This window comes from Mytilus trossulus, chromosome 5 (genome assembly GCF_036588685.1).
Source record: "Mytilus trossulus isolate FHL-02 chromosome 5, PNRI_Mtr1.1.1.hap1, whole genome shotgun sequence".
Lineage (NCBI taxonomy): Eukaryota > Metazoa > Mollusca > Bivalvia > Mytilida > Mytilidae > Mytilus > Mytilus trossulus.
The window spans coordinates 14161793-14233881 of NC_086377.1; the positions used below are offsets into that span (position 1 = coordinate 14161793).

General features: G+C 32.4%; 2 protein-coding genes across 2 annotated transcripts; both read right to left on the reverse strand.

The window, feature by feature from the left end:
* Positions 1-12082: 12082 nt before the first annotated feature.
* LOC134718557 (uncharacterized) lies at positions 12083-39827 on the reverse strand. Its single transcript, XM_063581160.1, has 5 exons — positions 39784-39827; positions 36751-36809; positions 15329-15532; positions 14099-14238; positions 12083-12663 (listed from the first exon to the last, which is right to left on the reverse strand). The coding sequence occupies exons 2-5, from the start codon at positions 36803-36805 to the stop codon at positions 12085-12087; spliced, it is 978 nt and encodes a 325-aa protein (XP_063437230.1). The 5' UTR covers positions 36806-36809; positions 39784-39827; the 3' UTR covers positions 12083-12084.
* Positions 39828-42898: 3071 nt separating this feature from the next.
* LOC134718558 (uncharacterized) lies at positions 42899-46066 on the reverse strand. The gene is made up of 4 exons (XM_063581161.1): positions 45973-46066; positions 44925-45122; positions 44066-44205; positions 42899-43493 (listed from the first exon to the last, which is right to left on the reverse strand). Exons 1-4 carry the CDS (start codon positions 46025-46027, stop codon positions 42915-42917), a joined length of 972 nt encoding a protein of 323 aa, XP_063437231.1. The 5' UTR covers positions 46028-46066; the 3' UTR covers positions 42899-42914.
* Between the last annotated feature and the right edge of the window lie 26023 nt (positions 46067-72089).

The window sequence follows — 72089 nt, forward strand, 5'->3', positions numbered from 1 at the left end:
AACGTATGGGTCACCGAATTTGTTTTCTCGCTACATATTGAAATAGGTAAATTCATGACACTTTCTTTTGTAAAAACTACTTTATCGGAGAAATCTCCCCTTCTTTGGAAAATTTTGAAAATAATGTAATGAAAAAGAAACAAGGTGTTTTTGCAAAATTACAACTGCAATTATGTTTAAAAACACATTTTTCTATATTCATATCAAAAGTCTTGTACAAAAATAACATACAACTCTCAAACTTAGTACATTTCACCAAATATATAGACCAAAGATATCTGCTAATTCCAAAACCAAGATGGACAAAAACACTCACTTAGCGTCCGTCGTCCGTCGTCGTCTGCCGTCGTTAACTTTTACAAAAATCTTCTAATCTGAAACTTGCAAAACCAAACTTGGCCACAATCATCATTGGGGTATCTAGTTTAAAAATTGTGTCCGTTAACCCGTCAAACCAACCAAGATGACCGTCATGGCTAAAAATAGAATATAGTGGTAATAGCTGACGTGTAGGCCTCAAGGATAACTAAAGTCAGTTTGATAGGGTTCAGTATATTTATTAATCAGTAACGTAAAACACCCTGCAATAACAATATTATAAAGTTATACTAATTTTACAGATCAAATAATAAATTGGTAATACACATGATAAGTATAATATTCTTTCATGACATATAATGGTATTATACAAAACATTGCGCTTCAAAAATACATTTAAGTTATGAACATTATGAGATCAAATATTATGTTTAATCATCAAATCATAGTATTAATGTCTTTACATATAATATTCAGTCGTTCAGATTAACAACATTGATAAATTAAACAAATATTAAAAGCAACTAAAATCAAGGGAAATAACTCTTTATCAAAACTATGTGCTTAACATACTCTATAGTTAATTCAACCTTTTAAACGAAATACATTATAATTCTATTAACATATTACTAATCCTTACCAACTTGTGGAGCAAGGTTGTTACTGTCATGGCACAAACCAATTCAAACGTACATACTGGTATATCACACAGTGATATCTTTATAACAGCTTACAAGTTGTCAAAATGTCAAGTCTGTCAATACAAATACAATAATGACTATTCAATATACTAACAAACTATTTCACTGGCTATGGACACAAACGTCTGTCCATCCCGACTCCATTAGTCCTTCTCACTCTAAACAAAGAACCTCGGAACTGAGCGGTAAAACTTTAAACTAACCAATCAAATCCAAGTAATCATGAATAATGTATGGAAACGTTTCAGTGTAATAAAAGTTTATATGAAACAATATGTTTTGAAGTTTATTTAATATTAACATAATTATACATCTTTATTTTACAATTACAATATATACAAAATAAAGAGGCTACCACATTCTCCCCTGTGTTGGAAAAATGACTTCCACGTCATACGACTCCTCCTCCCTCTGACGAAGAAATGACGTTCTCGGCATTCTAAACTGGTATTTCTCTATGATGTTTCTTTCACAATCTCAATGATGGTACGTGTGATGTCATTCTCCATTCCTCTAAACATTCCTTCTTTCAGTTGTAACTTTAACCATTCTGCTTTCTGTAGCCAAGATGATGTTTGTCCAAAAGCTTGTTTGGTGATATAATCTTTCAAATATGCAGGTGGTTTTCTAATTCTTGTTCTTGATGGTAATTCTCTTGGTGGTGTAGGAAGTATTCTACGTCGTCTGAGCCGTGCTGGTTGTTGCTGTGTATTATCTTGAGCCGTTGTGTTATCTGTGTCTGCCTCGGTATCACCTGATGTGTCTGGGAGCGTACTGCCATCCATATCATCCTGTTTGTCAGAAGTATTTCCTCTGTCAATCTGGTCAGTCGCTTCTTGACCTGTTGTCACATCAGCCCCAAGAGGTGGTTCACCAGTGTGTATCTGTACTGGAGGGATAACGTCTTGTCCAAAACCATTCTCTTGACTACCATCAACTAGTAACTGATCGTCACCAGCCAAGTTGACGGTTCCTTGTTGCCCATCTACCACAGGTACAGCATCACTGTTGGTGTTGCTCTGTGCGTCTTCCTCTGGCAAATAAATTATATAGCCCTGCTCTGACTCCTCGTCCGATTCTGTGTCAGTTTCCTCTTTGGTACTGTCGGAGTTCGTCTTCTTTTCCTCAAGGACTGTCTTTATAGGCGGTTTCCTTGGTGCAGGGTTTCTCTTAGGCTCTACAGCCTTTTCTAAACCGGGCAGATGTCCAATTGGTAGAAGGAGGTTCCTATGCAATGTTCTTTTGCGTCCTTCTCCATTTTCCTTCTGGACCACATAAACAGGTATGTCTCTGTTAGGCTGTCTAACAATCCTATATGTGTCCTCTTCCCATTTGTCTGCTATCTTATGCTTCCCTTCGAAGGCAACTACTTTAACAAGTACTCGATCTCCAGGTTGCAAAATGGCTCCACGGGCTCTTTTATCATATCCTTCTTTCTGTCTTCCTTGTGCTGTCTTTGCTGAACGAGATGCAAGTTCATATGCTTTCTTCAGACGCTCCTTCATTGCTTCGGCATACTTTGTAGATGGTTCCTTAGTACCAGTATCCTCAATCCCAAATGCTATGTCCACAGGCAAACGTGGTTGTCGACCGAACATTAAGAAGTACGGCGAAAATCCAGTGGTTGTCTGTTTGGTACAGTTGTACGCATGTACGAGTCCAGCTACGTGGGACTTCCAATCTCTCTTCTGCGTAGTCTGTAGAGTTCCAAGCATATTCAACAATGTACGGTTGAATCTCTCTGTAAGTCCGTTACCCATAGGATGGTAAGGTGTTGTTCGAGACTTTTCCATTCCTGTAATGTTGCAGAGTTCTTTGATGATCTTACTCCCAAAGTTCGCTCCTTGATCAGAATGAATACGACTAGGCAATCCATAGTGAACAATGAAATTGTTGAAAAACGCATCTGCTGTGGTTCGTGCGGTCTGGTTCTTTGTAGGAACTGCTAAAGCATATCTCGTGAAGTGGTCTGTAATTACCAAGATATCTTCATATCCTCCTTTTGATCTTTCAAGTTTCAGGTAATCCATGCAAACCAGTTCTAAAGGTTGTGTTGTTTCTATGCTGATAAGTGGAGCTCTATCATTCGGAGGTTGTTTTCGACGAATACATCTTTCGCAGTTGGTAATCCAGTTCTCAATGTCTCTGTTCATACCATACCAGATGAAGCGGTCACGTACCAATGATAAGGTCTTGTCTCTTCCCTGGTGGCCCATGTCATCATGTAAAGATGTGAGAACTGTGGATATGCAGTTTTCTGGGAGAACTAGTTGTCGTGAAGTTTCACCATCAGCTTCTATCTCTCTATACAACACTCCGTCTATAATCTTCAACTTCTCGTAGTTGTTCAGGAACCAGTTGTTGAGTGGTGAATAACTCAGCTGTTGTTTATCTGGTTTACGATGTTCACTTATCCAATATATCCAGTCTTTGATGAATCTGTCTTTGCGTTGTTCGGCTTTAACATCAACTAACTTCTGAGATGGTAATGAAGGATCCACAGATGCATCTGGAATAATCGATAGGCTCTGGTGATGAGGTTGAGCATGTTGCAGGTTACAGATGGCTTTCACTGACTCTGGTTGAATGGTTTCAGTACATCTAGACAATCCTGGAAGTCTGGATAATCCATCGGCATCTGCATTAGCCTTTCCTGGTCTGTATACAATGTTGAAATTGTAAGATGACAGAGCTGCTATCCATCTGTGTCCGGTAGCATCGAGTTTAGCTGACGTCAAGACATAGGTGAGTGGGTTGTTGTCCGTTACTACAGTGAAGGTGTTTCCAAATAGGTAGTCATGGAACTTCTCTGTCACTGCCCACTTTAAAGCCAAGAACTCCAATTTGTGAACAGGGTAATTCTTCTCGGATTTACTCAAACCTCGACTGGCATAAGCAATGACTATCTTCTTCTCATTCTGTTCTTGATACAACACAGCACCTAGTCCAAGCATCGATGCATCTGTATGAAGTTCAAAGGGCTTGGAGTATGATGGAAATCCAAGGATCGGTTGGCATGTGAGCTTTGACTTCAGTTGTTGAAATGCATCTTCTTGTGATTTTCCCCATATCCATGATGTATTAGCTGGTTGTAGTTTCGTCTTGCGCTTTCGTGTCTTCTTAGGTGGTGGCATAAGATCAGTAAGTGGTCTGGCAATCTTCGAAAAGTCTTTGATGAACTTCCGGTAATATCCTATGAAACCCAGGAACTGTCTTACCTCGTCTGCAGATGTTGGAGTTGGCCAGTTGACAACTTTCTCTATCTTCGCTGGGTCGGGTTGTATACCATCTCTAGATACTATATGACCAATGTACTTCACCTTTTCCTGGAAAAATGCACACTTCTTTGGTGAAAGCTTGAGTCCACTCTCTCGTAGTCTTTGTAGAACTCTTTGTAGTCTATCTAGATGTTCTTCGTAGGTATCTGAGAAGATGATCAGGTCATCAAGGTAGATGAAACAGATGTTCAGGTGCAAGTCTCCAAGGATTTCTTCCATCAACCGTTGATAAGTGGCTGGACTGTTGACGAGTCCGAATGGCAGTCTGTTGAATTCATAAAATCCAAGGGGTCCTACGGTGAACGCTGTACGTTGTTTATGGGTTTCCTCTAGCTCTACCTGATGATATCCACTTTTCATGTCTAGAACTGTGTAAAAGTTGTTTCCTCCCAGTGCATCAAGTATTTCCTCGCTTCTCGGCAATGCATAGGCGTCTTTATAGGTGTTCTGGTTCAGTTGACGATAATCGATGCACATGCGCAGCTTTCCATCCTTCTTGCGGCATAAAACAACGTTCGACGACCATGGTGAGTGAGAGCGACGGATAATTCCAGCGGCTAACAACTGTTGAAGATGGTCACGTACTTCATTGATCATGGCTGGAGGAATACGGCGATGTCTCTGCTTGAAAGGTCTTTCATCCATGAGATCAATGCGGTGATGAACTGCTGTACTATGGCCAATGTCTATGTCACTCTTACTGAATTCATCTCTGAACTGTTGTATCAAATCTTTACCTTGCTGTAATTGCACATCTGACAAGTTCGTTGGCATGGTAACTTGATGTGTAGGATCCTCATCTAACTCAGCATCTATCTCTATATCTGCTACGGAAACTGGCTGTATCTCGCATAAGATGGCATTCGGCGAAATAGTAACTGTCCTAGTGGTGACGTTGCTTATGTGAACTGGAATAGTGCCGTTGTTTCTGTAACTGTAAGACAACAATGTAGGAGCCACATCTAAGTCAGTTGGAATAGCTGCTTTCTCAGTTGGTTGTAGCATAGCACATACTGTGTGGTACGGTAACTCGTGATCTGTGTAACCTTGGACAATTACATCTCTGTTTGGAAGAATCTTGATGGTCTTTCCTTCAGCTGATTTTACAAGTCCCAACCTGTTTGACCTCTTCTGAAGTTCCTTCTCTCTCAATAGCAAACATCGAAAGGTAAAGTACCAGTTGGTATGTAGGTTGACATCTTGAAGAAACCTTGAACCAAATCGTAACTTGACATCTTCCATGATTTCCTTTAAGATGTTAGTACCAAGTAGTAGTGGAACCTCTCTGTTGTAATTGCTGTCAGGTACAACCAAAAATAAACAAAGGTGATGACTACCATTTGTTGCTGCTCCTCGTAACTCTATGCTAGCTGTGATGTATCCTAAGTATGGCATATCTTTTCCATCAGCACATTCTATCTTGATAATCAGGTCCAATGGCTGAATAATCTGATCTTGAAGATATCTGTTGTAAAATGTCTCGCTAACTGTACTAACTGTTGATCCTGTATCTAGTAAAGCTGATGTTGTAATGTCGTTGATCTTTACTGACACTTCGTTTGGACTTCCAAGTAAATCAGGTAATGCTTTAAATGACTGTTGTTGACAAGAGGCATAAGTACGGTCTTCAGCACCAATCTGTTGGAAGTTGTATGCCTTGCGAGAGTGATCTAGTATAACTCGACATCCTATAGCTATATGACCTTCATTTCCACATCTGTAACATACGAAAGGCTTCTTTCTATTGTCGAAAGGTATGCATGGTTCGTTAGGCGCCAAATGTAATAGCTGACTTTTAGGCCTCAAGGAAAACTAAAGTCGCTTTGCTAGGGTTCAGGATATTTATTAATCAGTAACGTAAAACACCCTGTAATAACAATATAATAAAGTTATACTAATTTTACAGATCAATTAATAAATTAGTAATACACATGATAAGTATAATATTCTTTCATTACATATAATGGTATTATACAAAACATTGCACTTCAAAAATACATTTAAGTTATGAACATAATGAGATCAAATATTATGTTTAATCATCAAATCATAGTATTAATGTCTTTACATATAATATTCAGTTGTTCAGATTAACAACATTGATAAATTAAACAAATATTAAAAGCATCTAAAATCAAGGGAAATAACTCTTTATCAAAACTATGTGCTTAACATACTCCATAGTTAATTCAACCTTTTAAACGAAATACATTATAATTCTAATAACATATTACTAATCCTTACCAACTTGTGGAGCAAGGTTGTTACTGTCGTGGCACAAACCAATTCAAACGTACATACTGCTATATCACACAGTGATATCTATATGACAGCTTACAAGTTCTGTAAACCAAAATTACAATGTTAAATAACGGATTTTAATGAAACCGTATTTAAACATAAACCTAATTATAAAACATACAATATAAATAATGTCCTTGTGTATACAATAAAACATAACTCGGACAATACTTTAAATATGTGCAGAAACGTAGTTCGTTATCTAATACAACTTTGTTTATGTTTTCTATTTATAATCAATCAACAATGTCATTGTGTACGGACTAGTTCACACAACTAATACACGGTGGTATTTAAAATCTACTCATAACAAAGTCTTATCGAATACACCTCAAAGTATCGATCGGAATGTGTGTGCTTTCTAAACTGATTTACATATAACTCTAACGAATGACTACCAGTACTTTATATAATAAAACAAGTGTATAATATATGCATTTTATGTTGCGATAATACTTTTCGGGATCGTAGAGAAAAATAACCTTTCATACCAAAAATCATTCAATCTATGAAAATATATTAGAAATAGTAATAAAGAATTAGATAAAGAAAACTCACGTCAAAATGTCAAGTCTGTCAATACAAATACAATCATGACTATTCTTCAAACTATAAGTTCTCAAACACTTCAATGGCTACTGGACATAAACGTCTGTCCATTTCGACTCCATTAGTCCTTCTAACTCTAAACAAAGAACCTTGGAACTGAGCGGTAAAACTTTAAACTAACCAATCAAATCCAAGTAATCATGAATAATGTATGGAAACGTTTCAGTGTAATAAAAGTTTATATTAGACAATATGTTTTGAAGTTTATTTAATATTAACATAATTATACATCTTTATTTTACAATTACAATATATACAAAATAAAGAGGCTACCACATATAGTTTGGCTTATAACTCTGAAATCAAAGCATTTAGAGCAAATATGACATGGGGGTAAAATTGTCTATTAAGTTAAGACATATCTGCCCTGAAATTTTTAGAAGAATCGGACAACTCGTTGTTGGGTTTCTGTCCCTGCATTGGTAACTTTTTATGGAATTTTTTCCGTTTTAGGTTATTATCTTGAACATTATTATAGATAAAGATAAACTGTAAACAACAATAACGTTCAGCAAAGTAAGATCTACAACTTCTAATGATCAAAATGGTTAGTTGACCCCAGAAGGAGTAATGGCCGTTAATAGTAATTTTTACAAATTTTCGTATTTTTTTGTAATCTTTTACAAAAATCTTCTCCTCTGAAACCACGGGACAAAATTTAACCAAACTTAGCTACTATTATTATAGGGGTATCTAGTTTGAAAATGTGTGCCGGCAAACCTACCAAGATGGCCGCCATGGCTTAAATCGAACATAGGGGTAAAATGTAGATTTTGGCTTATAACTCTGAAACCTACGCATTTTAAAAAGCAAATCTTAAAAGGGGTGAACTTGTGAATCTTGTAAAATTTAATATATATTTGCCCTGACATCTGCAAATGAATTTGACAACTGGTTGCTGGGTTGCTGCCCCCAACCCCCTAATGGTAATTTTTAAAGAAATTTAGCCCGTTTTTTGTTATTATCTTGAATACTATTATAGAAAGAGATTAAGTGTAAACAGCAATAAAGTTCAGCAAAGTAAGATCTGAAAATAAGTCAACATGACCAAAATGGTCCGTTGGCCCTTTAAGGAGTTATTGCACTCTATAGTTTATTTTTAACATTTTTTATTAATTTGGTGAATTTTGGTAAGTTTTTACAAAATGTTTTCCACTGTAACTAAAGGCCCACGTTCATCACAGATAGAGAAAATTGTAAGTAGCAACAATGATCAGTAAAGTATGATCTAAAAACACATCACCATCACCAAAACACAATTTTGTCATGAATCCCTCTGTTTCCTTTGTTTAATATACGCATAGGCCAAGGTAAGCAACACAGACTCTAAGAGCATCTAGAGCAAATTGTATATAAATTGCAGCTCTGTAAAATGAACATCAACATTACGTTTAATCTGTGAATAAGCTAAACATATCGATTCTTCCACTGCAAAATGTGTGATACGATATCTATCCAGAGTTAATATACAGTTTTTCAGATATATAATATACAACTTCACAGACGTATAGTTTTCAGCTGTACCGTTGATACACAGCCTGGACATTTGCTATGCATCTTTAGAACAGCACATCATGATTCTTTGTTCTAAAATAGCTGTGTAGTGGTAGAATCTAAAGCTATATGTATAGCTTATAAACATATTAAAGAATGTGCAGATAATGTACATTTTTACAGAGTTGCAGTTTATATACAGCGTTAAAAAAGTGCATTTTGTATACAGTTTTTCAGCTGTACAGTTAATATTTTCTGAAACCGATATTATCAAGATGCCTGGTTTCTTGATTGACAACATATTTGTTACGTTCGGAGGACGTGTTTTTCAACAGTCTGTCGGCATCCCAATCGGAACAAACTGTGCCCCTCTACTTGCTGACTTGTTTCTTTATTATTATGAGGCTGACTTCATGCAGGAACTTCGTAAGAAGAAAGATCAGAAGTTAGCAATATCCTTTAACTCTACTTTCCGCTATATAGATGACGTTCTTTCACTAAACAATTCAAAACAAAAAAATTGGTGACTATGTGGATCGCATCTATCCCATCGAATTGGAGATAAAGGATACTACAGATACAATTAAGTCGGCTTCATATCTTGACTTACATCTAGAAATTGACAATGAGGGTCGGTTGAAAACAAAACTTTACGACAAAAGAGGTGATTTCAGCTTTCCAATTGTGAACTTTCCATTTCTAAGTAGAAACATTCCAGAAGCACTTGCATACGGGGTATATATCTCATAATTGATACGATATTCCCGTGCCTGTATTTCCTATCATGATTTTCTTGATAGAGGGTTACTGCTTACAAGGAAGCTATTAAACCAAGAGTTCCAAATGGTGAGGTTGAAATCATCCCTTCGTAAATTTTACGGACGCCATCACGAGTTGGTTGACCGTTAAAGAATAACCGTTTCACAAATGATATCGGATATGTTCCTTACGTCGTAACTACAATTCCCTTTCCTTTCATGAATTTGACCTACCGAATTAGACTATTTACCGGATTTGTAATCACATAAGCAACACGACGGGTGACGCATGTGGAGCAGGATCTGCTTACCCTTCCGGAGCACCTGAGATCACCCCTAGTTTTTGGTGGGGTTCGTGTTGTTTATTCTTTAGTTTTCTATGTTGTATAATGTGTACGATTGTGTTTCTGTTTGTCTTTTTCATTTTTAGCCATGGCGTTGTCAGTTTGTTTTAGATTTACGAGTTTGATCGTCCCTTTGGTATCTTTCGTCCCTCTTTTCTTATACAACTTAACAGCTATACAGTTTATATACAGTTTTATAGATGTGCAGTTTATATATAAAGCTTTAGAAATGTACACCAAGATTAATTGTACTTTTAAAAGTAGCTGTGTCTATTAATGAAAATTTTATTATTATATTCAATTCATAGATTTCATAGATAAAGAGTTAGTCAATAGAATGCACATCATAGTTACTTTAGTTTTACTTGCTTGGTTATTGTGCCACCTATAAATATATGTTGAAACCTTTAAAGTCATGAAGAACAAAAAAAAGAAAAAGAAAACAGATTGATCGTAAGCAGTGATATTGTTTGCCTTAAATTAGTGGAGAATTAAGGCTTTTTCCCCTGGAGAAAAAAAATGGCTTAAAATTATTCCCAATAATACATTTTTTTCCCCAAACAGTGCAGTCTCAGTAGTAATTGTGCATGAATATACACTGAAAAACACTCATTTGAACAATTTTCTTGCCTACTATGACTATATGTGCACATTTGAGGGTCTACTTATGTATCATCACTGACAAAATGGGGTCTTATTTTAAAGCAGGGTTTGGCTCTTGAAAATGGGTCAGTAAAATTGAAGTTTCAGTCAAATTCATGGTTTATTTTAAATTTCCCAATTTGATGAAAATGACGCATATTTTCCAAATAAAAAAGGGTAGAGGTAGTTTTAAAAAAAGCCAACAATATCACTGGTAAGTGTACTGAATTGTTCTTCACATACGATCAATCGGAGTGTTGAATATTTTTTTTACTCCTGATCCTGACATGTCCATCTCTATCACTAGAACAGTTTTAGACAGTCCTGTCTGTTTTATATGATTTTTGGTATCATCTCATTTGTTTTATTGATTTTACCTTGGTATGTTTAACCTGCGGTCATATTTTTGATGTACTACAGAATAATTGCCTAATCCTGAGTTGGCCCCGCCATCATTAGATTCTTAGATACATATTTGTTGGCAACAAATGAATTTGGCTCTTACGTTGAGCTGGAATCTCAAAGTATATGCTATCAACGCTTATACAACCCCGAAAAATTACAATTAAAACCATAAAATGGTAATATTCACACATTCATGCTACAAACATCAATCAAATGATTTTTTTAGCTTTTTCAAATTATTATTTTCTATCCCTATGCAATGTTGTGTCGTTGTTACCATAAGCTCGTGTTGCAATACAAGATGTCCTTGTACCGATGATAAATGTAGTATATGTTTTGACTAGTTTGTGATATCGAAAACCTTGGTGTAATAATGTTTTAGAAATGCTGAAATATTTTTCATTAAAATCAAATACGTTCAACTTGTTATATACACGAGCGAATCGAACAAGTTGAGATATATATTAACGCTAGCTGAGGACCACCTTCGATTGCAGGATTTTTAGCTTCTTTGAAGATCCCTTTGTCATTGATCAGGTCGATCTGGTCTGGTCGGGATCAGGATGAACTAGATCGAGAATAGTTGATTTTGTCTTGCTAGTCGAGTAGAAATCGTTAATTGGTAAAAATTATCGAATACGTATTCACGTTGTTGTCGAGGTGGAGTCGTGATTGAGTGATTCAGGAGTCGTGAAAAGGTCGAGTTAAAGTCGGATAACAGTCACGTAGAAGTCTTAAACAGCCATCTTTAACAATGAAGAATTTGGTTGAGCTTAGACGTGATAGTTTGGACAATCGGAATCATCGAGTTGATCTGATCGGCAGTGTGAACCTAGCTTGAAAGAAATGTAATTTTAGTAAGGGAACGACATCATATAGTTGGAAGAAATAATTGTGTACACATTTGAACATTTACATAAGTCGGACGAGCAACCGGTAAACATGAATATTCCATCCACAAAAAAATCCTCTTGAAAATTATATGCAAGCAGTTCATTATCCTATTTAAAAATGATTGCCATGACATGTAAGTCTCTGTGTTTTAAAATAGACAAATAGTATCCGGAAGGGTTATCATATCTTGCTACTTAAGTCTGGTTGCACATGAAAAATTTAAGAACGATGATAAGTCGAAAGTGAGGTAAGATATACCAGTTTAGGAAAAATAACATTTACAGAATGGCTTGTTAAAAATTGCAATAATATACTTTCTTTATTTTGTTGTAAAAAGAAATCATTTCCCTACAAAGAATTCGCCATGATGTATTGGCTTCTTCTCGTCGGTGATTCGGAAATTTTTGAAATAAGCATATGTGTCTCCATGTTTACTATAATCTATTGAACTCCCGCCATAGAAGGTAGAGAAGAACATTCCATCAATATGAACACTGCTTGACCGACGAAGAACCAGGTTCATATTAACGACCATTATATCATTAACCCATAGTGTGACACGTCCATGTTGATTGGGATGTCCTAGGTTCACTTCTTGTCGAATTCTATACCACTGGCCTGGTATGAATTTAAATTTATCGGTTGACGTCTTTCCGATTTCTACTCCGCATTTACTTGCTGGGCATATAACTTTTTTATGATCGTGTTCATAACGATCGCACCAGTGTTGAAAGCCCCCATCCTGATTGTACGGAATGTATGCATAGACTTCATAGTGTCCATCAGCTCGCCACATCAGTCTTGTTGAGAAACAGTCGTGTGCCTCGCCAGAACAGCCCTTACATGATTCTCTAGAGCCACCCCATAGTCCGGGTAATTTCCCTCCAATTACAAAATCAAAACCACTTTTGAAAAACACCTGAAACATAATAGAACAATATACAATTAAAATCATGTTAAGAAAAGAGGCCAGACAAACAATCACAAGACTTTTTGCATACTGTGAACCGACTCATTTTGCGGGCGACTTATTAATACAACTTTTGCTAGTAAAAAAATAAACATAAATCATCTCGAATGTTTAAAACTAGTATCTTCCCTTATATAAAAACATTACGAATTAGAAAATCGCGAAAATAAATCTCCGCATGGTTAGAAAGTGTTAAACGCAAATTATGGTATTACCGACAATAAATGTTGTTCAGTACCTTTATAACCAATGTTGGATTTAGAAGGTTATTTATATCATGACCAGTTAAGATGTCATTTTTCTACATAATTAAAAATATATTTTCCTTTCATTTGGTTAGTACTAAAATTTGCAAAAAGATTAACACATTCTGCATACATGTATGCGTACTGTAAAATTATCGGTTTTATTATAACTTTTAACAATAGTTGAAAGCAATTGTTAGAATAATATTGAAAATCCGGAAGTTTTGCAATAGTTTCATTTTGTGGCAAGCTTTTTTTTCGCTCGCACATAATGTTAATTGAATTGCTTAATGAAGTGTACTATTTATAACCATTTATTAAATGCGTAAATAATTAATTACATAATTAGTAAGTGTTTACGCTGACGCCAATATCCTCATAATCCATAGAGTTAAATAATTATTGGTGAAATTTAAGCCTAAGTTATAGGCTAAACATAAATAGAAATAATTACATTAGATGTAAGTTTCATTATAATACGCTATTCTGATTGGCTAACATGTTATATCGTAAACAATTGCATCAGACAATAACATTTATCATGCATGATGACACGAGGTCCCACAAAAAAGTGCACAGGTGAATTAAATAAAAATGGATAAAAATCGTGTTTTCACGATTTTAGCTGAATAAAATGTAATTATAAGTATTGAATACTTCTTTTTGAAACTTTATAGGGTTGTAAAAGCGTTGACCGTGCGTACATTTTTAGAATGAAGCGCTTCCGCGCTTCATACAAAATGTACTTCGGTCAACGCTTTTACCACCCAATAAATTTACAAAAAGAAGCATTCAATTCTTAATTAAATAATATACATTGCATGTACAATAAAGCAATGTACAGTTATATTCCTTAAAAATGAAACCAAAAGACAACATACAATATTTCCCGATTGTGCAATACATGTTTAAAAATATAAACGATAGAAAGAATAGGTTCATATAATTCCTAAACGTTTTGTTATACACAAAGAGTTATTTCAAGCATTTCTCTGCAATATAATAAAACTAGTTTTACTGCTTTATATTGTAAATATAAAGCACTGTAAATAAACATTTATTTAATACTAGTAACCCAGGCTGAAGCTAGCGAACAATAAGGCGGTATATATGTACAAGTAATGCAGAGTTCTACCGACCTCATATTCAAGGGCTGCAAAGGTCCGTCCTTTATGATAAAGACTTGGCGGCATCACATAGAACTGTGCTCCCCTGTTACATGGTGCCTTTCCACTGTCAGGACAAGAATGACCATGACTGTCGTAGCTAGTACGGGTTCCTAGTGTAAAAACAAATGCAGTATTTTATTTTCTTACTAAAAGACGCCATCTTTCAAATTTGTTATTTCTGATTAAATAGCAGTTCCAAAGAAATCACATGCAACGTTTTCTTGAATTCTGATTACTTCTTTGAATACTCTAGTAAATGTAACAGAGTTAGTCTTTATTGCAATATGCTGTTTTAAAATCTAAAATATTCTGCCTTAAATTGACAAACTTTACCAACGACATTCTAAACAATGGAAATTCAAGCAATGCATGACGTTAATTATTCAGTTAGTAAATACCTTTGATCATTTTTTCTATGAGACGTTTATTAAACGCTCAAATAAATAAAGGTTGAAAAGAACCTTATCACCCAATTTAAAATTTCTAACGGTTTTACCAAATACAGATAATCTTTTCCCATGATAGAAAATCCTTAATTTTTGTTTAAATTCAAAGTTTTGTAATAGTTAGTTTAATATTATGACCATATCAATCATAATTTACGTCAACATAGAAGTGGCATCGACCCAGAGGTAGTAAATAAACCCATCATAAATATCAGGATAAAAAAATTGTACGCTAGACGCGTTGGCTTTGAACTAAAGACCATCAATAAAATTACTTTGTCGTATTTTCAAGTAATTACGCAATAAATCTTTCTCTTTTTTTTTTGGCATAACTTGTCTGATATTGCTTTGTAGACTTAACTCTCGTGCATATATATATATATATATAAAAGAAGATGTGGTATGATTGCAAATGAGACAACTACCCACAAGAGACCAACATGACACGGAATTTAACAACTATAGATCTCCGTACGGCCTTCAACAATGAGCAAAGCCCATATCGCATAGTCAGCTGTAGAAGGCCCGAAATGAAAATGTAAAACAATTCAAACGAGAAATTTAACGTCCTAATTTATGTAACAAAAAATGAGCGAAAAACAAATATGTAACATATAAACAAACGACAACCTCTTAAGTACAGGCTCCTGACTTAGGACAGGCACATACACACATAATGTGGCGGGGTAAGACATAAAAGAGGGATCACAACCCTCTACCTTACCTGGGACAACAGTATGACTACTTTTCTTACCTTGTTGATAAAATACCTGGAGAACATAACCGGATGAATGATGATCAGGATCAGCTGCAAGCTTTAATGAATCTGTATCACTGTCCAACTTCCATCCAAAAGCTGCATGCGTATCTGTATTGAAGTTATCTAATACATATTGTTTGATGTTAGAATCGGAATGTTGTGCATGAGTCCAGCTAAAAAAATCTGTTATTCCACATGCTAAAAGACAATGCAAAAAATAATTTAAAATCGTGTAAATATATGAAAACATTAGCTTTAAACATGTATTTTTTTATCATGCTTGCGAAAAAAAACGTCACCATTATCAGTATTAACAGCTGCAGCATCCACATGTATACATTGTTGTTGTTGTGGTAATTGGCCGTTTCAGAATCTAATGCATCCTGGGTAATATTTTCAAAAGCGTTCACCAAAGCGTTTTGATTGGTTTAAAACGTTATAAACAATGGAAATTCAACCAATGACGTAATGTTGTTTTCACTTTGGGGTACGAACAATGAAATTACCCATGATGCTCTAGATTCTGAAACGGCCAATTATGTGTCCACACTAGTAGACATCTGTATATAAAAAAGAAGATGTGGTATGACTGCCAATGGGACAACTAACCACTCGCGATCGAGACCAAATAATACAGAAATTAACAATTTCATTAGGATATACATTATTATGAGAAATATCATTATCATAATTATTGCTATTATTATTTAAAAAGCCAATCTGCCTAAGAAACAGGTAGTGATGAAAATCTGACAATCAAAAAGCCAATCAAGTAGACCTAAATTAATGTTCAAATTGTATAATATAACATTCGTTTCCTTTCGTGTCAAGTAATTCAAGATATAGTTTGGTTGCAATGCTTTAGAAATTAACAATTAAGGGAACGTACTCCGTAATTTGCAATCGTTTTAATCATTTCTTTGATGTTTCTCCTCTTAATCCAATTTAACCTTAGAGACTCATTTTACATGTACAATATACAATTTTCTTTTCATTGTTTGTTTGTTTGTTTGTTCGTTTGTTTTTTTGTTGTTCTTTCTACTTTTGTTTAATTGTAATTTTTAAAAGAAATACTATAATGTACTTCTGCCGGAAAAAGCATTTAACATGGAACATGTTCTTGGATTAATTTGCACTTCTCATAAGTGCAAATTGGAACCACACTTTTTTTTGTCGTAGAATCATCAAATTTGGCAATAATGTACCTCTGGGGATAAATAACACAATACAAAAATAAATTTGGTATGGCTCGCCCGGTTCGGCAACTGGAGCGAAAACAGTGACAAAATCCTGTAGGATATTTGTTTCTCCCATAGGATTTTTAAAAATCCTACAGGATTTTGAGAAATCCTATAGGATAAAGTCATAATCCCGTAGGATATTTTAAATATCCTATGGGATATATAAATCCTATCGGATTTATTTATCCTATAGGAAAATTTATTTCCTATGGGATAAAATTAATATCCTATGGGATTTAAAATCCTGTAGGATTTCACAAAAAAGTGTTAAATCCGATAGGATTTTTTTTATCCTATAGGATTTTCATGAAAGACTTTTTGTCAGAAACTAATGTCCCTTAGGATATTCTTTTCTCCTACGGGATTTATTTTGTCCTGTGGGATGTTTTTTCTCCCATCGGATATTTTGTTCTCCTACCGGATTTTTTTCTCTCCCTTAGGATAAATTTTGTCCTGTAGGATATTTTGTTTTCCCTTAGGATTAACTTTGTCCTATAGGATTATTTTTTCTCCCATAGGATTAAATTTTGATATGTTTTGTCATCTAAGATGGATTCGTCAGTTTTGTTGGTATTTTACAAACGTTAACAATTGTTGCTACATAGATATTGATAACTACGTAGCTGCTACGATATTGAACTCAACCTTTGTATTTAGCCTAGCTGCTAAATAGATATTGATACCAGGGTTGGGTTCAATATCGTAGCGGCTACGTAGCTGCTATCAATATTTATGTTACAACTAGTCTATAGCTACACATTCAATAGTCAAAATATACGTAGCACTTCGTAGCTGCTACGATATTGAACTCGACCCATCTACGTAGCCGCTACGATATTGAACACGACCTTGGGTTGTGTTCAATATCTTATCGGCTATATAGGGCTATGTAGATTTATGACTATTAAACGGGTGGCTAGCCTACCTGCTACATAGATATTAATAGCAGCTAAGCTAGATACTCGTTCAATAGTCATAAATACGTCGCACTACGTAGCTGCTACGATATTGAACGCAACCCTGAAAAGGGTCGTTATAGTTTCCATAATTATCGAAACGGATACATGGAAATATTACTTTATAGGATTCTGCAAATCTTGCCTTCGTATATGGTTTTCATGATATTAATAATTAATGGGTCTGATTAATAAATGTTGTTTGTTTTACGTCCTGTGGCAAATATTTCATGTATGTTCATAACGAGAACACATTAATTATACATACAATAGGTAGGCTTTTCATAGCAAATATAAAAGGTCGACTGAGAGAATGGACATGGAACTTGGAATGGTAATGCAAAATGAGGATATATTGAATAAAAAACAGAATTGCCTCAATTAATTGTGCAAGAGTACCAAATGCGCAGAAGTTTTCTGTGCATGAAATCTATGCTTAAATCGACCATCGTTTTTCAAGTACAGTTTTCAATAATATCAATTGGTTAAATGCATTTTGATGGCTTAAATAAAAGGGAGAGTTCTTTTAAATTGGATTATTTATTGCACTTTAGTTTTTTTGGTATGATACTATATTTTTCTGACAGCTTCAGATTTCTCTTGGTTATGTTTTTGCACTTAGTGCGGGAAATCGTGGGTTCAAATCCCGGCCTGGTCAATCCAAATATGTCAACATTTTAAATTGCTGTTCCTCCGCTAAGCAAGTGGAATTAATAATTTAATTACACCTCTCCTCCATTACATGATATATCTGTAAAAAAAAGACTGGTATGCTCGAGTGGCTATATGATGTCTTAATGCGGAGTGTTACCTTGTGAACTAGCGCGTTAAAAATCTTTCTCGACACTATCAGTCTAGAACAGGGTTCATATTTAGTATAACATTTGGAACTTGAATTTGTCTCTGGGCAGGTATGGATATAAGGCATATTCAACGTTCATTATGTATCTACTAAATCGTTAATAAATAGAGAAGTATTTTCCTTGTACTGATTTTTATTTCATGTACTTGGTTTGATTTCCACGAATTGATATTATAAAAATGGTAAGGTTAAACTTTTCACAAAATATGTATGTGCCTTTTGTGATATTTTTAATGGCGATAGTATGAAATTAGCTCCTTACTTCATTTATACATGGAACGTTTTTTTTTGGCTTGATAAGGTGTATAGGGATCTCTCTATAAAAAAAAACCCAAATGACTGTAAAAAAAACTTTCAATATCTTGATTGTCTGTGTTGTTGGGTTGTTGTCTCATCAATATTTACTCTTGTTCCCTTTTTTCGAACCCAAAGGATAGACTTGAGCACATAAATATTGTCCACTCTTGACTTCATCAGCTCGGCTTTCGACTTAACCTTGCTGAAAAAGTAAAGCCCCCCCCTATTCCTACCAACGTGAAAATTAGTTAACAGGCTAAAATGGCCACTACGATGCTTTATGCTGTTGCTTTTTAATCACTGCCTATTGCAGATATAGTTCCCGGTTTTGGATAGAATAAAAAGTAGATGTGGTTCGATTGTGAATGAGACAACTTCAAACAAATGCTTTCCACCAAGGTTCACATGAAGCTGATGAACGCAAATTTATATAAAAAAAGAAGATGTGGTATGATTGCCAAAGAGACGAATGACATATAAATTAACAACTATACATGTAGTTCACCTTACGGCTTTCCACAATGAGCAAAGCTTTTGTATCTTATTTTATGTAATATGATTAATGTATTGCCTTGTGTCGTTTCTTTTGTTTACTAGTATATTGAATGTCTCTGGTGGTATGAATCTTACTTCATGAAATTTAAAATTATACCCTTTTTCAATAATAGGCTACCGCAATAAAGATATAAGCTTAATAAAATAATTATTTCAGATTTCCACTCTTTCAGGAAATGTCATACGGGACAAGGATGAGTTTTAATGGCGAATTTTTTTTTTAAAACAAATGTGCATGTGTAAGCTGTTTTGTGATGTTCTATTCTATCAGGAGTTTCAGAAAAGGGGGAATAGAAACAATTATGCCAAAAAAAACAGTTTAACTTGCGAAGCTTTCTTTGGTATTCAATGTTCAAAAATAGTTATTCTTTTGTAGATTTAGAACTTGGAACACAATTAAAAAAATGTCTATTGAAATTGGTAGATGGCAAAATAGTTAAAGAGAACGTTTTATTTATTATATAATATACTTTATGTAAAATTAGGTGAAATTGAGGACGAGTTTCATTATAAAGTTGAAACAAAACGAAAAGTGTATTTAACGTTTTTGTAAATAGCTTCTCAAATATTGAATTGATTTTATCAAAACAAAAAGTATAAGATCAAAAATTAAATTTTCTATCAAGATTCTTTATTTCTTATAAAACCAAGTTAATGGTACAAGGAAAGATATTTTTACATATAATAACATACAGATTTTGCGCATGACAAGTTTGCACAAAACGAGCAACAAGAATTAGAGATTGGGGATCAACTTGGAGAACATACATCCATTTTGATAATTCTAATTAATTTACACACATTTTTCAATACACGAATATTTTTTGAAATAAATAAAGTGCCGGATGCATATCTTTAACTTGCCTTGGGTATACTTTTTATGTCCCTATTCGTACAGGAAGTCCTGTGTTGTTATTTAGACGTACCGATCCACAATATCTGACACACATTTACAAAAACTGGGCCCAGTTTCACGAAGCTGTCTTAGGACTAAGACATGTCTTAGGATGGTATTACGACATATCTTAGTCCTAAGTGGGTTTCACAAAGTGGTCCTAAATTAGGACATCTCTTAAAGTTGGTCATAAAGTTAGGACAACAGGAGAGGTGTCTTATGATGGTCTTAGGATAGTCAAACGTTCATTTATATAAATTGAAGTAATTTTTTATATTAATTTTGCTTATTTATCTTAATATTATCTTATTATCTATTCTCCTTTTCCTGTTTATAACGTAATCTTTACAGATTGACGGATTATCATGATTTGTAAACAATGAAAAATCGATGTATTGATATCAAGAATGCATGATTTTATCCTTTAACCTTAAAAGTTTTATAACCAATACAGTGGAACTTGAAATCAACTCACTTGTACCAAAAAAATGTCATCATTTCATATTCTTTTTTTCTTAATTTTGTATTAAAAATTTCATATGATTATTGGTGTATTTATAGATAATTTTATATAAATAACATTTATTTTTTATATTAATTTTGCTAATCATGTCATAATATTAAACAATACATTTAGTATAATTTATTGTAAAGACAAACTACATTTACATGAATTTTCCGTAAATCAATGTTTATATTTGAAAATTTTAAGAACTTGCGACATGGTTAGGATGTCTTAGCTAAGATCATCCTAAGACAGCTTCGAGACGAGGTCTGAGATATGTCCTAGGATAGTCCTAAGAGGATCATAAGACATGTCCTAAGATATATCTTATGACATGTCTTAGGATAGCTTCGTGAAACCGGCCCCAGGTCATTTGTAATATAAGCTGGAAAAATGTCATAGTTTTAGAATAAAGCGGAGCATCGCAATTGCGTTAAGATAAATTTATATCTAATTTCCTACCAATAGATATTGGTTTTTGTTTTCAATTCTTACTCAAATTTAGATATAGAGTTGACACTGCAATGTTTTGTATCAGGTTTATTCCACTCATGGGCGGACTACGTTTGCGCGCATTTGGGGATTAAACTATTTTACGTTTGCGCGCAGCTTTTGATTACATTTGCGCGCATTTATTTTACAGGTAATCTCAGGTAAACATATAAATAAAAGTTATATTAAGTTATAAATAACTATACTTTTTTTTGGTATTTTCATATTAATCAATTATTAATTTTAAAAATAGTTTGTTTATCAGTCAAATTATATACTGTTATATAATATATTGAATTATAAAAGCAAGTAAAAACTCCGTTATAGCTTAGGGTCAAGTTACAATATATGATTGGGCTATGCCACGAATTTTCTTAAAATTTTGCATACACCTTTGACTAATTGAATTGTGTTTGAAAATCGAAAAAAAATCTGCGGTTTTATCTCTTATTTCCCTGTCTTATGAGACTTATACTAAAGGAAGGGGTACTGATACTTGTAAATAATTGAACAAATTAATAGATAAATCAGCATAATTACCTGTATTTTCCCGAAAAAAATACTGATTGAATACTTTCAAAATATGTGCCTTATAAGAATGGAAATGGGGAATGTGTCAAAGAGACAACATACTAAGACTAACGGAAGGGGTACTGATACTTATAAATATTTGAACATATTAATAGATAAATAAGTATTATTACCTGTATTTTACCTGAGTTTACCTGCCAAAAAAATGCGCGCAAATGTAATGGAAAGCTGCGCGCAAACGTAATGATTTTTGCGCGCAAATGTAATGGTAATGCGCGCAAACGTAATGCACCGCCACTCATTTTGCATTTGCCTGTGTTCTATCCTTTTAAAAACCTTGCGGTGAGGCATGGTTTCTGACATCAGAAAAATAAATGAAGTAAAGGCCACTGGACGATAAGCACCAAGTATTAAACCTCAACTTTCCGTGAAGTGTGTTCAATTATTTGTATTTTTAAAATTAAAAAAAAAGGATAAACATTTCCAAAAACTGAAAATATTTGAAAAGACGCTATTACCTTAGAAGTAAAAAAAATTACTTAACAAAAAAAATAACACGGCAGAAACAAAGAAACGAAAAAAAAACCAAGAGAAAAATTTGAAATACCATATACATGTTCAAATCGATATATACAAGCGGATTATAAACGGGGCAGGGTTGAGCGAACATGAATTTCTACTAATTACACTAAAGGTGTCAATCAACTGATTGAAGCACGTGTCGAGAAAATATTTGATAACTTTCTAACTAAAAATGCGGTACTTCTAAATACTGCTAAGGACTCCTTAGTGCACTAAGGACTATACAATGCCACTAAGGACTAGAAGGACTACTGTTATATGTGTTATTTTTGCATATTCTGTTAAAGATTGATATTTAATGCATAAATTTCAAATTTTATAGAAAAATAATCATAAATAAAAAAGATATTCAACATTTTCTAGGCACGTGCCCATTTTTCTTTGATATACCGAAAACCAATGAACCGATTGACACGTGCCAAATAATATAACAACTGATTAAACAATCATATATTCTTTAATTTAAGAAATTGACAATTGTATCGAAAAGATTAATACTTGATTATCAAAATAAAATGTGTTGTTCTTATCTAAAAGTTAAAATGATTAAAAGGACAAATAATTTTGCTTTTGTTTCATTTATTTCCCCACATAGTTATTTGCCATAGGTTTTAATGTTGATGTGCGCCAACTAATAAGTAAGAGTGTGGTCAGCTTGGTAAAATATTTATGTAAGAGACATGAAGAGAAAATGAATATATATATTGATAACTTTTTTGTTTTTATTTTAATTCCGACAAAGATGCGTTACGAGTGGCTTCACTAAAACATGAGTAAATTCCGAAAAAAAAAATAAATCATGATTTTTATTTGTCCACTTTCTATTACTGCTTTTTACGTACTAATTCAATTCTTTATTACTTTAAGCACATTATGCTTATCAGTGCAATAAATACAAATACATTTCTATAACACAACATAACATAATACATCAGAGAAGCAAATAAATATCAAGTATTGACCAATAACAGTTTGGTCCTATGATTATGTGCATTAAACAAGAATTTACACAAATTACGCAAATCTTTTACATTTTCAGTGCTGAGAAGTTGAACTAATTTGAACGACGATGGACGTCTATAATAATAATGTTTAATAAACTGTCTCCTTAAGTCTCTATAGCTTTCACATTGTAAAACAAAATGGAATTCATCTTCAGTGATATTCAAATTACAAAGAGTACACTTTCTATCTAACCTATTTAATCCATGATAACGGCCTACTTCAACAAACAAATTATGAGATGACAATCTAAGGCGAGTTAAATCAGGAACATATATAGTTAGATATACTGTTCCCAGGTTAAATACACTCTAAAATTCATATGTTTAGTTAGATAATTCTGTAAACATACATTATTGACAATATATTTATATAAATAACACTTAGATGAAACGTTCAGTTGATCATTCAAAGTCTGTTTTGCTTGATCATATATCCTTGTTTTTACAAATAATAATAAATTTGTATCAATAATCAAATTGTCTTGGTTATACCAGATCTCATTTAAACCCAAGTTAAATAATAATTGTTGTAGTTGATAAATCCAACTGCTTCTAATATTACAGAAATTATACAGTTGTTCCCTGTAGCAGTTTTTAAGAATACAATTGCTTGTGGATAATAATTTGAACCAGTACTTCACTATGTTGTACATTCTAAGATATATCAAAGGATATCTACCCAATTCAAAATAAACCATAACATTTGTTGTACATTGTACTAGTACGAAAAACGATTGAATTGATAAAAAATCATGTGGCGTCCTTGTGATTTATCAAAACCACTAGTTTTCAACCAGTTTGATATCAGTTTACAAAGGCGGTACTTATTAATTTGAAATTGTTTGACATTTGTCTTGTTTTTCTTCTAAAAGTAAAAGAAGTTTAAAATAATCATCTAACGAATTTTAGTCAGATTAGGTTTTATTTCTAATATATGAAAGAGAAATGTTTTTCAAAATGTTCCACAGTGTTTAGTATATTATTTACGAATAATTTCCTGCATTTGTTAATTTAAAGTTAAAGATATAATGTTGAGAGTGCTTTGTAAAAATTACTCACTGTTGAAGGCCGTATGGGTAACTTAAAGTTATTAATTTCTGTGTCATTTTGTCTCTTGTGAATAGTTGTCTCATCACCAACCCTACCACATCATTTTTTATATTGGTTGCAAAAATTTATTATCGTATTGAACTCGTTTTTGTCCAGAAATATATTGCTCAAACGTGTTCTTCATATGATAATAAAATTTAAAAATGAATCATAGCATACGCACAAAAACATGATTTCTGTCTAAATCCGTCTGTTTTCTTGTAGCTTGCATTAAATAAGTTTGGTTACATGTAGTAAATATTTTTTATCAGATGGATTTTTTTGGTCCCCAAATACATTGCTCAAACGTCTTCATATGTAAATTAAAAAAGGATAACATTTTGAAAAAGTACCATAGCAAACGCACAAGGGTGGTTGCATGTAGTAAAAAGTTTATTATCTTATTGATTACGTGTTGTCCAGTAATACATTGCTTAACGTCTCCATAAAAGAAGATAAATTTTGAAAAGTGCACCACAAGAAACAAAATAATGTGTTTCGGCTCCAAACCTGTTCGAACGCATGTCCGTCGTCGCCCGTATTCTGTCATTTATTAATATATGAACATCAAATTAAAAAACCTTCAATACACTTGAGAAAAAAATACTTCTTCATTCTGAAAAAAACACATTATAAGTATTTCAACAACAATTCTTTTTTTTACCAATGTTGTCCATTAAACACAACAAATACTATGATTCCCGTGTAATCAGTTATGTAATATGACACGTGTCAAACGGTTCATTGACTTTCGGCACATCAAAGAAATACGGGCACGTGTCTAAATAATGTTGAATATCTTCATCTATGATTATTTTTCTACAAAAATTGAAATTTATGCATTAAATATCATTCTCTACCATAATATGAAAAGAAATTGCATGTAACAGCACCCCATCTAGTCCTTAGTGGCATGTTACAAGTCCTTAGTGCACTAAGGACTCCTTAGCAGTGTTTAGATCGACGCACCCTAAAAATGACATAATTATAAAATTTGATTTATGATTTTTTACAAAGTCTTTTTCCGGATGCCATATCCGTTGTGATAGTATCATTCCATCAGGTCCTTAGTGCACATTTTTGTTCTTAGTGAACTATGGAGGTCCTTTGCAGTATTTCTACGAATCACATGATTTACATGTATGCTGAGGGAATTTAAAAGTCGCACATGTTTTTATTAGTAGGACGAAAGTCACAAAAATGTAATCCAATTGTACACGTTGGGAAAAAGTCTGTGAGAAAGGTTTAAATATTTTTATTTAACATCTTCATATTTTTATCTGCGAAATCATAATTTCGCTAGCCGTTAAGACGGAACGATATTCCATACCGCAGATACCATTTAATGATAGACTTTGTAAATTTTTTAGTTCGAACTGTGTGGAAAACAAAAAACATGTTTTAATGGTCTGTCCCGTTTATATACAGACTTCCGATATGAACTTTTTCAAACATCACGTGAACATATTAACTTTGACGGAATGAACACAGAGAAAAGACGCAGTGCTCATATGAACTGTAAATACATACAAAAGTTTTAAGCTCGTACAATAAATAGTTTTTTTATTAGAAGAAAAAAGTGTTCATGAAATTATGATTTACAAACAATATATCTTCAGTATTATTTTTGTCTTTCTTTGTGCATATTTGTTTCTTACATAAAGGTTACTGTGATGTGTTTCAAATAAAATCCCAAGTTTATATACCTTTATTTTCTTTTGCAAAGATAATTTTATTATAATATCTATCATCAGAATATTAGCATTTTAATAAAGATTTTATTCGTAAATTTTGTTACTTATATCAGAGACATATAATACATATGTATTATATATGTCTCTGCTTATATTAAATGTGGATATTATTTTAATTTCATCAAAGATTTACTAAAAAAATCCTGGATTTCATTGATAAAGATGTGTGTTGTAACTAATTCATAATTGTATATATTTTAATTAATTTTATTGTAAATTTAGTGTCTCATAATTTTATGAAGGCTGGCTATCGATCTTTGTTTTAACTGTAAGACCAATGTGCGACACTATAATGAAATAATCATTATATTCATCTTTTATATTTAATCTCAATTACCAGATTAAAATTTCACACCTAATTGAACATTGAAGATGTACGCTGACCACTATGTGTATATACCAAGAAACTGCTAGGTGTGAAAATAAGATGAGTCAATTTTATGAGGACCTGTACGGGGGTCCTTAATTCTATCAGAGACATGTGTATATATGTCTCTGATTCTATAATTGATCAGTCTTTTTCTGTTTTCTTTATATATAAGCACTTCGTCATTCTCTTTTCCTTATTTTTTCTCTATGTTTCTGTAGTCATTATTTATTTTCCTTTATTCGGCACTTTTAACCCATTATTCTCTATTCATCGACCCCATCCTGACCCTCTTTTTTAATGAACCGTTAGAAAATACGTCTCGAATGTGGCAGCATACATCACAGTCCACGACATTATAAACTAGTAAGGCACAACCTTTGATTAATAAACTAGAATAAATATACTAATAAATTTTAAAGATAATATATATTTTTTACAATTTCGTTCGTCCGTTTTTTATCGACAAATGGTTCAGGGTTTTTCCGCAGTTTTAAGTAACGTTATAATATATTATTAACCAACTTACTACAATATGTATAGAAATGCCCATGCTTTATAAAGGAAAATTTCGACATCTGGTCATTATGAACGGAGAAATTGCTTCAGCCAGTCATTACGAAATCTCAGCCATGCATTACGAAATCACAGTCATGCATTATGAACAGATGAAAGTTCCAAACGGGACATCGATTAAATCAAAATGTCGTTTATTTCTTTAAAAAAGTGTGACATTTTTTTAATTCTTTTTTAAAGCTGAGACTACTATGTGTTATAGTAGTCTCAGTTTAAAGTTAATATCGTAAAAAAGTTTAAATGATGTTCATTGAAATTTATTTGTAACGACTTGAAACGAAAATATTTCACAGCCTTTTTCGATTATTATCACTGTTTCATTCCCGTTGTTCATTCCTCAGAATGCAGACTTTAGAATAGTTAAACTGTCTGATTTATTCTTCCCAGCTACTTTTTATTTGCTAGATGAAATGAATTTTAATAGCATAAAATTAAGTACTTGGATGAGAAATCAGAAATTACATCGGACAGTCACAATGTTGACTAAAATTCCATGCGAAATTGAATACGAAAAGACAATTTGAAGTTCAGCTATGAAATTCCTGTATCTTCTTCACCGTAAGTTTCTTACTCTTTGTTTAATCGAAGAATTAAAATCATTTAATAAAAATGTTATGAATTGGGCTTTTCTGTATTGGTCCTGTAGTTTGTGGAGGGTACGTCTAAACACCGCCCAGGACCTCCTGAGTGCACTCAGGACATACAAAGTGCACTCAGGACCCTTTATAGTCATCGCATTTGCACACAGGATGTATGTATATATTCGTTACTTGCTGCTTATATAAGAATTAAATTTTGGTAGAATTTGGAATCGAACTTAAATAGATATGTTAATTTTTGTAAAATAATGAGGGCACGTGTCACTGATTACACAACTACTGAGCCGTGAATTATCCAATCAACAAAATTAATTGGATTATCTTTATCGATGTTTATGAATTGTGTTGTTTGTACAATGTTGCGTTTAAAATAGTTGAGATTGTTTACTGTAGTTAAATTTAAATTAATGAGTTGTGAATATATTGAATTGTATGTTTATGGAAAAAAATAAGATAACCCATTCGATGTTCTTTTTCAGTTTATTTTTCATTTTGTCGGCTAAATTTATATTTTGTATTCTGCAGTTTATGAATAAAGAAAATAAAAAAGTCTGTAACAAGTTCTATTTTTCTTTATCTCGCTCTACATATCAACTTAATAAACAAAAACAATGTTTACTTAATATCAAATTTTATTCTCAATAAACAATACACATAGTTATAGAGAAGACAATTACATGTATGTACAATATTTACAATGACAATATTTACAATTTTAAAATAAGTCTAATATCTTGGCTGTGTGCGTGCTGTCCTAGGTCTTTTCCTTTGGTAAGGCTTACGAGCAAGCTTCTGGGGTTTTGGCACTTCAAAATCTGAGCACGAAGACCTAGTCGTGGTTTGGATGGATTTTGTGTCGATCAACAGTCTCCGAAATAGTCTTTCTCGCTGTTCTTGTGTTTTCGAAAACCAACATTGGTACGATACGACATGTCTTCTGTACGGACCGAAAAGTTCATAATTTCCCATTCCATATAGGGAACGCTTCAAATCGATTAGTTGTACACGTACAATGTCCATCAGTTTGGTTGCAAGGTCTGGAATTGGTTGTGGTTTCCACTCAACGGCTTTCTTAAATACATGATTCATGGACTCGCAATTGTTGTTTGTCCATAAACGGTCATGTTTAAGCTGCACTTTCGGCTGACGGACATAATCTTCTAGACGGTCTCGGAGATGAGAGTTGAAGTAGTTGGCAAAGGAAGAATATTTCGAGCTCAAATTATCTGCTAAATAATTGTAGTCAGAATTTGATTTGAATGAAAATTTCCCAACTTTATGTAGATTTCTCATATTTCTCAACTGGCTTCAATTATTACAAACAAAACTAAAAGTTTATTTAACATTTTTTTCCAAAACAATATATCTTCTTTGTTCTATATTTTTCAAAAGACATCTTGGTTTTGTTTGTGTGCCAAGCTTACATGTATGAGGTTAGATCCATCACTAATCACTTTTAATTATTAAAGATCAAACGACCTAATCAACATGATAATTGGTATTCAATATAATCATCGGTCATGCCTGACATATTTCACAAAAACGGCGCGTGCCGATGAAAACTCAAATAACTTCTTAAATATAAAATTGATTTTATCGAAACCAAAACTATAAAATGAAGAATTAAATTATCTATCGAATGCATACCTTCACCACCCACTTAAACATAGATTTCATGTCCTGAGTGCACTTTGTATGTCCTGAGTGCACTCAGGAGGTCCTAAGCGGTGTTTAGACGTATCGGTTTGTGGATAGCTGTATTATTTTGGATCCGAGACTCGAAGACTGTTCTTGAATGAATTTGCCTTTATAGATGGTTAATAAAAGTATCAATATATGGACTTTTTCATAGTGGCCCTGTAACATGCCCTTGATATTAATAATGGCCTCGAACAGTTGTAATGGCCCTCGGCGTTGCCTCAGGGCCATTACAACCATCCTTGGCCATTATTAACACCTCGGGCATGTTACAGGGCCAATATGAAAAAAATGCATACATTAATACTATATTAATATATATATATATATATATATTATAGAATAGCTTAAAAGCAGATAGTATTATTACATATATTTATTTCGTGTCAAACCATTTCTTGGAACTTGTGAAGCTTTTTATGATAAATGGATTTTTTTTTTCGATTGACCTATTGATATCAATAATTTGTTTTATAAAGTTATTAAACCAATTGAAATACCAAACACATGACGAAAAAAACGGTCGCCAAAAACGTATTCATAGTCAAACTGTTTGTGCATGCACGTGCGTGAGTAACGGTCCATGATTGAATGATCATGAATTTCAATCGATTACACAGATTGTAATCAATATTGAACGTGGCACGTGTCGATAAAATATTAATTTTGTAATTCTTATTAATTATTAATATAAAATATTGAATTATTTATTTTGAAATAGTTTACTTCTATAATTCATTCCTTAGTGCCAATTATATCATATCGTCTGGTCCCTTGTACTTGCATCACTTTTTATTAAAATTTTCATCAGAATCTTTCGACAATTTCGATCACACAGACGAAGCTTTAAAAAGTTGAAAAATATTTTCACGAGTCAAACAGTTGACGTGCTTTCTTTATCATGTTTAAGCATGCGAGAATGTATTCTTAAAAAAATCTAAGAGACACAGAAAACGTAATACTACTAGTTTACGAAATCATTCAATTTTGCATAAAGATGATAACTCTAACTTAAAAAAAAACGTTCAGAAATATGAAAAGGAAAAGATGGAATTCCTTCTTGAACAAAATACAAAACTAGTAAACGGTGAATGTATATGTACTACTGTAGACTTTGTTATGATGACCTTTAACTTAATTAATATATATTTTTTATTATTTCAATCAACAGGTAAACCTTAATTAATTTGTTTTCCCGGAAAAGTAAGATATTTATTTGCGGAAACGTAATTTTTTTTTCTCCCGGAATCGTCATTTTTTTTTCTCTGGAAAAGTAATACCAGAGACATATAATATTATATGTCTCTGGTAAGAGACATATAATATTATAATACCAGAGACATATAATATTGTATGTCTCTGGTAAGAGACATATAATATTATATGTCTCTGGTAATACCAATTTGCGGAAACGTAAAAACGCCGCTACTAATTTCGGAAAAGTAATGCACGATAATGCGGAAAAGTGAAGTTGGATTTTTGGGAGAAAAAAATAACTACTAAAGGACATGTTAGCGCTGACATGAGTTGTATGAAAAGATTTCCAAAACAACCATATCATTAAGAAGGAATGTTTACATGCTATACTCTCGTACTAGTATTACACGGTTCTTGTGGCGTTCACCTTAGACACACATCGTTTTAACGATATTTAACAAGAATACCCATATTTAGTGGACACGCAATTTATTCTTTTTTTCTGTTATTGAATACCGAGAAAGAAAATAAATCCCGAAATTAATTTGGAACTTTGATACTCACTTGTTTCCCATCAAAATATTCACAATTAATGTTCGTCCAGTGACATATATAACAATCTTATTTCTATATGCAATCAACAATGAGCAAAACCCTAACCTTATAGTCATCTATAAAACCCCGAAATGACAAATGTAAAAACAATTCAAACGAGAAAACTAACGGCCTGATTTATGTACAAAATGTGAAAATTCCTTGATAACCTGAATTTTCTTAATTATTTGCCTACAATATATAAGTCACTGTTTAAGAAAAATAAAAGATAAAATTCTTGGACTATTATATTAACGTTAGTATAATAGTCCCAGAATTAAAGTGTTGATAAAATAAGAGCCTCACATTTGAAAGTTTTAAAACATTTCGAAGATAAAAAAAAAAATATATATACAAAACAGACTTTTTCGTTCATATTGTAACAGGAATAAGGCAGTAAAGTTTTCTCGACTGAATTGTTTTACATTGTCATTTCGGGGCCTTGTATAACAGACTATGCGGTATGGACATTGCTCATTGTTGAAGGCCGTACAGTGACCTATAGTTGTTTATTGTTGTGTCAATTTGGTCTCTTGTGTTCGGTGGTCTCATTGGCAATCATACCACATCTTTAATATATATTTAAATCATTTTACAAGACATAAAACTGTTATTTTATTGTGTGTTACTGTTGCAGACAATTCTTTTCAAATATTAAAAACTATTTTAATTCTATGGAATTTTGCATTTGCACCAACTTGAAAAAAATAAAACCATATAAAGAAGCAACATCGAAATTCTCTGTTCTTTAAGCGGCATTTTCACATGAGTAAAATATAAGGTCAACGTTTGAAACTTTCCGTGGAACAACGTCAAAATCGTTGTTTTATAAGGAACGTCGTGTAACGCTAAGTGGCACCAATACCGTGCATAACGTCAATATAAATCTGTGATTTTACTATGTCCACAATTTCAATGAACCAAAGCAAGTTAAACATCGTCCTGTATCCTTGGAACATGTTCCTGCTGTATCTAAATCAAATTGGTTCTCTTCTTCTTCTTCGTCTTCTTCTTTTGGTATACAATAGTCGATCGACATTCGATGATTACATACTGTTGGCATACGTGGACTAGTCTATTTACAAAACTTTTACCCCAATTTATTCAAAATATATGTTTTTTTCCTATGTTTAATGTATACATGTATATATTTTAAATTGCGCTATAGTTCCGTAACTTTCTACCCAGTCGTATAAACGAATCGTCGACAAGTGCGTACATTTTTTTAAATCAATATTTCTGGTATGTTACAATCTGTCCTTCACTTTTCTGGTATGTTCCAATCTGTCCTTCACTATTGACATCGAGTATATATTACATTTTCCCAAATTAAACCTTGGAAAAAATATTTAAATAGATTGTAATTTCATCAAATCTTATTTTTTCGGTATTATTTATATTTTTATGAATTATATTCTTTACACCAGAAATGTTATTTATAAACAAGCGTATGAGTTTAGTTATGACAAGTAAGACAGTGTTGTATATTATACATCTGATATTTCAAAATGGAAAGTTATAAGTTATCGGCCGTGTACACTGATCATTACCTGCAGAAGTGAAACGATGCATGAACTTACAAGTCCGACAGGAAATCGCTTGAATACCTGGACGTGTCACCTCACACCCCTTACAATACCTTTGGAAGTAATAACTTTAGGCATGCTGGTGATCAGATGAGGGAAGATCAGAATTTATTTGAAATAAGTTTATTACTTTAAAGAATTATGAACAAATTAGATTTTCGAAAACAATTTTCACGGAACACTTATTCATGATTTCAACTTTGACTTTTTACTTAAGGTAGCAATACACAGTTAGGAAAAAAACTTAAAATTGACACTCATAATTTTTAAACACCCTCTTTCCCCTCCTGTCTAACAAAAAAGGCTTTATATGAGTGTTATGCATGTATATAATTGTAGAAAGAAAATCTTCCATAGATTTGATTTCTAATGGTCATAAGGGTGAAATATAATCCCTTTTGGGTGTAACCATGGCAACAATCTGCATTTCTTAGATACAAAATATAGCAAAAAAGGGGGGTGAACATGTCACAAAAGTCTCCAAAATTTGGTCTAAAGGAAAATTTCAATGAATTACAGTGATACCTTTCCTGAATCCATAGGTTTATATCTATCAAGTGGTCCAAAAAAAAGCATATGCCTTCCTGCTCGTTTTTCCATAAATTTGAATTAAAAAGATCGAGCGCAAAATCTTTGTTGATAAACACTGCAATAATTTATGGACCTATGAACGGTACGGATAGGAAAATACGGACTGTCAATCATAGAAATGGCCTATAAAACATGTTAAAATCAATCTAAATGTTCATATAAACCCACTAAGAAGGCTATATTTTTCTTTAATTATCTAAAAATCAATTTTATTGTACAAAAACTTTCATATTTAAAAATTCCACAGGGACTGTGTATTGCTACCTAATTCCAATATTAACAGTTTAAAAACAACAGACCATGGTAATTTAAAAAAATGCAAAAAATTTCCGTATAAAGTTAGTTAGTCGGATAAAACAACAGTACGATTGACAAGATATCGACACGCAATTACGACTACATCCTTATTCTTTCAAAAAGAGATTCCCAGGCAACCTCAGAATATAAAGTTTCATATTTTGTAAATATTAGTAGACCTGTTACTATTCTTGCGGCCTCTAATTGCAAATTTTCTAATTTCCAAGGATCCGTGTTGAAGGCTGTTCTTTGACCTATTCAATTTTTAAATAAAATATGTTTCAACTTAACGGAGCCTTGGCTATAAAAAGCCTCAAATGTTGAAGGCTATTCTTTGACCTATTAAATTTTTAATAGTTTTCAAATTTCAACAAAATTCCGCGTAAGGGACCACAACTTGGAAATTGAGATAGGTTGTTATAAAAAAAAAAAAATCAAAGAGAACACAGAGTGTGTAAAGTTTTAAAATTGTTGATGGATAGGAACATTTTTTCTCCATTGCCAAATCAACTGTAGTATTAGCACTCATACCACTAATTATATTTATATCTATTTTCAGCATAGAATATTTCAGTTTGTTATTGTCGACATTTCTATTACATTTTCTTGATAAAACTTTTTAATACATGAATAAACATTTTAACAAGCTGACCATATTCTAATTTAAGATTTGGCGCCCATCAAAGCCCTGCACACGAAAATATTTATAGGAAGAGAAATAATATATAAATAACATATAGCTGAGAGGGTGATAGAGCAGATTGGTACCCCGAGAAAACATTGTCAACCGCGGCGAAGCCAAGGTTGACAATGCTTTTTCCAGGGGTTCCAATCTGCTCTATCACCCTCTCAGCTATGTGTTATTTAATTTATTATACTGAATTTTCTGTTATTACTGTCGATTTTTTAAAATATAAAGTAATAAACTGTGACATCTTGTACATAACAATCCGTATTTATAAAGCGCACATTTGATCAAACGTCTCCGTGAAGGGTAATAGAGTATTTGCCATAGGATAGTGTCGTATTGAATAAAGCGCGCACTTGATCAAGCGTCTCTGTGAAGGTTGATAGAGTATTTGGCATAGGATAGAGTCGTATTTAATAAAGCGCACACTTGATCAAGCGTCTCCATGAAGGGTAATAGAGTAAATTGACACCCTCGTTTTAGCCAATCAAAATCTGGCATTTTGACATGAAGTATAATAAAACAAATTAAAGCACAATGATTTGTCCTTTAAATCTCTGAAATTATCAGCAATAATATTTTTTTTTTAAAGTTTTAGTTACGAATGATATTCTTGCCTTTCATGTTGATGTGTCTGTTGTCAGGGATGCACAAAGACCTAGGTGAACAATACTGTCTTTAGTTACATCTAGTTTTTAGTTCCATAAAATTTCAGTTATTGTCAAATTTTGTTGAAGAATTTATTGTTGAAAGTTGATGTAAATGTTCAGTTGCAAATACTACATGCATATTGAGAACACAATCGAAGAAGTATGGTTTCTGGCAAATCTATTCAGGCATCTCCACAATAAAAATATCTCCACGGAAAGAAAGCTATACTCAATAGAAATCAAAAACACTTATGTACGATTTCTCAAAGTTGTTTAAGTAATTGTAGTGTATTGGATATACCCGTTGGACACATGTTTCTGTCTTGTCATTACTTTCAATGAAAAGCTGGTGGTATTCTTAGCCCCAACACCATGTGTTGTTTTAAAATTGCTTCTGATTTTATTCACAGTTTTTATTCAGATGGTGTCACAGTCATGTCTCAGTACCTAACAAGTCGGTTGAGTACAGGAACCCTGATGAGTTCAAAATGATGAGTCCTCTATGCAGAAAGAAAATTCCGCACATAGAGGCGGGCCTCTTTTGGTCATTAAACAATAATGTATAATAGTTCAGTGAAATGGTTGCTACACTAAACACTAAAATGCACTTTTGAACTTAAATTGAAAAAAAGCACATGAGATTACCAAAGGATAAAGGTTTCTGCTTTGAGTCAGGCGATGAATGTATACTCATGACTTTTGATATTTCAACCGGCCCCTTTTCCTTTAGCAAATGAGGAATAAACAACCACAATGCATTAAACAAGAGAAAACTCGATTTAAAAGAAGTCAGAGTCAGATGTAGAAATAGGTAACAGAAGAAACTACGCAAATGGCAATAATAAACACAAAATAACAAACGGACCAGTAGCAGTAACTCAATGCAAGCTCCATGTTTGAAGTACACTTATCGGTAATTTGTATTATTGGTAGACAAATAATAATTCTTAAACAGTAATATCTGGGAATATTTGGTCTGCTCCAATAAAATAATATCCTTACCTACTACAAAAACATATAGAACTATTCTTTGTTCTTTGATTTTGTTCACAAATAGATTTTTCCCTAATAAGATATTTAATTCTCCTATAGGATACTTATTTCTCCTATAGGATATTTCTTTCTCCCATAGGATTTTTTTCTCTCTTATGAGTTGCTTTGATCTCCCATAGGATTTTTAATCTCCCTTAGGATTTTTAATCTCCCTTAGGATTTTTAATCTCCCTTAGGATTTATTTATTACCCTTAGGATTCTTTTTTATCCCACAGGATATTTTTTCTGTAATGAAAACCCTTAGGATATTACTTAATCCTATCGGATATTTTTAATCCCATGGGATTATTTTATTAGACTAATATCCTGTAGGATAAAAAATATCCTATAGGAAATGCTTTTATTTTTCCTAAGGGACTTTTTTAATCCTAAGGGAGAAAATATATCCCATAGGATATTTTTATTCTCCTAAGGGATTACAAATCCCTTAGGATTTAAATATCCTGTAGGATATAAAAAATATCCTATGGGATTATGACTTTATCCTATAGGATTTCTCAAAATCCGGTAGGATTTTTTAAAATCCTATGGGAGAAAAAAATATCCTACAGGATTTTGTCACTATTTTCACTCCAGTTGCCGAACCGGGCGAGCCACACCAAATTATTTTTTGTATTGTGTTATTTATCCCCAGAGGTACATTATTGCCAAATTTGATGACTCTACGACAAAAAAAAGTGTGGTTCCAATTTGCACTTATGAGAAGTGCAAATTAATCCAAGAACATGTTATGGGTAAAATATAGTTATATCTTACCTTGTATGACAAAATGGACAGATATAACGAAGATAAGATTGACAAGTGCACACATTCTCCTGAAACGTCAACATTATGATCATGAACATGACTGCAATACTTATATAGATTATGCATAAATGGTGATGACTCATTGTGCAAGGTCGTTTGGTAACCTAGGTTACATTGTACGTTCGTTAGTCCGTAACAAGTTCAATTGACCGCATTGATTCGGTATTCCCTTATCCTTTGATTCACGTTTAGCCTACATATAATCGGTGCCTATTCGTATAACATATATGACACCGGTTTCAGTGCTTTAGATAAGTATTTCTAAAAATATTCTCCCAAACTAAAATTATGTACAAGTTTATTCTGAGCATGACAAAAGATCATATGCCTGCGCTATGTGTGGCAGTTCACATCACAGTCACGCAGATATGTGAAATATCGTCCGAGGTCAAAGCCCTGATTTTGGTATGTAGGTCGCGTTGATACACAGCTACTTTTGCATAGGTACTATTCCTGTACTAAAAGTATGTAGTACTGGAAATCTACTTTTAATATTCAGTACTATTTTGTTACTTTAAAATTTTTGTAATATTTAGGTACCTGTATTTTACAGTGCTTGATTTGTTACTACCATTACATTTTCAGCATTTTGAATGTTTTTCTATTTCAAATCTCTTAAAATTATGATTTTCAAACATGGAATATTGTATTATTTCTGTACCAAAATATTTAGTACAAATAAAGTACTGTAAAATACAAGTACATACATATTGTAATAATTTTACAGTACAGAAATAGTACTAAATATTACAAGTAAATTTCAAGTGATACACATTTTTAGTACAGAAATAGTACCGATGCAAAAGTAGCTGTGTATGTGACATATCGTCCGAGGTCAAGACCCTGGTTATGGTATGTTGGTCGGCATGGAAGTTGGTTTTGTAATTTTGTTGTGTTTTATCTTATTTATTTAATAATGATAATGATTACAGTTCTATGTTGTTCCAGCGCTGAATGCAATTTCTTTTTTGTACGTACTTTTTATTCGACTAATCGGGATAAAAACAGGAAATTTTAAAAAGAGCATGTTTGTCGGATCTGGAGTACTTTGGTACATCTGAATTTCTTGTTAGGCTTTAAAGGTAAATTGAATTTTGCAGTACAAAACACCATGAATAGATATAGGAAGATGTGGTGTGAGTGCCAATGAGACAACTCTCTATCCAAATAACAATTTAAACCATTATAGGTCAATGTACGGCCTTCAACACGGAGCCTTTGCTCACACCGAACAAAAAGCTATAAAGGACCCAAACATTACTAGCGTAAAACTATTCAAACAGAAAAACGGTCTAATCTGTATAAAAAAAACGAGAAACGAGAAACACGTATAAATTACATTAACAAACGACAACTACTGTACATCAGATTCCTGACTTAAGACAAGTGCAAACATTTGCAGCGGGATTAAACGTTTTAATGGATCCAAACCTTCTCCTTTTTTTCTGAAACAGAAGCATAACATCACTACATAGAAAAACACACGGTAAAATATCAATTGACAGGCTTAACTCAATAAAAAACGTATATTGATACACTATGAACGAATAAATTTGATCTGCGATATATGCACAGTTAATAAAATATAAGGGACAAACATTCAAGGCTAAAAAGCAAAGAAACAAGTCAAAACAAAGCCATGACAAGACACCACTGCTAAATAGTTAACCCTTATAAAGTATTGATGTGACATGCAATGATTGTCACTTTATTCGAACTTTAAACAAAAATGCTGTGCCTTATTCAAACTGAGGAATTTATCAGAAAGCACCATAAATTATTGGTGTTCTTTCTATTAATTTGTGGTTGTCTTGTTTATATCAGTCATATCTTTTAGAAATTGTTTTATTATAAATCAACCATTGGTTTTCTCTTTCGAATTGTCTTATATCATGGTCATTTATACATTTAGCTTACTATATAAACCGTGTTTTTTTTACATTTTTGAATGCCCTATGGTGTCCTAGTTTTTAGGCATCTTCGGACACACACAGTAAGTAATTCGCTTACTTGACCGTATTTAACGAAGAATGTGTCACATTAAACATCCTATAAGTCTAAGTAAAACCAATATCGCTTTTTAATGTTTTTTTAACAAGAAGACATTGAATAAGTGCCAATGAGACCACTCTCCATCTTAGTCACAATGTATACAAAGTGGACAATTATAGTTCAAAGTACGGCCTTCAACACGGAGCCTTTGCTCACACCAAAACAGTAAGCCATAAAAGGCCAAAAAATTACTAGTAAAAACTAATTCAAACAGCAAAATCAGTGGTATAACCTATATAAAAAAGCAAGAAACACACCATCAAAATGATAACCAATGAAAAACAGGCTCCTGACTTATGAATGGTGCATGACATGCAGAGAGTTTAAACGGTTTAACAAGCGCCAACCTTCACCCTTACCTGAGACAGTAGTGTTATAGTACATCATAATAAAACAATTGTGAGACTTTAAGTGAGAGCCGTAGTGTAGTGGTTAGTGCATCGGACTACCAACACAAAGGTTCCTGGTTCGATTTCCATTAAGGGATGAAAATTTCAGGGGCTGAAGGTTCGGCTCTACCTTGACACCATTTGCGAGTATGATCTTGGGAGGAAACAATTATAGTCCGACAGACGGGGTGCGATAAATGGCTGACCCGTTTTAAGAGAGTTCTATATCTTTCACGTTAAAGACACCCTTGTAGATCTTGAAAAAGAGCAGCCTAATGCAGCTACAAGGCAGCACTCGCATCCGCAAGGTGAAAAGGAACGAATATCGAAGCAAAACTTGTTTAACAATCCACTATATAAATAAATATGTTAAAAGTAATAAGACACTATGAAATTTTATAAGCTGTGTATGCTAAAATAGTTATAAATGTAGTCAAAAACCAAGTGATAACGTATTTATAAACAAACCTTGTCAAAGAGAGACGAAAGATACAAGAGGGACAGTCAAACTCATAAATAGAAAATATAAAGGTACATTTACCTTCTCGTTAAACTGCTGTTTACTACAATACTTTAATCTTATAGTATAGAAGATCTTATATATGTATGTTAAGTCAAGTCGAGGTTATAGTTAAGATATGTTTAGAATCATTATGAAAATTAATGTTTATATATTGACCTAAAATCATTATTTATCAAACTGCAATGGTACGGGGTCTTCTACATTCTACAAAGTCTTAAACAATAACAAAACAATACATTGGAATCCCCCGTTTTTTTGGACGATCAATGCATTTGAATGGGGACATGCATGTAATTGGAACCCCCCCCCCCTTTTTTTGTCCTGGTTTAGGAACCTCCCTTTTTAAAATGGCTGGACCCACCCCTGTGCATGTACATAAGGGTCGACGCAATAGATTCTGCTTAAATATAACGAAATATCACAAGAGTGAACACGCAGAACAATCTCGTCTTCTTTACATTGATATTAAGTTGATATAGTCATAAATATAAAGCTCGAGGTATAGGGGGAGGGTTGAGATCTCATAAACATGTTTAACCCCTTCGCATTTTGCGCCTGTCCCAAGTCACGAGCCTCTGGCCTTTGTAAGTCTTGTATGATCTTAAATTTTAGTTTCTTGTCTATAATTCGGAGTTTAGTATGACGTCCATCATTACTGTACTATTATGCATATTTTAGGGGCCAGCTGAAGGACACCTACGGGTGCGGGAATTCTCGCTACATTGAAGACCCATTGGTTGCCTTCGGCTGTTGTTTGCTCTATGGTCGGGTGGTTGTCGCTTTGACATATTCACAATTTCATTTCTCAATTTTATTACTACAACTATCACATAACTTTTACATGATTAACGAAGAGTAAGTCAAAGTCATTTTAACCAAAGAAGAAATAAATTTACACCTTACAATCATTCAATACACTAAATATAGTTGATCTATTACTTATAGTTTCTAGGAAACAGACCAAACACAAAATCTGAACATTGAGCAATGAACCATGCAAAAGGGTCAAGGTAAAATAAAACTGCCAGACTGACATGTACATCATAACATATTTGTGTACACTTAAAGTAAAGGACCTATTGCATAAAGTATTAAATAAAAGACCAAAACTCAAAACCTCAAACTTAAACCACTGAACCATGAAATGAGGTCAAGGTCAGATGACACCTGTCCGTTGGACATGTACACCTTACCATCCATCTATATACAAAATATGCTAGACCTATTGCTTATAATATCCGAAATATTGACTTGAACACCAAAACTTAACCTTGTGCAATGATCCATAAAATAAGGTTGAGGTCAAGTGAAAAATTTCTGATGGGCATGAAGACCTTACAAGGTACGCACATACCAAATATGCTCAAGTAGTTGTCCTATCACTCGGAATAAGAGAGAAATTATAGTATAAACAATCTTAACTTTGGAGGCACCTACGGCGTTCCATAATTCATTATTTACGGTATTAGTAGTGTGATGATTGTTGATGGTCTCCCGGATAAATTTGCTACATTTATTATTTGTAATTAGTATAGGTATCAGTTGTGATTATCGTTGATATGTTTCCGTTTACATTGTCTTCTTTTTGGTATCTGGTAAATAGTTGACTCGTTGGTAATTGTATAAAACAAATTCTTATTATTTTGGTCGGACATAGAATATATTCGCTCAAATTACCGGTAGTATCCGTTTGCAAACTAACGAGCTTCCTCATGGATTTTTCGATTATGTGATTCCTTGACCGTTTTTATGGTGTTTATTTATCGCATAGTTGTAACTATAACGGAATTTGACGAGAATGTCGTGAGAGGCTTAGCGCTATAATACCAGATTCAATCCACATTTTTTTCTATATTTGAAAATGTCTGTACTAAGTCAGGAATGTGACAATTGTTGTCCTTTTGTTTTTGGTGTGTTTTTTAATTTGAGTTTGCCATGTGAATAGGGACTTTTCCATTGAATTTTTCTCGGAGTTCAGTATTTTTGTGATTTTGCTTTTGATTACAAGACAAAATATTTTATGAATATTTGATAATCTAAGACAGTCACTGTATTTATGATTATTGAAAAGCCTTGTTTAAAACGATAACTAATGATTATTTGGTTTTATTGGCAAGAGATTTGTGATTACGTGATAACTTTTATACCACCATGAGGGGCCTCACTAACGTCGCATCACAAAGATGTTTTATAAAAAAAAAAAGATGAAGGGTTGTCCTTCACAGAGAGCTAACAGTAAACGTCTAATAAAACGAACTAACATAAATCGGACACAATATATTATTTTGTGACAAGAGTATATAGCAGGACTAAAACGTACAATTTCTACCTTATCATTATAGCTAGTATTCAGATGTAGGACATGATTTACTTTAAAAAGTATAAACTCAAACTAAATATCTTTGCATCCGATTATACGGTATGATTCTTTCTCATTGTTGAAGGTCATAAATGTTGCCTTTAATTGATGTCATCCACATTTGATGTTGAAAAATGTCTCATTTGCTATACTTATTTTAATATAAACATTCTTTCTCTGTAATGTTCTAATCAGTTTAATAATACAGAAAAATGTATTTAATTTAATAAAGAGTATACTTCTATTTTAATTTTTGCTAGTTTTTGTTGTCTGGATTTTTTTTTAGTAATTACTGCTTCAGAATTTACAACTGTCATGTGCACATGCGAAGTGAAATTATTGAAAAATTGAAAAAAAAAGAAAAAAAAATGATATGTCAATAGTACACGGATGCCTCACCTGCACTATTATTTTCTATGTTCAGTGGACTGTGAAAATGTAGTAAAATTTATAATTTGGCATTTACATTAGAAGGGTCATATCATAGGGAACCTGTTGATTGGACTTCAACTTCATCAAAAACTACTTCGACCAAAAACTTTAACCTGAAGCGGGACAGACGGACGGACGAACAGACGGACGGACGTGTCCATAAATTGGCCATACAAAACGCTATGGTTAAAACGATTAGACACACAGACAAATAATAATACACATGACACAACATAGAAAACTAAAGACTACGCAACACGAACGATAATGATCTCAGGTGCTCAGGAAGGGTAAGATGCTCCCGAGGATTAAAGAGGGAGTACGAATGAATTTGAGAATTGCTTATCTAAAGTAGCTTTTATTTTCCTACAAAATATTCGCCACTATGTATGGGCTTCGTTTCGTCGGTGATTCGGAAATTTTTGAAATAGGAATATGTGTCTCCGTGTTTTCCATAATCAGTCGATTTTCCTCCATAGAAGGTAGAGAAAAACATTCCATCAATATGAACACTGCTTGATTGACGAAGCACAAGGTTCATATTAACTACCAGTATATCATTAACCCAGAGTGTGACACGTCCATGTTGATTGGGATGTCCTAGGTTCACTTCTTGTCGAATTTTATACCACTGGCCTGGTTTGAACTTAAATGAATCGGTCGATGTTTTTCCGATTTCGGTCCCACAAGTGGTGGAAGGACAAATTACTTTTTTATGATCATGTTCATAACGATCGCACCAGTGTTGGAAGCCACCGTCCTGGTTGTATGGTATGTAAGCGTATACTTCATAATGTCCATCAGCTCGCCACATCAGTCTTGTTGAGAAACAGTCGTGTGCCTCGCCAGAACAGCCCTTACATGATTCTCTAGAGCCACCCCATAGGCCGGGTAATTTACCACCAATGGCGAAATTAAATCCACTCTTGAAATATACCTTAAAATATATCAATATAATAATAATAAAGTATAGCACTTCAAACCTGATAAGCACCTATATTATTTACTTAAGAACAACAAAAAAACTCCTAATCTCTGTTCGTTTCTTTGTAATGAAAATATCTACTGCATATTATACTTTATGTCTGTAAACAAGGTTTTCTCGTTGTGAAGAATGCAATATCTCACTGTAGAATTAAATAAGGTTATGCCTAAAATATTCTAGACATTTTCAACTATTTGACAATATTATAGAAATTATGAAACAACTATATATTGGGGAAAGTGTAGCGTTAGTCTTGTTGATGAGTATATATACAAAATAACTCGTTCTTAGTTTGTCAGGTAGCGATCTTCGAAAGCAAGAGTACTTCTCTGAAATAAAATAAAAAAACTGAAAAAAAACCGTCTATTGATTTAAAAAACAAATGAATTAAAGTCTCTTTGATATAAATAACCATGATCTCTTTAATTATATTTTCCCTGTGATATAAGTAATTCGTCCTTACATTTCCACAACCATAGAGCACCACCAAAAATATTATCTTTACAATGAAGAGATCAACAAACCTCGTATTCAAGGGCAGCAAAAGTTTTGCCTTTATGATAGAGACTCGGTGGCATCACATAAAATTGTGCTCCTCTGTGGCATGCTGCTGTGCCGCTGTTTGGACAAGAATGACCATGAGTGTCGTAGTTAGTACGAGTTCCTTAAACAAATGAAAAAAATAGATTTGCTCTGTATAATCAGTGTTTGAAATCAATTGCATGTGCCATTAAACAATACTTTAGGAATGATCTAAAAGCTAGCTAAGAAATTATATTTTTTTCAATTTTTTTTTCTGCACTTAATTTTATCAATGGTTCAAAGAAAGTTAACATTTTACGACATTAAAAGAGGAGGGTTTGATGAATGATATTTTAACCCTGCTTCATTCTCCATCTGCCTGTTCCAAGTCAGGAGCATTTAGTTTAGCGGTTGTCGTTGGTTCCTGTCTGTCATATTTGTTTTTCGTAATTGTTTTGTTATACATATGACTGTTTTTTTCCCTCAATTCTATTATAACATATTTTCAGGTGTACATAGTTGCTCAAACTATACCCTTTGGGTAGTGCTCCACATTTAATGGAGGAATATACAAGAAACTGAACTGAACTGAACTGAACATGTTGGTGTCTTTTAGAGCCGACTATACAGTACGGATTTGTTCTCAATGCTCGGGGTTGTCTATAATCACTTACATCCACTCAAATTGAATTCGGTTAATAAGTGGCTTTCTGGCAGTCATACCACTTTTCCTTATTTGTTTATTGGCCAGATAAACGTACTCAAAATTAGCAAAGAAACGTTATTCTCATTTTAGAAGACTTTATTTTTAAAAGATTGTTTTGTTTGAATTTGATTGTAAAAAAGTAATATAAGTCTCACCTGACTGATAAAATACTTGAAGAACATAACCTGAGCCATGTGGATCCTTTACAAGTTTCAGTGAATCCGTATCACTGTGTAACTTCCATCCGAAAGCTGCGTGTGAGTCTGTATTGAAGTTATCTAATACATATTGTTTGATGTTAGAATCGTAGTGTGCTGCATGATCCCAGCTAAAAAATTCTGTTACTCCATGGACTTAGATAAATAAAAAACATAATAGAACTATAGATCAGTTTAACTAATTATTTTTTTACACATACAAAAAGTTAAATTTAGTTTTTCCTACAGATTATCGTACTATTGGCATAAATGTATTACTACAATGATGATTGCTATTTAATTAATAAACCAGAAACTATTTGTGTAGGGTGACAAATATTGACCCGTCTACTGCATCATGTGCATATATATATAACTATTGATGGATCGAACATGGCTACTATGTAACTATGCTGGAATGCTATTAAATTAATAACAGATTGAATGCATACTATAAATAATAGTTGTACTAACAATTATGCTATTTGATGCTTTCCTCGAAATGGTGGATGTTTTCTAAATTCGAACTTTAACATGTTAAAGTGTTTCTTTTTAAATCATGGCATTTTTAAATAAAAGAAAATGTATATGCAGTGCACTGACATATTTTCATTAGTCTGCACACGAAGTTAGTCTAGTTAAGTAGATATATGCAAGTTATGCGCTAATTGCGAAGACCTGTCTAATACCTTAATACAGTTTATATCATATATTGTTATCTACAATTAACAATAACCACGGATGGAGCTAGTGATACAGGAATTGCGTAGCCTTCCAGAGTTCACAACAATTTTTGATGTAGACCTTACTGGTCATTTTTTATTTTCTAAAAGTGTGTGTGTTGTACACTAATTTAACTAATTTTCTTGTTTTAAATTGGCTGTGAATGTATACATATTTTTCTTCGACTGAAATATTTTTTGTTGCTCATATTTATTCAGAGAAAATTACTTTTAAGTTTGTGTTCTATCGCAATGTTATTGAAAATTAAAAAAAAATGTCTTACCTTGTCCTTTACAATAAAGACTTATGACAAAAATAACGAGACCAAGTCTGCCCATTTTCCCAGAAAACAGTTAAGTCCGGAAACTGCCTGCAAACTTTACAAGTTATACTTAAATATAAATGTGAAGATGCGGTATGATTGCAATTGAGACCATTTTCAGCAAATTTTAAAATGACGTATAAAGCACCTATGCGATGTACTTCTGTTAATATAGACAATTCACTTTCTCATAAATGTAGATATTCCTTTTACAGCTAAAATTGTGCTACTACTGTATAAAGTTTTATTGAAGTTATATCCCGGGACCTGAAAGTTCATATGCAATACTTTTTTTGCAAATGTCAAAATATATAACTGTGCGGCATATTTTTACCTTTTATGTGCCTTGAACTTCTAAAAGTTTAAACTTATGCTAAAATTCTGTACTGTGCCCTTTCTTTAACTTTAAGTCTTCATGAGAATTCAATTTGTCCGCTATCCAACAGTATATATACTAGTTGGATTCGTACTGTGTTCCTCTATGAGATGAAACATTGATATAATTTCTGGAAACCAGTAGGTAAAGAAAACAAAACATCTTTAAATATTAAATATCTCCCCAAAAGAGACGTGGTTTATGAATCAGCTGTATTTACAAAGTGCAACGTATAGGTAATTTACGTAGGACCTGACAACACTTAACAAACAATTCAAACGAGAAAATAAAATGTCTGTAAAAGAAAACATTCAATTGTAAAAACAAATATGTGTAGACAAAACAAGCACTGGGAATTGCGTTTTAAATGCACACAGTTTTTGTTATCATTTAAAAATTCTGTGATAACTTTAAAGTTCTCCAAAAGACAATATATTCAAAAATTTATTTGAAAGACCTATAACACTCGAAAGCGTGCTTACCTTTCACTACAATTATCACACTAGTCTAACGCTACAGAACTACAGAGGACTTTTAAATCATGTCGAGGTCAAACAGATAAGTCTTGTTTGAACTCAAGGTGTGATTGATTAATTTTCAATACTGATTTAATATTTATAATATCCTCACAGACGTTCAGAAGATATAAATCTAGTCATGTATTTGTTTTGTTTGTGATACTGTGTACTATACAATGTTTGTTTACGCACATTTATCCCGATTTAGATGACCCATGTCCTTTGCCTGGTAATGATTGTATACAAACAAGTTATAATCGTCAATTATGAGGTACAAATATGTTTTTATTAAAACAAAATAGGTGATACTGTACAGTCTTGCATGTACGTAAAACAATATTAGTTGTGTATTTGTTTTGATCGATGAGCAGGTTGTCTCTTGTTAAAACTTTAATCCCGCTGCATATTATATGTTACAATTGTAAGTCAAGAGCGAAGTGGTTGTCGATCGTTCGTGTGATTCCCGTTCCTCATTTTTTATATAAATAAGACCGTTGGTTTTTCTGTTTGAATTGTTTTTTACTAGTCATTGTGGTGCCCTGTATTCCTTGCTGTTCAGTGTGAGCCATCGTCCATGTTGAAAACCGTACTTTGAACTATAATTGTTTATTTTTTACACATTGTGACCTGGATGGATTGTTGTCTAATTGTCATTCATACCACATCTTGTTATATATTTATATGATAATGATTTTTATTATCTCATTACTTTCTTAACTAAAAAGTATTTGAGGCTAGAGAGAACCTATAGTTATACTAGGTTTTTTTTATTACCAAATGTACACATATAAAGACATATACATGCTATACATACATACATTCGTGTCATTAACCTTTATGTCGAAACATACATGTTTACATTTAGACTTATATGGTTTAAACTCAAACTAACTCATTAGAGATAATATGCTTGTCTTATATTATTCCTCACACCCCAGTTCTGAGTTTCTAAATAGGAAATAAGGGCAAGTTGTGTTACAAATAACAATTCATTTTGACCACAGTGTGTGAGAAGCAATGTTTGTGGAAACACCTGCTTCTACATCCCCAAAACGCGTTGCATAGTTTATCTAGAATCAAGCAAAAATCGCTAAACTAAACATGTTTTATCAATGAGAGTAGAATGATGAATAATGAAAACTCTTTGCTTTTTTGGTTGTATTCAAAACTTAAATAAATATGTTTCTAAGTAACACAGATCATTATGTTTTATATGAATAATTTAAATACAATAATGAAACAGCAATTTCAAACGCATTATTATTTAAAATAGTCATTTCTTTTAATTATGTTAGAGATTATATCTTCCGACGTAGCTGCACTGTACACAAACTGACAACAAACAATAATTTTTACTTTCAAACGGAACACTTCACATTAACTAAATGGTTTTTTTATTCGTTATCGCGTATCCGACATATCCGTTCATTTAGAACGGAAAGTATTTGAAACAGGATTAGAAAAAATTTGTTAACAGGTTAAACGGGTTTTAAAAATCTTGTAAATACAGTACGGTTTTTGCTAAGACTATTACATAATGTGCGGTATATTTTCATCATTTAGATGCCTTGATTATATAACGTATGCCAAAATTCTGTTCTTTCCTTTCCTTTACTTTGAGTCTTCCTGAGACTCAATTTATCCGCTATCAAACAGTATTTATAGTGGTAAAATTCCCTGTATCCAACAGTTTTTTTTACAGAAACAAATCCCAAGTTGTTTCGCTTATGAGATGAAATATTAGGATAATTTTGAGGAACCAGTAGTTTAAAAATCAACATATCATTGATAGCAAATATCTCATCAGAATGATGGTTAGTGAATCGGCTGTGATTACAAAATTTAACATATAGAAAAATTATAATTACGAAGTACGTAACAAAATTTTAAACAATTTAAACAATTCTAATGAAAAACCAAAAACATATAAAAGAAAACACAGCTGTAAAAAAAATACGAGCAAACACTACAAGCACTAGGAATTGGGTGTTAGATGAACAAAATTCATAAAATGTTTTTTTATCATTAAAAGGAAACTTTAACGTTTACCAATAAATAAAATAACCTATAATACACGAAAGCCTGCTTACCTTTCACTACAATTATTATCACAATTATAGTCTTGTACTACAGAACTATCGAGGGATTTTAAATCATGTCTAGGTCATACAGATAAGATTTGTTGGGAATCATTTGACACATGTTTGAACTAGGACTTAATCGATTATTTTTTTATTTTTTTTTATATTGATATAATATCCTCATAGACGTTCAGGAAATACATAATTTAAAATCGAGTCCGTGTTTACTTTTGTTTTGAGAAACTACGTATAATCCCCAATAACAGAAGAAAATTAACTAAAAAAAAAATCGGGAAAATTTCCGGAATTTTTTTATTGTGATAGCACTCCACAGTTAGTTGTGTAGTTTCGCATTTTGGCCCCTGTGTAATTTTCAAATATGACAGCTAGTGTGCAATAAAATTCATAGACTTTGAATTGAGTTTATATCAACATCAAGGTTATGTAATATAGGCTGTTTTTGTATGCCCATACCATACAGTGGTCCGGCAATTATTGTAAACTTTTTTTTGCACGAACTTTGTATTTAGATTTTACGAAAAAATGAAATACACCCATTTTTTAATTGATAATTTGGAAGATGCATGTCAACAGCTTCTAAAAAGGTATCACTTAATTGCATAAACGTATTTACACTTTTGGTATTAAGCTGTATTTTGCCTCCGAATGACCTTATATCACCTCCGAATAACCTTTTGACGTCAAGCAACAATCACTTTTTAGTTGTGACGTCATATGTTTTGAATTATGAAGTCAAAGTTTACGGGAACCTGTGTGATGTTATGTAATGGCGGACAAATTTGCATACAAGTGTAAATACGTCTATTGAAAGTCTAGTTTGATCCAAATTTTAGGGGGATATGTGACATGTTCACCCCACCTTTTGCAATATTTTATGGTAAATAAATGCAGAATATTGCCATGGATACACATACTAGGAATTATTTTTCAACCTTTTAACTTTTTAAAATCAAATATATGAAAGATACTGATTACATGCATGTGCTACCTGTACTAATGAACTCAAAATCGTATTGAAAAATGTCGGATCCGGAATGTCGCGTTTTTTTAATTTTCTGCGCAGAAATCTATTTCCGTTTGCGGTCTTGTTTGCATGAGACTTTGAATAAAATGTATATTTATCAGCCTAAGAAAGGAACTCTTTAAAAATTCATTTTTTAAAAATTGTTTGTTATCCAAAAGACGTTACCTAATGACAGCGTTTCTTTTTTTACATTGAATATGACGTCATAACGTCACAACTAAATCCCTAACAACAGAACCAAAATCGAAAACGTTACGGTATTTCCGTTTCTCTTTTAACATGTTTGATTTATGAGAAGAAGAAAAAAAACATACATACTTCGTCCCCATTTCACAGGTAATGCCAGTCTCATGTAAATTTATCCCAATTTAGATGACCCATGCCCTTTGCCTGTTAATGTTTGTAAACAAACAAATTACAATTGTTAATTACGTTGTATTGATGTGGGGTTTTTTAACAACTAAAAGAATACACTACGCAGACATGCATGTGCATAGAGCAATATTAGTTTTTATGAACATATGATGTATTAATGATAAGATGATGTGTCTTTGTTGATCCCATATGTGTCTTAACTAAAAATATTTAAGGCTAGATTCTGTTTTATATGAATATTTCAAAATGTTCAAATACGCATTATTATTTAAAAAAATCATTGCATTAGATTAGGTCTTACCTCTTAAAACCAATTATATAAGAGAAAGCATAGCTTATTGACATAAGCTGCAGGGTACGCAAAATGACAACAGACAACAGACAATGTTTGTACTTTACATCGTTGGCTTTACGTTTCAAATAACAAATTTATTAAATGTTACTTTTATTCGTTCACGACATATCTTATTATTTATTCAGGAAGGTATATGAAACTGAGTTATACAATGCTTGTTAGAGGGGGCCCAGAAAACTTGTAAAGTGTACTTTTTAAAAGATAGTCTTTGCAGTAGGTTTTTTCAATGGAATACATCTATGTCACTTACTTAAAAATGTAGCACACGTGAGTAGCTCAAAGAAAGGTAAGGACAACATTTGGTCAGACTCTCACTGTTAAGTTCCTTATGTCTCACAATCTCCTGCGTTTAGTTATATATTTGTATCAAGATAAGAGAAACGATACTAGCAGTCTTCTTGATTTGCGTATGATTCACGTTGAAGATCACTGTGCTGTGTGGATGATGACAATCTCCGTTCCTTTGTATTAAGGGGTTTTCAATTCGTGCAGTGATTTAATACACCTCCTTTTTTCTAGTCTTATAAGAATATTTTTAAAGTTGTTAAAAATTAATGATCCAATGAGTATGTCATTTCAAATACGTGATTTCGGTATTTAAAAATGGATAGGTACTTTTTAAGTTGTATTTGGCAAAACTTTTAGGAATTTTGATCCTCAATGCTCGTCAACTTCGTACTTGTTTTGGCCTTTATAACTTTTTTTGGATACGAGCGTCACTGATGAGTCTTTTGTAGACGAAATGCACGTCTGGCGTATATACAAAATTTAGTCCTGGAGTCTATGATGAAATTATTTATCTAGTGTTTGCTTAAAGTAAGACGTGTTGAAATTTATTTTAAAAGTCATTACATTATGAAGGCTATACAGTCACATCTGATTTTTTTTAGTACAGGTGACGATACCGTTTCTTTTGTTATTACACTGACGTATAGTTAGATGTTAATCCACTCATAATAGTTTCATATAACCAAATTAGACGGCAAACCTTATTACTAAAAAAGTGATGGTTAAAAGTATTAAATCGTTTGAAATATTTCATGTCGTACGAGGGTTGAATTGTGTCTTATACATTATTATTCATATGTAACAAGAAATAACAACCAGACACCAACTAAACTCATCATAGATAACAAGATTTAAATTTTATATTCACGCACGACGCGCGTTTCGTCTACAAAAAGATTCATCAGTGACGCTTGAAAGAAAAACAATGTGTAAAAGGCCAAAAAAAGTACGAAGTTAAAGAGCATTGAGGACCAATAATTCCTAAAAGATTTTCCAAAATACAGCTAAGATAATCTATTTCTGAGGTGGATAAGCCTTTATATTTCAAAAATTCAAAGTTTTGTTATCAATTAATTTATAATTATAAACATAGCAATGATAACTCAAGTCAACACAGAGGTGCTGACTACTAGGCTGGTGATACCCTCGGGAAATACTTCGAAACAAGTTATCCAAACAGCAATTTAGCATATACGTATACTAATAGTTCAACAATATTTTATTGGAATTGTTGAAGTAATAAGAGAAGTTAAATAACAAGTGATACATAATATCAGTTTTGTTTACACGCATTTGTTAATTGGTGAAATAAAAAGTCGTTTCAAGTAGATCTTAATTTCATGTATCCTTATCTTATCGGGAGTGCCCAGTCTTACAAACCAAATTATTTACGCTTTATTGAAACAGTTTCAATATTGTCCGTTTAATCTTTTATCAGTGTATTCTAATGTCACAAAAGTTAAAGATAAGCCAGAACATGGAACTACAATTTTTAAGTACGTATTAATTAAACAAACAGTAGATTTATTCTTTGTGAATATCAGATAAAAAAAAACGTGTTTCTTGAATTCATCGGTACAATACAATGCTCAAAATTGTAATAAGTATAACGTAGAAGAGTATTGAGGACCAACAATTTCAAACGTTGTGCCAAATATGGCTAAGGTAGTATATGCCTAGGATAAAAAATTCGAATAATTCATATATTTGTAAACAGTAAATTTAATTGAAATGACCACATAATTGATATTCATATAAACTCCAACATGACCAAAGTGACTAGTAAATATAATACGATTGCCAATTAAGGTGGTACCTAACACTACATGAAGATAACTCTGTAATATCAGCTAAACGTTTTAATACGTTGCGTTGTGAAGGCAATATAAAGCTTCTCAATGATCAAAATAAGTGTTTGTCAAACTGCTATATAACCAGTGTAATTTTTCTGACAAAACGCTTGGTTCAAATTTTTTGAATTTTTTATATTTTTGTAAAAGGGTCAAAGTAAATACTTTGTCAAAATTTTATGAAAATTAAACGAGCCAAATTAATATAGTGAAAGTGTTGGGTACCACTTTAAACATCTATCTAACAGGATCCGAATGGTGGTAATAACCGTAGCATGCTTGCATTATAAATGTAAAAAAAACGTTAATTATGCTTGATATAAAAGGTCACGTTTTAGAATGACATAACAAGCAGTTCAAATAACCTATTCATTTTATGGTAATAGACACACAAAAAAATCTACTGTTATCAACTCGCTCTCTTGACAAATATGTTACGGCTACTGTTTTCAGTAATTATGGATAGACTTTTTTTTTATTTATTGTCAATACAAAACAAGTGTCCCAATTTGTATAGTATAATGAGTCTAAGAAGACAATACTAACATAAATTCGTAAAAAAATACTTATTGTAGATATATTTCAAAATTTAAAGATTTGCAATATAATGCTAGTGCTATTATTTCAATATTGTGAAACGTAAGCAATGTCATATGTTATAGTCTAAAGATACAGGAATGTAAAACACTTTATACAAATAATAAAAGAGGTGAGTCAAAACTCATGTATAGTTTTATACGATATGAAAGAACAAACACTATACAACTATACATACGCCTCTTTCTGTATATTGTGCATGCTCCAAATCAGGAGCCTGTAATTTAGGGGTTGCCGTCTTCCTGTTTGAAGTGTTTTCCATTTGTGATATGGTGGCCTTATGCGTATTTGCCTTTATAACAATCAATACATTTAAAAGTATTGTGGACAATAAGATTTATATTCGGTTACCTCCTATGAGTGGAAGGTTTCGCTAGTTTTCAACTGCAATTTTCTTTATACTATACCTATATAAAATCATGAATATATCAATGCTATTTCCATTTAATTTGTTGTTGATATATTCAAGCGTTCATCCAGGTTTTATTGACTGACCTTTTTTCAAATACTTTAAAGTTTGGAATTTTCCGAATTCTTTTTAGCTCACCTGGCCCGAAGGGTTAAGTGAGCTTTTCTCATCACTTTGCGTCCGTCGTCGTCGGCCTCGTCGTCCGTCGTCGTTAACTTTTACAAAACCTCTTCTCTGACACCTATGAGCCACATTTAACCAAACTTGCCCACAACCATTATTCGGGTATCTAATTTAAAAAAATGTGTGGCGTGACCCGGTCAACAAACCAAGATGGCCGCCATGGTCAAAAATAGAACATAGGGGTAATATGTAGATGTTTGCTTATAACTCTGAAACCAAAGCATTTAAAACAATTCTGATATATCCAGACGAATCAGACAACCGGTTGTTGGATTGCTGCCCCTGAATTGGCAATTTTCAAGAAAATTTTGTCGTTTTTTTCCTATAATCTTGAATATAATTATAGATAGAGATAAACTGTAAACAGCAATTATGTTCAACAAAGTAAGATCTACAAATAAGTCAACATTACCCATGGAGTTATTGCCCTATATAGTCATTTTTTGTCCATTTATTTTTTTTAACATTTTTGTAATCTTTTACAAAAATTTTCTCCTTTAAAACTACTAGGCCAAATTTAACCATACTTGGCCAAAATAATAAGTGAGGTATCTTTTTTAAAGAATGTGTGCGGTGAACAAGCCTACCAAACAAGATTGCCGCCATGGCTAAAAATAGAACATAGGGGTAAAATGTAGATTTTGGCTTATAACTCTGAAACCAAAGCATTATGAGCATTTTAGACAGAGCTTAAAACTCAAGATCTATCTGCCCTGAAATTTCAGATGAATCCGACAACCAGTTGTTGGGTTGCTGCCCCTGAATTGGTAATTTTTAAGGAATTTTTGCTATTTTTGGTCATTATATTGAATATTATTATAGATAGAGATAAACTGTAAAAAGCCATTATGTTCAGCAAAGTAAGATCCACAAATAAGTCAATAAGACCAAAACGGTCAGATGACCCTTTAAGGAGTCATTGCCCTATATAGTCAATTTTTAAATAATTTTCATAAATTTAGATTTTTTTGGTAAATTTTAACAAAATATTTTCCTCTGTAACTAATTGGCCAAGTACGTTTTAAATAGAGATGATTGTAAACAGCAAAAATGTTCAGTTAAGTAAGATCTACAAAGTATCACTTTCACCAAAACACAATTTTGTCATTAATCATCTGTGTCCTTTGTTTAAAAGAGGGACGAAAGATACCAAAGGGACAGTCAAACTAATAAATCTAAAACAAACTGACAACGCCATGGCTAAAAAGGAAAAAGACAAACAGACAAACAATAGTACACATGATACAACATAGAAAACTAAAGAATAAACAACACGAATCCCACCAAAAACTAGGGGCGATCTTTAATATGCACATAGACCAAGGTTAGCGACACAGGCTCTTGATAGCTTCTAGTTTATTAATTATACAGTATGTATTTTTTACACTTATTTTGTTGTAGGTATTCTTTTGCATTGGTTAGTGGTGGTTGATAAATATGGTAAGATCAATACATAAATATATTTTTGGTGGTTCATAAAATTTTATTCAAGTTTAAGGATGATTCTTACATAAAATTAGGAAATAATTTAAAACAAATATACAAATTTAAATAACAAAAAAAAGAATCCATTTTTTAACTTATTTTTTCAGAAACAAAATAAAAAATAACAAGAAATATTATCTCATTATTGAAGTATCAAATTGCATATAACCATTGACCTTTGCTGGTCATTAATGCTCTTCAACTTCGTACTTTATTTGGTTCTAGCGTATTGGCGAGTCCTTTGTAGACTAAACGCGCGTCTGGCGTAAATACAAATGATAATTCTGGTATCTTTGAGGAGTTTATTTGTAACATTGAGGAAATTGATATACGTAAGGAAGATATCTCAATAGGGTTTAGAGTACTTCAACGTTTCTATGAAAAAAAATATGATCTAGTGTTATGCCAAAATATAAGTTCGAAATGTCCAAAATCAAATGTTCATTGATGTATATCCAAAAATTGGTAGTTATTGTTTACTATATTGATCACAAAATCAACGATTGTACTGATCAATGCAATATTCATAGATCGTATTACAGTACTTTGACACATGTTTGGTTTCATTTGGTTTCAGAATATGTCTCTACAAAAGTCTTTTGTCAGATGCATGTGTTTATTTCTTAATCTAGATTGCTGTACAATATACTATCAAGGGACGTCATGCGGCCATGGAAGTATACAAACTTGTTATCACACAAGTTGTGATTGCATATGCGACAGAGGATGGACAGGGGGTTGTTGTTCAGATAGTACGTATCTTAGATCTCTCTCACTCCATCTAATTTTGTAGTATGACAACTAGCCACTTTGTGTCCTGGCTGAAAAAGCTTCTAATTATATCATTATTGTTTGACGTAAATTTTATATTGAGGTTCTTCTGCAAAAGGAAATCACGAATTCACCAACATGCCAACTGACTTCATTTTTCAGACGATCTGTAACAAACACAAACTTTTAGCTACTTCTTTCCAAGCAGAACCAAAGTCCCAAATATGTACAGGCTTCCGAAACTACACTAAAAAACTTACAAATATAGGTTTATTTCATCTTCAAGCCATTGTTCCACTACTACATTGTCTATTCTACTTCTACTTACTAGTACATTTGGTACAATAAAAAAAAAACTGATAATGAATTGTTCAAAACGTGTCAAAAGATCATTGGAAGTTCTTGATAAATTGCATGCATATATTTGTGATTTTGAATCTGTTCAAGGTTTTGATGTTTCTATCCTATATATCACTTTCCCTCAATTCTTATTCAGTAAAAAACACATCACTAATTCACTGGCCATTTAAAAAGTTAAATGCGAGTACATATGTTCAAACTAATTTAGGTCATTTTTATAGTAGCAATAAACAAAAGAACTATGTCAATTGGACATGCCATGATACTATATATGCTCTTGAATTTTTACTTGTTAACATCTTTGTTCGCTTTTGAAATTCCGTATATCGTCAAGTCTTCGGAATTTCAACGGGGACTTACTTTCACGACTTATTACGAACATGTTTTTATATTGCTATGAATTACAATCTGTGACTTAAGTTAGCAAAGACCTATCGAAACAGCATTTGATACAAAAATTTAACAATACTTTTAGATATTTGGATGAGATATTGGCTCTAAAAAATGACGTCTTCAGTATGTATACTAAAGAAATTTATCCTGTTGAACTTACTTTAAATAAAGCTCATACTAACAATGACCCCTGTCCTTTCCTCGATCTTCATATCTTTATCATTCACCGGAAGCTTAATACAACAACAAAATGATAAAAGAGATGATTTTTCGTTTCCTATCGTTAAGTAGATATAAACCAACATGTAGACATCTTCTATGTTTAAGTATTTCATGTTTATGTTTTTATGGTAATATTCTTGACAAAGCACAACAATGTCAGTTTTCACCTCAAAAGCTTACAAAAACTTTCAACAGACGTAATAAGAAGGAATATAGTTATGATACTTTGTCAGGTCAATAAAAATTGCATAGTTTGGCTTTAATATTGATTAACCTATAGGGTCTTTGCATCGGAACTGAACAAATTTATGGAAAATGTATTGCGCCTCTCCCAAGTCAGCAGCCTCTGGCCTTTGTTAGTCTTGTATAATTTTTGATTTCAGTTTCTTGTGTATAATTCTGAATTTAGTATGACGTCTATTATCACTGTACTAGTATACATATTTGTTAAGGAGCCAGTTGAAGAACGCTCCCGGGTGCGGGAATTTCTTGCTACATTGAAGACCCAGTGATGGCCTTCGGCTGTTGTCTGTTCCTTGTTCGGGTTGTTGTCGCTTTTACACATTCCCTGTTTCTTATCTCAATTACATTTACGATTTAATGTGACAGATTACTGAAGTATTAAAATTTCAAACACATAACGATGCTTGACGTCCAGTTGCCAGATTCTTAAAGATTTTGTCCTCTTTGCTTTGCATGGTACATGTATAAATAAACAAATTTACATGTTTTTGAAACTAACGATTGCTGGTTATAACTCTTTAAGGACATAATCGGTGATTTTTGTAAAGGCAAAATTCAAGTTGAGGCTATCAACTATTTTTACATGAGCAATTTAAAATGTATTGTCGCTCTAACGATTGTCAATACCTACTTTTAAATGTTTTTTTTAATCCCGTTCCAAGAGGAATCAACAACAAATCATTCGTCGAGTATCATATTTTAAACATACATTCTATATCACATATTTTTCCAAAAAGTTACTGTTAATATCAGCATATTATTTATCAATATAAATAGTATTAAGGTTCATGTTTCAGTTATTTAGGATAGTGACAGTAGTATCATCCTTGATTTTATTGGTATGTTCCGAATAGCACGTTACCTGTATATTGATACTGATTGGTTTTTTATTAGATATAGACGATTGTCGTGGAATTTCGTGCAACCATGGGACTTGTATTGATGGTATAGCGACTTATACGTGTGCATGTGAGGCTGGGTACACAGGTTCACACTGTGAAACTGGTATGAGCAATTTTTATCTTTTTAACTCATAAGTTACCTTATTAGTTAATAGTCATAGAAGATACACATATTGGTTCAATTTATAAGAAAGACAAATGATGAGAAGTGTCAAACCTATTGGTCTAGTGGAATACACAATTACTGTATCTTTATATCTATAAAAAATAAAATACAGCTATTGTTCCTGCATCATTATCAACAAATGGTCATTTCAGATTTACGTGTATGTCCGCCGTAGAAAACAGCATATGTTATTAAGGACATCTTGCGTTCCAGCAGATATTTGTTCATGCAGTATATTAATTATTTTAGTTTTGTCTTTACAATAGATATATACGAATGTGCAAGTAATCCATGTCACAACTCGGGAGTTTGTCATGACTACACCAATAGATACTCTTGCACCTGTCAGCCTGGATATACAGGAAAGCAATGTGAAACAAGTATGGATTTAAATTAAGAGAACACTAGTTAACAACAAATAATCGATCATCGATCTAGAAACATTGGTGCTATATGGAAATAACATGGTGTATAATATTAGGCATATTTTTTTAAAGTTAGTACTCAACATACAAATATTAAATAGAACGATTTTTATCTGGTAACCATTTGAATTTGCATGTAATTGCCTACAATGAAACTGTTATTTCATCTTGACGATAAAGCCTGTAGTTCAACCACAGTGGTTTTCGACAAATTCAATATATTTATAGATCAAGAAAGTTATTTATTTTTAAGATATCGATGAATGTGCAAGCAATCCTTGTAAGAACAAAGCAAGGTGCATAGATCATGTACTAGATTACTCATGTATATGTGCTGCAGGATATACTGGTAAAAATTGTGAAATTAGTAAGTATGCATTTTGCTTGATATGCACGTTATCTACACATTTTGTTAACCTGCAAGCTTTTTTTATTAATGACCGTAACATACAAAATTGGCTATCTAGATGTATGGTCCTTACAATATCAACTGATCAAGAAACTCGCAGATCTGGTTTGTTTTTGCCATATGCGATATCACGAAACCTACATCTACCTTTTAAGAACTCCATGATTTTAAACTTTACTTGAATGAATGTTTTTTTTCTATTTATTATTAAATCTAAAGACAATTTATCTAATTAAATCTGTTTCACATTTATTTTTGTATTTACTTAACACACATTAAGGACGCATACGGAACGAAAAAAAACCTGACCAATGAAATATGGATGTTTTTCATAGCAACCAAACATCCTGACTAATAGCATAAAGTTATTGTATACATCCAATGACTATAACTCTTGCTACATACATTGAAACTGAACAAATTTCTATCTCAATCTTGTAATTCAATCGATATGACTGTATGCCAAATGTCTAGTCAACTAGAACTGCTATTAACATTAAGACATGTGGTAATCTAGCAAGAAGTCTGTTCCAGAACATCATTAATCCTCAACCGAAACGTAATTCCAACTCCTAATATATTTGTAATATGAAATAAATGTAAATAGCATTTCATTTTGCCTTGGCATAATTTTGTCAATCATCATTTACCTATGGATAGTTTGTATAACAATGTTAAAAGGAAAGTTTATTGAAACAGTTGTTTTCATTTCATATTCCAATCAATGTGGTACGAGATGACGTTTGTCTAACCAAAAAGTAAAATGACAAACGAAATATGTGTAATAAAGTATTTCATGTATAGAGATTCATAAGCATACGGTAAATTTCAATCCGACACAGCTCATATGATAACATGCATATGTCTTACTTTTAAATGTTTAGTTATTAAATTTTTAATTTTAATAATAGATTTAGAGTGTCATAGCAGCCCATGTCAGAACAGAGGTATATGTACAGATGACCAGGCATCAGGACATACCTGTCACTGTCCACTTGGATTTAGAGGATATAACTGTGAACAAGGTAACACACTTGAAGATCCTACAATTCACATAGACATTTAAAAAATATGTAAATGTGCCATCTCTTTACGAAAAAGATAACTTGCTAAAACTAGTATTTTACAAATTAAACTGGTTGAATCTTATGTGTTCAAGTTAAATAGTCTGCCTTTTTTCCATTCCCAATCTCTGATGTTCAGCGATAGAAGGTTTATACAATTGGGGATATGTTAGATTTTGACATAAACCAAAACCTTTGCTATTCGTGGACAGAGAGAAATTCACCTTGGCAAAAAACAACAGATCCCTATATATCAGTTATGTATGAACGAACCAAATATAACATTAAATCGGACTAAACAGTTGGTGTTCTTTTTTTTTTAAGTTCTATGGTCTCGTAATCATACGATATGTAGTGCCAACACTCAACGCATACTAAAGGCCATTTAATTGTGCTTGATTTAATGATATGCTTATTTGTCCAACGACCTTTTTGAAACCTTATGGATACATTGCAGTATCGTAATGTTTTTGTGGGTTTTACTTTTAAGAATAGATTAGATCAGTTGTTTAATTGTTATGCTCAATTGTCACAAATCAATTAAAAGTGTCGAAGTGCTCACTATGACTTTAAGAAGAAGAACAATCTATGGTTTTTGTATTCTTTATTCATTGTTATTTGTGTCGTGAATGGATGCCTAACCGTAGCCTTTCAAATCTGTAAAAAAATATATAAGGGGAATGGCATGAACTTGAAATGGTTCAATGACCTCAATTGCATCAATTGAACAAATGATTATTTACAATTCGATCAAACCGACCACCACAGTTCAAGTTAAGTGGATGTAAGCATGCATTTCAGGAGACACATATGCTTCCTTTTGAATATAACTCCATTTACACATTTTTTTGTTTTCTATTTACTCAAAGTACAAATGATGTTTTTATGAAACTTGAGACTGATAAATATAAAATAAAAAGAAGATGTGGTTTGATTACCTCCAACTTATCGTGCATGTGTTTTTTCCCATCTTTTAAAAATTTTTACATTACTTTAATTTGTTAACTATATACTTTTTTATATCTATTCATAACAGACCCTCCAGTCTTGATAAAGCCTAATGTAAGTCTTTCTGAAACAAAAATAGTGTCGGAGGGATACAGTTTGTTAACCATTCCATGCTATGCTGAAGGAATTCCAGTGCCAGTTATTACATGGGAATCTCTAGAAGTAAGTATTTATGAATATAAGTTATTAATTATAATTACTGAAGACATATGACTGCAGTAAATTGCAGTGCGTTCTAACGTGGTTTCCTCCTTCTTAGATTTTGAAGTAGCAGATAATCATTGGTCTTGTTCAATTTTGCAAATTTTATGTTTTGTCATATTTAAGACTGTTTTCAATAAAACAAAAGTCGTGTTTGGTTCATTTTTTTTAAACATTGCCAAATAAGGGGAGATTACTCAGATAAAGTAATTTTATAATGGAAAGTGTTGAGAATTTAGCTATTTAATTTTTGGTGACCCTAATTTTTTCTTTTTCTTACTGTAAATTCAAACATATTTGCATGCATTTATTATTGCGGTTTTGGTAAAATTGATAACTATTTGAGATTAATTATTGCGATGTAAGAAAAATTTGCAAACAGATATGTGTATCAGATATAAGAATGTGAGTTTTTATTTTTGCGATCCTCGCTTAGTCGCATTATTCGCATTAATAAAAACCTCGCAATAAATTTTGAAATTACAGTATCTTAAAGTTTGTTTTGAGAGCTATCTTGTCACATTTTATTATAAAATTATATGCAGTAGTTTTCTTTTCATCACATAAAATTGGATTTTCTATGCATAGTCAATTCAAAACAGGACAATTTTTGCACAATCTGTGGCCCATTATTTTTCTAACATTTTTAGAAAAAGCATGATAAAAACTTAATTTTGACAAATTATTTAGATATTATAAAGATTTTGGATTAAGACCCCTGCCACATTAATAATTTTTTTTTTGTGAAAAAAGTAACTATTATACAAAACGTTATAACACAATTAAAATGTTTATAAATGTTATATTATTTTCATGTAAAAAAAGTTGTTATACACATGATTTTATTCTCTCTCTCTTAATTTTCTTTAGAAATCATCACTTCCAAACAATTCACGACAGTTGGCACATTATCTGGTCTTCAAAAATGTTTCATCAATTGACGTTGGACATTACATGTGTACCGCCAAGAATAAAGTTGGTACCGATATAAAAGTTGTGCAGGTAATTGTTAGAGGTATGTGTAATATGAATGTAAGACGAATTTGCCTATACACAGAACGCATTTATGGGATATTTATTCAATCAATGGTTGGATTTAAATCCTATTAAGGTTCCAGAGCTCTCAGAAAGACACATTTATAAAGTACTGGTGCTGATATTAGCATCTGTAACATGTCAAATTGACGTGTAGATAACAGTGACTTAGACAATCTTCCTAATGATACGTTTCCTACATTTACAAGTACAAGACTTTCATTTAAGAACCTTTTTCCTGCATTTAACCTAATCTTAAACCACAATTAACTTTTGAATTGTTAGAATATATCAAGACTGTTTATCCCTATATCGTTTTTTAACATACTATTATTAAAACCGTGTGTTTGCAACACAATAAAAGATAAATGTTAAAGTCATAAGCCAGAGTACAAGTACGACAACATTATATTTACAGCAAACGATGAAAAGAAATTGCACCTGTTATTCATGCTCCGTCATCTGTTCAGGTTAAGTACTACTTAGAAGGCCGACTAACATGTAACGTGACTGGTTTGCCCACACCAACAGTTATATGGAAGCACAATAACGTAAGAATATTTTACTAGTCAGACAGCTGTTCTATTTCTGATATTTCTTTGGCAATATTTCGTTCCATATGGGTTTGTTGATGATTAAACAGTAAAATATTTTGTTTGCAGAACAATATTAGATTTTAAAATAAGTAATGATGCAAAAATGAGCGTCACTAAATTAAATGAGTCTTATGTAGACGAAACGCGCTTCTGTCGTACTAAATTATAATCCTGGTACCTTTGATAACTATTAACAACACTGGGTCGATACTACTGCTGGTGGACGTTTCGTCCCCGAGGGTATTACCAGCCCAGTAGTCAACATTTCGGTGTTGACATGAATATCAATACTGTGGTCATTTTTATAAATTTCCTGTTTACAAAACTTTGAATTTTTCAAAAAACTAAGGATGTTCTTATCCCAGGCATAGATTACCTTAGCGGTATTTGGCACAACTTTTTGGAATTTTGGATCCTCAATGCTCTTCAACTTTGTACTTGTTTGGTTTTATAAATATTTTGATTTGAGCGTCACTGATGAGTCTTATGTAGACGAAACGCGCGTCTGGCGTACTAAATTATAATCCTGGTACCTTTGATAACTATTATCTCATTTTGTTCTGCAATCGACCTTTCTACTGTACTAATACATATGCACAGATAGTACTCCTACTTTAGTTGCGAGCGAACTATTATGTCCCATTAAAGTTACATCACAGTTCAATCCGGTATATTATTTGCAGTCTGCATTGAAGTCATGTTGATTTCATTCAAAAACGAAACCAATGGTTGAGATGAGAAAACATGTCCAAATTATTGTAGGATAAGGTTGTCTTTAAATTACAGTTGTATGTGTATTCGGCTCGAAAAGTAGTAATAGTTAACTATAGCGCGCATTACACCTGTTTATTAGCTTCGTACAAATACAGCTGAACGGTACTTGTTATAAACTGAACCGCAATAGAAACGTCGTATTTTTCTAAAGCCTAAATTTCCAAATGCATTAAACAATATATAGTTTCTTTTGGTTTAGGTAAATTACCTTCCAATGATGCTAAATTGTGTTAAAATCTCCGTTATGGCTGACTGCGTTCATGAATTCGGTCGTACTGATAGTGGTCCGTGGGACACGTTTCGCAGTCACATTTCACAATGATGCATGAGATGCACGTTGAATCCGTGCCTCCATAAGGGTATACTAGAGGTACGAAGTTTTTTGTGTCATCATAACCTGTTTGATGCAGTACTGATGCCATGACTTAACCCATGATAAGGAGAACAGGCAATAGAAAGTTTGAATGCTAAACAGCGACTTCAAGTCGTTGCAAACGCATTTTAAGACTGCATTGTACGCACCACCCAACGTCTACGTGGACGCCACATTGCAACAAACAGTACAAATGACTGTTTACGTACTCAACGCTAATGGCGGACCTGAATTAAATAAATCTATGATATGGTAGTGAAAAAGTTTATCAATGAACAGTAAATTATCTGAAATGATGCGATTTTTTTAAAAATAACACTGGTATTTATACGCCTATTCAAAAAAAAATATAGCATTTATTCTTTCATTATATTTGCCTGAAATTCCTGCGACTTTTCTTTTGCCGTTCAGTATATACTTGTATAAACAGACATTTAACATCCATATTCTGGTAAAGAAAGCATGTCTTAATTGCTTTGAGACTATTATTTTCATTGTGAATGAAAAAAAATTTGGTCGATTGATTGTATTATAAGTGTTTAGCGCCTCTTTGAGCACTTTTTGTCAGTTTTTATAGGTATAGGGAGTCAGAATACCCACCAGAGAACCTTCTATCTGTAGGAATACTGACACTACTATATTCAATTAAGATAAGTTACCAACGTACAGGATTCGGACTGCAGTAGATGGACTACTTAGACAAGTCGGTTACCCGATTAAAACAAATAATAAGAACTGTAAAGCTTGATCTTGAGAGAAACTTTTTTTCAAACTCATGGTAGCATTTTTACATTTATGTTTACCAGAATGTGGTTCAGTCGTCCGGAAATATCTTAGTGGTACACAGAGTGACAAATGCAACATCCGGTATTTATACATGTATTGCAACAAATGATGCAGGTACCAGTCAAGCAAACATTCAACTGAAAGTAGAGTATGGTAAGTGGAATATTTTTAAATATACTTGTGTATTAATAAAAAAAATACAACTTAGATATAGGTCTTGTTTAACTTGTCTTAATTCTATAAGAAATTTCATATTTTTAAAGATTACCTAGTGTTCTAAATTGTTATGTATAACTTACGAACCTGTGTTATGATAATTAATAATAAATTTAGAATCAGTAAAATGGAAGTAACGTAAAAGAAAGAAAATAGGATGGTTGTGTATGAAAATATCGAGGTTGCAAATGTAATACCCTAATTGTTTATAGTTAAAAGCGTATATAATATTCATGTTAATTCTTTCGAAAATAACATAAACTGTTCTAATTTCACCAGATGCGCATCTTTTACAATAAATGTCTGTTCGGAGATCTAGAGACTTATAAAATATAAGAAATTATTATAAATTAAGGAATGTATATCCCTCATGCAAAGCTCTGATTCCTTCACGGAATTGGCTATACTTTTTGGACCTTTTGGATTATAGCTCTTCATCTTTTATATAAGCTTTGGATTTCAAATATGTTGGCCACGAGCATCACTGAAGAGACATGTATTGTCGAATGCGCATCTGGTGCAAGAAAATTGGTACCGTTAATGTTATTATATACTAGAACACACCCGTGATATCATGGGTCCGTGAATGAATTAAAGTATATAACTATGCGCAAACCTTATTTTAGTATTAGTATTGTAAGATACACAGTTTTTCTCTGCTTTCAAGTCTTTCTGTTTGAATCCGTCGAACTGGAACTTATCAATTATTGGTATTATTAAGTATTTGGAAACAAATGGTCCTCGAATGGATTATTTTTTTATCAACAGCATTGTCCTATATAAGTTATAAAATAAATTGAATACTTTGATTCGCTGTTTTACGTCATGCCCACTAACAAATTGAAAACTGTACCTATACGCCTTATTTTTAGTCCAGATTTTTAGTATTCGTATTGTTATCTTAGTAATTCTTACTGATTAAAATACTACAATAGGTAACAATTTGACAATTTAGTAGTGTCAACCCTGTGGTTATGACCCGTGTATATAGCATATTAATCCTGAATACACCGTTTGGTGGTGCGCCTGTCAGATGCGGAACGTACATTTAAGGTAATAGGTAACAGGTGAATATACTAATGGTATCGGTATCGGACTCGACCCGGAACTTCTTAATTATTGGCAATACTATTTACGTGGAAAACAAAAGGGCATGGAGTGGTGTAAATTTAATCTACACCTTTGTACTATATTAGTTATATATAAAGTTGAATTCTGTGATTCGTCGTTTTTACGTGATGACGGTGACAAATTGGACCTCGTAATTTTAGTATTATAGATATATATGTATATATGTGAAAATCCATATGCTGTTTAATTATAGTTGATAAAACCAAATACTACAACAAAATATACACAAGCAATATCACACTATATTTGTTAATTATGCTAGTTATACAAGCTAAGATGCAAGACAGCAAACTGGAACAACTGTTGATATTCTTAAAACGAATTATTCATTATTAACAAAAAAGGAAAGACATCTTTGTAACGTCAAAAAGCAAATATACCCTTCTTATCTACCCAATATATTCAAATTATACACTGCGTGTGGTTTAACTTCTCTTTTCATGTTAACATTGATATTCCTACAATTAATGGTTATTTCTTTCTTTTTTATATTTCCATATATGCTTGCAATTTGTTTATGAGTAGTAGGTAGGTAGGAAGTAACCATATAGCATATTCTATTTACTAGATGTTCCTCGAATAATTACCCCACCTGTTACATCTGTGATTATAGCTGGACATTCTCATAATTTTACCTGTTTAGCAAAAGGACACCCAACACCAACCATAAAGTGGACATACAAAATGGTAGATTTTTTAGACTTTTAATAGCTTTTTCACTTACTCTGATAACATTGAGAAGTTATATATAAGTAGTAAACCCACGATACAAAGCGAGTCGAAAGAAAGAACTGCATGTTCAAGCGTTTTTAATACCTATATAACCGAAATACTTCCTTTATAATTAACTTTCAGGTAATGAAATTTGTTATTATATATGTACTAGAAGTTGTTGCTGGTCTGGTTAGACTCTTAAATGCTCCTAAATGACGTCAAACTGCAAACAACATGTTTGCTTCAATATTTTATGTGTAAGGAATTCCAGTAACAAGTCAGGAATATGACAGTGTTTGCATCGTTCGGTTTATTTGAATTTGCAATTTATTTCCCGTTCTTTATTTTCCTTGGAGTTACTCTTTTGTTATTCTTCTTTTAAAATGTCCTTTCACATAACGAGGACGTTTTCTATTTCACAAAAAAAAAGAAACAAATTTTAAGGAAACGTCTTCATGCATTCATTTACTTCTGTTTTCGGCAAAAAAAAAAGATGATTAAGCTTTCACACCTGAAGGTTGAATAAAAATTTATTTATCAAGGACATACATTTATATCAGTACATTTGGTTGACAGTGCTCTTCAACTTAGTATCGTTTTTGAAATTTACACTATTTTGGTCGAGCATTATTTATGTGTCTTGTATATATTTGGGTTTCGTTCGAGAATATTTTAACTGATTCATTTAGCTAGAAATCTATTACATTTACAGTACATCAAGCACATGACATGACATGCCGTCACATCAACTGCACAGCCATGGTTCTGTTCTTACTATATATTCTAGTAGCACACAAGAATCTGGTCAACTTACATGTACTGCACAAAATGAATTTGGAGAGGATCACGCTTCAATTTCTGTAATCGTGCGAAGTCGTAAGTACAGACTATGTTTAATTTTAAAGATTGACGTCAATTTCAAATCATCTGTGTTAGTCATTGCCTACCTTTTGATATCAGAAAAAAAATGCTTCAATACGTGGAAGTGGAAGAAAACAAAGAATTATAAATCAAAAACAATACATCAGCATAATCAAACAGGTTACTTTTTTATCATTTTATCTTTGTAATACTCAACTATCAAACGATTATTAAGATGTACAGTAAAGTATACAAATGTCTATCATCCTTCGTTTTAAAAAAAGAAATTCTTCCATAAACCAGAAGCTTCATTATTCAGAAAAAAATATCTTGATATTAGTGTAAAATTCAACTAATACTCTTTGGCAACAATATAACAACATAAGAACTTTTGTTAGTTTAAGATTCAGCTTCGGTTGTTGATATAATAAAATGTCGTTCTTCGATGTGATCAATAGATTAGAAAATGACGACATGAAATCTAAGAAGTCTCACTTAAATGCAGATTATGTGCCTAAAATGCCTAAACTATTCGAAGTATGTGCATTTGAACATACTTTGAATAGTTTAGACATAAATGTTATTGATTGACTCAATGGTTTTTTAATTGGAAAAGTAAAATAAATCTCACTCTGATTAAAAAATGCAATACGTAGACACACCATATATTTTTCAATCAGATAAATTACAACATTTGCAAGTAATTGGATTTTTTTTACAGCTAATCCGGTTGGTTAACAGAAGAAGAAACGTGTACACATTTAATGTAATAGCAATAAAAACAATCTTTCACTTTGGTTTTGTTTTCAAACTTCAAGTAATACTGAAGTTACAACTTAAGACCATTTAGTAAACGTCTAAATCATTCAATCGCGTAGTGGAATTAACTATTTGTGGATTCTTATAAATTATATATAACTTTTGGACTATTCGAATTCTTGTCTATTTCTGAAATTTATTCTCACATACTTTTGTTTTTTTAACCCTGAATGCTAACATTGCCTATGTGAAATTTAAAAATTAGTTGTATGTACAATGAACGACAAATACATGTGACGTATACAATTTTCTGACGTCAGACACGCAAATCAATGAAAGCGTTTGTAGATATATGTTTTTGTGTTCCGTTTGTATCTTTTAAAATTGCTACACGATGATGACTGATGTACCCTGATTGACTATTTTATTTATTGTGTCTGTTTAATTAACTCATCAATGTAAATTTCACGGAATTTGATGAGACAGTCATCAAAGTGAGAGGGTTTGCGCTATAAAACCAGGTTTAATTCATCATTTTCTACATTTGAAAGTGCCTGTACCAAGTCAGGAAATTTGACAGTTTTTGTCCATTCGTTTTTGATGCGTTTTGTTACTTGATTTTGCCATGTGATTATGGACTTTCCGAATTGATTTTGCTCTCAGTTCAGTATTTTTGTGATTTTACTTTTTATACAAATTTTTAAAGAATATAACACGATATAAATTTCATGCGTCCGAAATTTCTGAATTTATAAACTATTAAAAATTTGGTTATAAATCTGTTAAAGACAGATGTACTGATTACCGAGCAGATGCTACCCGGGGGATGATAGTCCACCCGCAGAGGAATCGAATCAGTGTTGAAATTATTTTTTTAAAAACACAATATAAATTGCATGCGTCAGAACCACTTTTCTGGTTTAACGTCATCAGGAACGCTGAAATCCGTATATTTGAGAGCCAAGGATACACACAAAGACCAAGAACAATGAGGTTAACGTTCGCTTTGACCACGTGTAATTGTTAAATAGTACAGTATTGTTACTATATAAAATCTTCTCACTTGAAGTGTTTAATAATTGCTTTTTACTTATGACTTCAAATGTTGTTTTAAAAACAAATGGATTTAGTGTTTTGCTTTGTCCAAATTACAGATGTAATTTGATGTGTTTTGTTATTTAAATTTGCCACTTGATTAGGGACTTTCCGTTTTGAATTTCCTCGGAGTTCAGTATTTTATGATTTTACTTTTATTAGAGTTTACATTCAATTGACACATTGTTGTGAATGATGGAATTGTATGCGACTGTAAAACAAGTGAGAGGTTTATCTAGCTAGCTATGAAACATTGTAAACCTAGGTTTAATCCACCAATTTCTAAATAATTTGTAGTTCTTTGTATGTTCTAAGTCATGAATATGATTGTTGTTTTCCATCCGTTTAATGTGTCTAAACTTTCGATCTTTCCATTTGATAAAACACTTTTCTATTTCTAAATAAACTCTTCATTGATACCAGGACTAAAATTTGTATAAACGCCAGACGCGCGTTTCGTCTACAAAAGACTCATCAGTGACGCTCGAATCCAAAAAAAGTTAAAAAGGACAAATAAATTACGAAGTTGAAGAGCTTTGAGGACCAAAATTCCTAAAAGTGTTGCCAAATACAGCTTAGGTAATCTATGCCTGAGGTAGAAAAGCCTTAGTATTTTTTAAAAAAAATTGTGTAAACAGTAAATTTATAACTATAAATTGTATTTTTCTTGAAATTCTTTTTTATATTTTATAGTTATCTACAAATTATCTCCATCTTTGTATAATCGAGTTGTAGTGTCAGTCACTTTAAAACATCATTACGGGATTATCGAACAGATGCTAATATGCTTTTCATTAATAGATATACCACCAAAATGATGTGGATTGCGAAGATAAAAATATCTTATCTAAGCTTATACACACCTTCTTGAACTTTGATCAATACATTTCAATGTCATAATAGATAAAGGTAAGGTGTCTTAAAATGGAGCTTAAAATTTTAAGTAGGTATTGAGATTTTGTCTTAAGTAAATAAGATTGTTTCTAGAATTTTCTTTTGAAATATCAGTTCATTTTGTAAGAATATGGTTGATTTTAGTATATGAGTATGATCACTCTAAATGTTTGTGCATTTTTGTTTTCATTCGGAATTAGTTCTCGACATTCATTATTTTTCAATTTCACCTAGAAACGATCTCTTCTGGATTAGCATTCAATAAGAATTGTGCATTCATAATCGAAATATTTCAATAGCTTTTGACAGTTTAACTTTTTATCTTGAGACTATTTGTAGTATAACAATAACGTTGTTTCAATTTGTTAATTTCTTTTATAACACGGTTATTTATTTCTTAACTCTGTGCAAAACTTATAATCTTATTTTGCTATTGATAAAATGTGTATTTTGTGTTTATATATTGGTGTAAATCATTGTAGGTATCATCTTCCAGTTTCTATTGAGAGTTGTTGGAATTGGTAAGATCAAAAGACTTCGTTTAGGGACATTACAATTGGATGATGTATAAATCTAAGTTAACAACTATAGCGCACAATTATATAAAGATTCAATTACAAAATTACGAAACAGCTTCGTTAATTGTTATTTCACCTACTTGATTCTGAGCAAGCAATTAATTTGTTACACACCATTTGGTAACAGCAGTGTTATGTTCACAATGTGAAACAATCAAAATAATGAAACGGAGGGGGTCGGTGACGACACCTCCCGGGACGTGTAGTGGCCAGTACTTCGCACCTATTCGACCATCGGGATACCTGATATCAGATTATAGCTGAACAACAGACGATTAATCAAATGAAACTAAATTTTATTCACAAATGTACAACACTTGCATGAATTTAAACAAAGTCGGATAAACAAGAGTCATAGAACTTTCCTAAACGGAGTTCAAAAATAGAGTTGTATCTAATTATGAAATGTAAATTAAAATGTTCATAAAAGTAGTCTTTAAGTAAAGTAAACTTGCTTCGCGTTGTGTTTTAAAGTAGTGATATTGCACCAAAAAGGGGTGACGAACTGCAACGACGTGGTGGCTAACTCTGAACTGAAAT

What these genes read in the sequence shown, in the direction of transcription:
- LOC134718558 (XM_063581161.1), bottom strand. Translation starts at nt 46,027, where the DNA reads ATGGGCAGACTTGGTCTCGTTATTTTTGTCATAAGTCTTTATTGTAAA. An exon ending in TCAAGTATTTTATCAGTCAG is followed by an intron (nt 44,206 to 44,924) that starts GTGAGACTTATA and finishes CATTTGTTTAAG; the next exon opens with GAACTCGTACTAACTACGAC. An exon ending in TTGCTGCCCTTGAATACGAG is followed by an intron (nt 43,494 to 44,065) that starts GTTTGTTGATCT and finishes ATATATTTTAAG; the next exon opens with GTATATTTCAAGAGTGGATT.
- LOC134718557 (XM_063581160.1), bottom strand. Translation starts at nt 36,805, where the DNA reads ATGTGTGCACTTGTCAATCTTATCTTCGTTATATCTGTCCATTTTGTC. An exon ending in TGTCCATTTTGTCATACAAG is followed by an intron (nt 15,533 to 36,750) that starts GTAAGATATAAC and finishes ATTGTCTTTTAG; the next exon opens with CATGTGGAATAACAGATTTT. An exon ending in TTGCAGCCCTTGAATATGAG is followed by an intron (nt 12,664 to 14,098) that starts GTCGGTAGAACT and finishes ATTATGTTTCAG; the next exon opens with GTGTTTTTCAAAAGTGGTTT.